Below are 70,336 nucleotides of genomic sequence, written 5' to 3'. Positions count from 1 at the left end.
CTCTGTTGCTTGGTGTAAGTGTGTGTCTCTGTTACGTGGTGTACGTGTGTGTCTGTGTTACTTGCTATCAGTGTATGTCTTTGTTACTTGGTGTAACTGTGTGTCTGTGTTACTGGGTAACAGTGTATGTCTTTGTTACTTGGCGTCAGTGTATGTCTGTGATGCTTGGTGTAAGTGTGTGTCTTTGTTGCTTGGTGTAAGTGTATGTCTTTGTGACTTGATGTCAGAGTATGTCTGTGTTATTTTGTGCAAGTGTATGTCTTTGTTACTTGGTGTCAGTGTTTGTCTTTGTTACTTTGTCGAAGTGTGTGTCTGTGTTACTGGGTATCAGTGTATGTCTTTGTGACTTGGTGTCAGTGTATGTCTTTGTTACTGGGTGTCAGTGTATGTCTTTGTGACTTGGTGTCAGTATGTGTCTCTGTTAGTCTTTGTTACTTGGTGTCAGTGTCTGTCTGTGTATGTCTTTGTTACTGTGTGTCAGTGTTTCTCTATGTTACTGGGTGTCAGTGTGTGTTTGTTTGTGTTACTGGGTGTCGGTATGTGTCTGTGCTACTTGGTGTAATTGTATGTCTTTGTTTCTTGGTGTCTGTGGATGTCTTTGTTACTTGGTGTCAGTGATTGTCTTTGTTACTTGGTGTAAGTGAGTGTCTGTGTTACTGGGTATCAGTGTATGTCTTTGTGACTTGGTGTCAGTGTACGTCTTTGCTACTGGGTGTCCGTGTATGTCTTTGTTACTTGGTGTAAGTGTGTGTCTGTGTTATTGGGTATCAGTGTATGTCTTTGTTTCTTGGTGTCAGTGTAATTCTTTGTTACTTGGTGTCAGTGTATGTCTGTGTTACTGGGTATCACTGCATGGCTTTGTTACGTGGTATCAGAGTATGTCTGTTTTACTTGGTGTAAGTGTGTGTCTTTGTTACTTGGTGTAATTGTGTGTCTTTTTTACTTGGTGTCAGTGTATGTCTGTGTTACGTGGTGAAAGTGTATGTCTTTGTTAATTAGTGTCAGTGTATGTCTTTGTTACTTGGTGTAAGTGTGTGTCTGTGTTACTTGGTGTAAGTGTGTGTCTTTGTTACTTGGTGTAATTGTATGTCTTTGTTACTTGGTATCAGTGCAAATCTTAGTGACTTGGTGTCAGTGTATGTCTTTGTTACTGGGTGTCAGTGTGTGTCTTTGTGACTTGGTGTCAGTGTATGTCTTTGTTAATTGGTGTAATTGAGTATCTGTGTTACTAGGTATCAGTGAATGTCTTTGTTACATGATGAAAGTGTGTGTCTGTGTTACTGGGTATCAGTGCATGTCTTTGCTACATGGTGTCAGTGCATGTCTGTGCTACTTGGTGTAAGTGTGTGTCTTTGTTACTTGGTGTAATTGTATGTCTTTGTTACTTGTTGTCAGTGTATGTCTTTGTTACTTGGTGTAAGTGTGTGTCTGTGTTACTGGGTAACAGTGTATGTCTTTGTTACTTGGTGTCAGTGTATGTCTGTGTTACTTGGTGTAAGTGTGTGTCTTTGTTACTTGGTGTAATTGTATGTCTTTGTTACTTGGTATCAGTGTATGTCTTTGTGACTTGGTGTCAGTGTATGTCTTTGTTACTTGGTGTAAGTGTGTGTCTGTGTTACTGGGTGTCAGTGCATGTCTTTGTTACATGGTGTCAGTGTATGTCTGTGTTACTTGGTGTATGTGTGTGTCTTTGTTACTTGGTGTAATTTTATGTCTTCGTTACTTGGTATCAGTGTATGTCTTTGTAACTTGGTGTAAGTGTGTGTCTGTGTTACTGGTTATCAGTGTATATCTTTGTTACTTGGTGTAAGTGTCTGTCTGAGTTACTGGTTAACAGTGTATGTCTTTGTTACTTGGTGACAGTGTATGGCTGTGTTACTTGGTGTAAGTGTGTGTCTTTGTTACTTGGTGTAATTGTATGTCTTTGTTACTTGGTATCAGTGTATGTCTTTGTAACTTGGTGTAAGTGTGTGTTTGTGTTACTTGGTGTAAGTGTATGTCTTTGTTACTTGGTGTAATGTGTGTCTGTGTTACTGGGTATCAGTGTATATCTTTGTTACTTGGTGTAAGTGTCTGTCTGTGTTACTGGTTAACAGTGTATGTCTTTGTTACTTGGTGACAGTGTATGGCTGTGTTACTTGGTGTAAGTGTGTGTCTTTGTTACTTGGTGTAATTGTATGTCTTTGTTACTTGGTGTCAGTGTATGTCTTTGTAACTTGGTGTAAGTGTGTGTTTGTGTTACTTGGTGTAAGTGTATGTCTTTGTTACTTGGTGTAAGTGTGTGTCTGTGTTACTGGGTATCAGTGTATATCTTTGTTACTTGGTGTAAGTGTCTGTCTGTGTTACTGGGTATCAGTGCATGTCTTTGTTACTTGGTGTCAGTGTATGTCTGTGTAACTTGGTGTAAGTGTGCATCAGTGTTACTGGGTATCAGTGTATGTCTTTGTGACTTGGTGTCAGTGTATGTCTTTGTTATTGGGTGTCAGTGTGTGTCTTTGTGACTTGGTGTCAGTGTATGTCTTTGTTACTTGGTGTAATTGTGTGTCTGTGTTACTGGGTATCAGTGTATGTCTTTGTTACTTGGAGTCAGTGTATGTCAAAATACTTGGTGTAAGTGTATGTCTTTGTTACTTGGTGTAATTGTCTGTCTTTGATACTTGGTGACAGTGTATGTCTGTGTTACTTGGTGTAAGTGTGTGTCTTTGTTACTTGGTGTAAGTGTATGCCTTTGTTACTTGGTGTCTGTGTATGTCTTTGTTACTTGGTGTCAGTGTATGTCTGTGTTACTTGGTGTAAGTGTGTGTCTGTGTTACTGGATATCAGTGTATGTCTTTGTTACTTGGTGTCAGTGTATGTCTTTGTGACTTGGTGTCTGTGTATGTCTGTGTTACTGGGTGTCACTGTATGTCTTTCTGACTTTGTGTCAGTGTATGTCTTGGTTACTGGGTGTCAGTTTATGTCTTTGTTTCTTGGTGTCAGTGTATGTCTTTGTTACTTGGTGTCATTGTATGTCTGTGTTACTTGGTGTAAGTGTATGTCTTTGTTACTTGGTGTAAATGTGTCTCTGTGTTACTGGGTATCAGCGTATGTCTTTGTTACTTGGTGTCAGTGTATATCGTTGTTGCTTGGTGTCAGGATATGTCTTTGTTACTTGGTGTCAGTGTTTGTCTTTGTTACTTTGTGGAAGTGTGTGTCTGTGTTACTGGGTATCAGTGTATGTCTTTGTGACTGGGTGTCAGTGTATGTTTTTGTTACTGGGTGTCAGTGTATGTCTTTGTGACTTGGTGTCAGTGTGTGTCTTTGTTAGTCTTTGTTACTTGGTGTCAGTGTCTGTCTGTGTATGTGTTTGTTACTGTGTGTCAGTGTTTCTCTATGTTACTGGGTGTCAGTGTGTGCTTGTTTGTGTTACTGGGTGTCAGTGTGTGTCTGTGTTACTTGGTGTAAGTGTATGTCTTTGATTCTTGGTGTCAGTGGTTGTCTTTGTTACTTGGTGTCAGTGTTTGTCTTTGGTACTTGGTGTAAGTGTGTGTCTGTGTTACTGGGTATCAGTGTATGTCTTTGTGACTTGGTGTCAGTGTATGTCTTTGTTACTGGGTGTCAGTGTATGTCTTTGTTACTTGGTGTAAGTGTGTGTCTGTGTTACTGGGTATCAGTGTATGTCTTTGTTTCTTGGTATCAGTGTATGTCTTTGTTACATGGTGTCAGTGTATGTCTGTGTTACGTGGTGTAAGTGTGTGTCTTTGTTACTTGGTGTAATTGTATGTCTTTGTTACTTGGTGTCAGTGTATGTCTGTGTTACGTGATGTAAGTGTGTGTCTTTGTTACTTGGTGTCAGTGTATGTCTCTGTTGCTTGGTGTAAGTGTGTGTCTCTGTTACGTGGTGTACGTGTGTGTCTGTGTTACTTGCTATCAGTGTATGTCTTTGTTACTTGGTGTAACTGTGTGTCTGTGTTACTGGGTAACAGTGTATGTCTTTGTTACTTGGCGTCAGTGTATGTCTGTGATGCTTGGTGTAAGTGTGTGTCTTTGTTGCTTGGTGTAAGTGTATGTCTTTGTGACTTGATGTCAGAGTATGTCTGTGTTATTTTGTGCAAGTGTATGTCTTTGTTACTTGGTGTCAGTGTTTGTCTTTGTTACTTTGTCGAAGTGTGTGTCTGTGTTACTGGGTATCAGTGTATGTCTTTGTGACTTGGTGTCAGTGTATGTCTTTGTTACTGGGTGTCAGTGTATGTCTTTGTGACTTGGTGTCAGTATGTGTCTCTGTTAGTCTTTGTTACTTGGTGTCAGTGTCTGTCTGTGTATGTCTTTGTTACTGTGTGTCAGTGTTTCTCTATGTTACTGGGTGTCAGTGTGTGTTTGTTTGTGTTACTGGGTGTCGGTATGTGTCTGTGCTACTTGGTGTAATTGTATGTCTTTGTTTCTTGGTGTCTGTGGATGTCTTTGTTACTTGGTGTCAGTGATTGTCTTTGTTACTTGGTGTAAGTGAGTGTCTGTGTTACTGGGTATCAGTGTATGTCTTTGTGACTTGGTGTCAGTGTACGTCTTTGCTACTGGGTGTCCGTGTATGTCTTTGTTACTTGGTGTAAGTGTGTGTCTGTGTTATTGGGTATCAGTGTATGTCTTTGTTTCTTGGTGTCAGTGTAATTCTTTGTTACTTGGTGTCAGTGTATGTCTGTGTTACTGGGTATCACTGCATGGCTTTGTTACGTGGTATCAGAGTATGTCTGTTTTACTTGGTGTAAGTGTGTGTCTTTGTTACTTGGTGTAATTGTGTGTCTTTTTTACTTGGTGTCAGTGTATGTCTGTGTTACGTGGTGAAAGTGTATGTCTTTGTTAATTAGTGTCAGTGTATGTCTTTGTTACTTGGTGTAAGTGTGTGTCTGTGTTACTTGGTGTAAGTGTGTGTCTTTGTTACTTGGTGTAATTGTATGTCTTTGTTACTTGGTATCAGTGCAAATCTTAGTGACTTGGTGTCAGTGTATGTCTTTGTTACTGGGTGTCAGTGTGTGTCTTTGTGACTTGGTGTCAGTGTATGTCTTTGTTAATTGGTGTAATTGAGTATCTGTGTTACTAGGTATCAGTGAATGTCTTTGTTACATGATGAAAGTGTGTGTCTGTGTTACTGGGTATCAGTGCATGTCTTTGCTACATGGTGTCAGTGCATGTCTGTGCTACTTGGTGTAAGTGTGTGTCTTTGTTACTTGGTGTAATTGTATGTCTTTGTTACTTGTTGTCAGTGTATGTCTGTGTTATCTGGTGTAAGTGTGTGTCTTTGTTACGTGGTGTCATTGTATGTCTATGTTACTTGGTGTAAGTGTGTGTCTGTGTTACTTGGTGTAAGTGTGTGTCTGTGTTACTTGGTATCAGTGTATGTCTTTGTTACTTGGTGTAATTGTATGTCTTTGTTACTTGGTGTCAGTGTATGTCTTTGTAACTTGGTGTAAGTGTGTGTTTGTGTTACTTGGTGTAAGTGTATGTCTTTGTTACTTGGTGTAAGTGTGTGTCTGTGTTACTGGGTATCAGTGTCTGTCTTTGTTACTTGGTGTCAGTGTCTGTCTTTGTTACTTGGTGTAAGTGTGTGTCTGTGTTACTTGGTGTAAGTGTGTGTCTGTGTTACTTGGTATCAGTGTATGTCTTTGTTACTTGGTGTAAGTGTGTGTCTGTGTTACTGGGTAACAGTGTATGTCTTTGTTACTTGGTGTCAGTGTTTGTCTGTGTTACTTGGTGTAAGTGTGTGTCTTTGTTACTTGGTGTAATTGTATGTCTTTGTTACTTGGTATCAGTGTATGTCTTTGTGACTTGGTGTCAGTGTATGTCTTTGTTACTTGGTGTAAGTGTGTGTCTGTGTTACTGGGTATCAGTGTATATCTTTGTTACTTGGTCTAAGTGTGTGTCTGTGTTACTGGGTGTCAGTGCATGTCTTTGTTACATGGTGTCAGTGTATGTCTGTGTTACTTGTTGTATGTGTGTGTCTTTGTTACTTGGTGTAATTGTATGTCTTTGTTACTTGGTATCAGTGCATGTCTTTGTGACTTGGTGTCAGTGTATGTCTTTGTTACTGGGTGTCAGTGTGTGTCTTTGTTACTTGGTGTCAGTGTATGTCTGTGTTACTTGGTGTAAGTGTATGTCTTTGTTACTTGGTGTCAGTGTATGTCTTTGTTACTTGGTGTAAGTGTGTGTCTGTGTTACTTGGTGTAAGTGTGTGTCTGTGTTACTTGGTATCAGTGTCTGTCTTTGTTACTTGGTGTAAGTGTCTGTCTGTGTTACTGGTTAACAGTGCATGTCTTTGTTACTTGGTGTCAGTGTATGGCTGTGTTACTTGGTGTAAGTGTGTGTCTTTGTTACTTGGTGTAATTGTATGTCTTTGTTACTTGGTGTCAGTGTATGTCTTTGTAACTTGGTGTAAGTGTGTGTTTGTGTTACTTGGTGTAAGTGCATGTCTTTGTTACTTGGTGTAAGTGTGTGTCTGTCTTACTGGGTATCAGTGTCTGTCTTTGTTACTTGGTGGAAGTGTGTGTCTGTGTTACTGGGTATCAGTGTATGTCTTTGTTACTTGGTGTCAGTGTATGTCTGTGTAACTTGGTGTAAGTGTGCATCTGTGTTACTGGGTGTCAGTGTATGTCTTTGTGAATTGGTGTCAGTGTATGTCTTTGTTATTGGGTGTCAGTGTGTGTCTTTGTGACTTGGTGTCAGTGTATGTCTTTGTTACTTGGTGTAATTGTGTGTCTGTGTTACTGGGAATCAGTGTATGTCTTTGTTACTTGGATTCAGTGTATGCCAAAATACTTGGTGTAAGGTTATGTCTTTGAAACTTGGTGTCAGTGTATGTCTGTGTTACATGGTGTATGTGTGTGTCTTTGTTACTTGGTGTAATTGTATGTCTTTGTTACTTGGTGTCAGTGCATGTCTTTGTTACTTGGTGTAAGTGTGTGTTTGTGTTACTTGGTGTAAGCGTGTGTCTGTGTTACTTGGTATCAGTGTATGCCTTTGTTACTTGGTTTAAGTGTGTGTCTGTGTTACTGGGTATCAGTGTATGTCTTTGTTACTTGGTGTTAGTGTCTGTCTGCGTTACTGGGTAACAGTGTATGTCTTTGTTACTTGGTGTCAGTGTATGGCTGTGTTACTTGGTGACTTGGTGTAAGTGTGTGTCTTTGTTACTTGGTGTAATTGTACGTCTTTGTTACTTGGTGTCAGTGTATGTCTTTGTAACTTGGTGTAAGTGTATGTCTTTGTTACTGGGTGTCAGTGTATGTCTTTGTTACTTGGTGTAAGTGTGTGTCTGTCTTACTGGTTATCAGTGTCTGTCTTTGTTACTTGGTGTAAGTGTGTGTCTGTGTTACTGGGAATCAGCGTATGTCTTTGTTACTTGGTGCCAGGGTATGTCTGTGTAATTTGGTGTAAGTGTGCGTCTGTATTACTGGGTATCAGTGTATGTCTTTGTGACTTGGTGTCAGTGTATGTCTTTGTTATTGGGTGTCAGTGTGTGTCTTTGTGACTTGGTGTCAGTGTATGTCTTGGTTACTTGGTTTAATTGTGTGTCTGTGTTACTGGGTATCAGTGTATGTCTTTGTTACTTGGTGTCAGTGTATGTCAAAATATTTGGTGTAAGTGTATGTCTTTGTTACTTGGTGTAATTGTCTGTCTTTGTTACTTGGTGTCAGTGTATGTCTTTGTTACCTGGTGTAAGTGTGTGTCTTTGTTACTTAGTGTAAGTGTATGCCTTTGTTACATGGTGTCTGTGTCTGTCTTTGTTACTTGGTGTCAGTGTATGTCTATGTTACTTGGTGTAAGTGTGTGTCTGTGTTACTGGATATCAGTGTATGTCTTTGTTACTTGGTGTAAGTGTATGTCTGTGTTACTGCGTATCAGTGTATGTCTTTGTTACTTGGTGTCTGTGTATGGCTTTGTTACTTGGCGTGAGTCTATGTCTCTGTTACTTGATGTCTGTGTACGTCTTTGTTACTTGGAGTAAGTGTGTGTCTATGTTACTGGTTATCAGTGTATGTCTTTGTTACTTGGCGTAAGTGTATGTCTTTGTTACTGTGCATCAGTGTTTCTCTATGTTACTGGGTGTCAGCGTGTGTTTGTTTGTGTTACTGTGTGTCAGTATTTAGTTTAGTGATACAGCACTGAAACAGGCCCTTCGGCCAACCGAGTCTGTGCCGACCATCAACCACCCATTTATACTAATCCTACACTAATCCCGTATTCCTATCACATCGCCACCTGTCCCTATATATTTCCCTACCACCTACCTATACTAGGGGCAATTTATAATTTCCAATTAACCTATCAACCTGCATGTCTTTGGCATGTGGAAGGAAACCGGAGCACCCGGAGGAAACCCACGCAGACACAGGGAGAACTCGCAAACTCCGCACAGGCAGTACCCAGAATCGAGCCCGTGTCCCTGGACCTGTGAGGCTGCTAACCACTGTGCCAATGTGCCGCCCAGTGTGTGTCTGTGTTACTGGGTATCAGTGTATGTCTTTGTTACTTGGTGTCAGTGTATTTCTGTGTTACCTGTTGTAAGTGTGGGTCTGTGTTGATCGGTATCAGTGTCTGTCTTTGTTACTTGGTGTAAGTGTGTGTCTGTGTTACTGGGTAACAGTGTATGTCTTTGTTACTTGGTGTCAGTGTATGACTGTGTTACTTGGTGTTAGTGTGTGTCTTTGTTACTTGGTGTAATTGTATGTCTTTGTTACTTGGTGTCAGTGTATGTCTGTGTTACTTGGTGTCAGTGTATGTCTGTGTTACTTGGTGTAAGTGTATGTCTTTGTTACCTGGTGTCATTGTATGTCTTTGTTACTTGGTGTAAGTGTGTGTCTGTGTTACTTGGTGTAAGTGTGTGTCTGTGTTACTTGGTATCAGTGTATGTCTTTGTTACTTGGTGTAAGTGTGTGTCTGTGTTACTGGGTAACAGTGTATGTCTTTGAAACTTGGTGTCAGTGTATGTCTGTGTTACATGGTGTATGTGTGTGTCTTTGTTACTTGGTGTAATTGTATGTCTTTGTTACTTGGTGTCAGTGCATGTCTTTGTTACTTGGTGTAAGTGTGTGTTTGTGTTACTTGGTGTAAGCGTGTGTCTGTGTTACTTGGTATCAGTGTATGCCTTTGTTACTTGGTTTAAGTGTGTGTCTGTGTTACTGGGTAACAGTGTATGTCTGTGTTACTTGGTGTAAGTGTGTGTCTTTGTTACTTGGTGTAATTGTATGTCTTTGTTACTTGGTGTCAGTGTATGTCTGTGTTACTAGGTGTAAGTGTATGTCTTTGTTACTTGGTGTCAGTTTATGTCTTGGTTACTTGGTGTAAGTGTGTGACTGTGCTACTGTGTATCAGTGCATGTCTTTGTTACTTGGTGTCTGTGTATGTCTTTGTGACTTGGTGTCATTGTGTGTCTTTGTTACTGGGTGTCAGTGTATGTCTTTGTGACTTGGTGTCAGTTTATGTCTTGGTTACTGTGTGTCAGTTTATGTCTTTGTTACTTGGTATCAGTGTATGTCTTTGTTACTTGGTGTCAGTTTATGTCTGTGTTACTTGGTGTAAGTGTGTGTCTTTGTTACTTGGTGTAAGTGTGCGTCTGTGCTGCTGGGTATCAGTGTATTTCTTTTTTACTTGGTGTCAGTGTATGTCTTTGTTACTAGGTGTAAGTGTTTGCCTGTGTTACTGGGTGTCAGTGTATGTCTTTGTTACTTTGTGTCAGTGTATGTCTGTGTTACATGGTGTCAGTGTATGTCTTTGTTACTGGGTGTCAGTGTATGTCTTTGTTACTTGGTGTAAGTGTGTGTCTGTGTTACTGGGTGTCAGTTTATGTCTTTGTTACTTGGTGTCAGTGTATGTCTGTTTTACTTCGTGTAAGTGTGTATCTTTGTTACTTGGTTTAAGTGTATGTCTTTGTTACTTGGTGTCAGTGTATGTCTGTGTTACTTGGTGTAAGTGTATGTCTTTGTTACTTGGTGTCAGTGTTTCTCTTTGTTACTTGGTGGAAGTGTGTGTCTGTGTTACTGGGTATCAGTGTATGTCTTTGTGACTTGGTGTCAGTCTATGTCTTTGTTACTGGGTGTCAGTGTATGTCTTTGTTACTTGGTGACAGTGTGTGTCTGTGTTAGTCAAAGATTTTTTTTTTTTTTTGTCTTTGCTACTTGGTGTCAAAGATAATTACAGCACAGGAACAGGCCCTTCGGCCCTCCAAGCCTGCGCCGATCCAGATCCTCTCTCTAAACATGTCGCCTATTTTCTAAGCTTCTGTATCTCTTTTCTTCCTGCCCATTCATGTATCTGTCTAGATACATCTTAAAAGACTCCATCGTGCCCGCATCTACCACCTCCGCTGGCAATGCGTTCCAGGTGCCCACCACCCTCTGCGTAAAGAACTTTCCACGCATATCCCCCCTAAACGTTTCCCCTTTCACTTTGAACTCGTGTCCTCTAGTAATTGAAACCCCCACTCTGGGAAAAAGCTTCTTGCTATCCACCCTGTCTATACCTCTCATGATTTTGTACACCTCAATCAGGTCCCCCCTCAACCTCCGTCTTTCTAATGAAAATAATCCTAATCTACTCAACCTCTCTTCATAGCTACGCCCTCCATACCAGGCAACATCCTGGTGAACCTCCTCTGCACCCTTTCCAAAGCATCCACATCCTTTTGATAATGTGGCGACCAGAACTGTACACAGTATTCCAAATGTGGCCGAACCAAAGTCCTGTACAACTGTAACATGACCTGCCAACTCTTGTACTCAATGCCCCGTCCGATGAAGGAAAGCATGCCGTATGCCTTCTTGTCCACTCTATTTACCTGCGTTGCCACCTTCAGGGAACAGTGGATCTGAACACCCAAATCTCTCTGGACATCAATTTTCCCCAGGACTTTTCCATTTACTGTATAGTTCACTATTGAATTGGATCTTCCAAAATGCATCACCTCGCATTTGCCCTATTGAACTCCATCTGCCATTTCTCTGCCCAACTCGCCAATCTATCTATATTCTGCTGTATTCTCTGACAGTCCCCTTCACTATCTGCTACTCCACCAATCTTAGTGTCGTCTGCAAATTTGCTAATCAGTCCACCTATACTTTCCTCCAAATCATTAATGTATATCACAAACGACAGTGGTCCCAGCACGGATCCCTGTGGAACACCACTGGTCACACGTCTCCATTTTGAGAAACTCCCTTCTACTGCTACTCTCTGTCTCCTGTTGCCCAGCCAGTTCTTTATCCATCTAGCTAGTACACCGAGTCTTTGTTACTTGGTGTAAGAGTGAGTCTGTGTATGTCTTTGTTACTGTGTGTCTGTGCTTCTCTATGTTGCTGGGTGTCAGTGTGTGTTTGTTTGCGTTTGTTTGCGTTACTGGGTTTCAGTGTGTGTCTTTGTTACTTGGTGTAAGTGTGTGTCTTTGTTTCTTGGTGTCAGTGTATGTCTTTGTTACTTGGTGTCAGTGTTTGTCTTTGTTACTTGGTGTAACTGTGTGTCTGTGTTACTGGGTATCAGTGTATGTCTTTGTGACTTGGTGTCAGTGTATGTCTTTGTTACTGGGTGTAAGTCTGTGTCTGTGTTACTGGGTATCAGTGTATTTCTTTGTTTGTTGGTGTCAGTGTATGTCTTTGTTACTGGGTATCAGTGCATGTCTTTGTTACATGGTGTCAGTGTATGTCTGTGTTACTTGGTGTAAGTGTGTGTCTTTGTTACTTGGTGTCAGTGTATGTCTGTGTTACTGGGTATCACTGCATGTCTTTGTTACATGGTGTCAGTTTATGTCTGTGTTACTTGGTGTAAGTGTGTGTCTGTGTTACTGGGTAACAGTGTATGTCTTTGTTACTTGGTGTCAGTGTATGTCTGTGTTACTTGGTGTAAGTGTGTGTCTTTGCTACTTGGTGTAATTGTATGTCTTTGTTACTTGGTGTCAGTGTATGTCTGTGTTACTTGGTGTAAGTGTATGTCTTTGTTACTTGGTGTCAGTGTATGTCTTGGTTACTTGGTGTAAGTGTGTGTCTGTGCTACTGGGTATCAGTGTAAGTCTTTGTTACTGGGTGTCAGTGTATGTCTTTGTGACTTGGTGTCAGTGTATGTCTTTGTTACTGGGTGTCAGTGTATGTCTTTTGACTTGGTGTCAGTGTATGTCTTTGTTACTGTGTGTCAGTTTATGTCTTTGTTACTTGGTGTCAGTGGATGTCTTTGTTACTTGGTGTAAGTGTGTGTCTGTGTTACTGGGTTTCCGTGTATGTCTTTGTTACTTGGTGTCAGTGCATGTCTGTGTTACATGGTGTCAGTGTGTGTCTTTGTTACTGGGTGTCAGTGCATGTCTTTGTTACTTGGTGTAAGTGAGTGTCTCTGTTACTGGGTATCAGTGTATGTCTTTGTTACTTGGTGTCAGTGTATGTCTGTGTTACGTCGTGTAAGTGTGTGTCTTTGTTACTTGGTGTAAGTGTGTGTCTGTGTTACTGGGTATCAGTTTATGTCTTTGTTACTTGGTGTCAGTGTATGTCTGTGTTACTTCGTGTAAGTGTGTATCTTTGTTACTTGGTTTAAGTGTATGTCTTTGTTACTTGGTGTCAGTGTATGTCTGTGTTACGTCGTGTAAGTGTATGTCTGTGTTACTTGGTGTAAGTTTATGTATTTGTTACTTGGTGGAAGTGTGTGTCTGTGTTACTGGGTATCAGTGTATGTCTTTGTGACTTGGTGTCAGTCTATGTCTTTGCTACTGGGTGTCAGTGTATGTCTTTGTTACTTGGTGACAGTGTGTGGCTGTGTTAGTCTTTGTTACTTGGTGTCAGTGTGAGTCTGTGTATGTCTTTGTAACTTTATGTCTGTGTTTCTCTATGTTACTGGGTGTTAGTGTGTGTTTGTTTGTGTTACTGGGTGTCAGTGTGTGTCTGTGTTAATTGGTGTAAGTGTATGTCTTTGTTTCTTGGTATCAGTGTATGTCTTTGTGACTTGGTGTCAGTGTATGTCTTTGTTATTGGGTGTCAGTGTGTGTCTTTGTGACTTGGTGTCAGTGTATGTCTTGGTTACTTGGTTTAATTGTGTGTCTGTGTTACTGGGTATCAGTGTATGTCTTTGTTACTTGGTGTCAGTGTATGTCAAAATATTTGGTGTAAGTGTATGTCTTTGTTACTTGGTGTAATTGTCTGTCTTTGTTACTTGGTGTCAGTGTATGTCTTTGTTACCTGGTGTAAGTGTGTGTCTTTGTTACTTAGTGTAAGTGTATGCCTTTGTTACATGGTGTCTGTGTCTGTCTTTGTTACTTGGTGTCAGTGTATGTCTATGTTACTTGGTGTAAGTGTGTGTCTGTGTTACTGGATATCAGTGTATGTCTTTGTTACTTGGTGTAAGTGTATGTCTGTGTTACTGCGTATCAGTGTATGTCTTTGTTACTTGGTGTCTGTGTATGGCTTTGTTACTTGGCGTGAGTCTATGTCTCTGTTACTTGATGTCTGTGTACGTCTTTGTTACTTGGAGTAAGTGTGTGTCTATGTTACTGGTTATCAGTGTATGTCTTTGTTACTTGGCGTAAGTGTATGTCTTTGTTACTGTGCATCAGTGTTTCTCTATGTTACTGGGTGTCAGCGTGTGTTTGTTTGTGTTACTGTGTGTCAGTATTTAGTTTAGTGATACAGCACTGAAACAGGCCCTTCGGCCAACCGAGTCTGTGCCGACCATCAACCACCCATTTATACTAATCCTACACTAATCCCGTATTCCTATCACATCGCCACCTGTCCCTATATATTTCCCTACCACCTACCTATACTAGGGGCAATTTATAATTTCCAATTAACCTATCAACCTGCATGTCTTTGGCATGTGGAAGGAAACCGGAGCACCCGGAGGAAACCCACGCAGACACAGGGAGAACTCGCAAACTCCGCACAGGCAGTACCCAGAATCGAGCCCGTGTCCCTGGACCTGTGAGGCTGCTAACCACTGTGCCAATGTGCCGCCCAGTGTGTGTCTGTGTTACTGGGTATCAGTGTATGTCTTTGTTACTTGGTGTCAGTGTATTTCTGTGTTACCTGTTGTAAGTGTGGGTCTGTGTTGATCGGTATCAGTGTCTGTCTTTGTTACTTGGTGTAAGTGTGTGTCTGTGTTACTGGGTAACAGTGTATGTCTTTGTTACTTGGTGTCAGTGTATGACTGTGTTACTTGGTGTTAGTGTGTGTCTTTGTTACTTGGTGTAATTGTATGTCTTTGTTACTTGGTGTCAGTGTATGTCTGTGTTACTTGGTGTCAGTGTATGTCTGTGTTACTTGGTGTAAGTGTATGTCTTTGTTACCTGGTGTCATTGTATGTCTTTGTTACTTGGTGTAAGTGTGTGTCTGTGTTACTTGGTGTAAGTGTGTGTCTGTGTTACTTGGTATCAGTGTATGTCTTTGTTACTTGGTGTAAGTGTGTGTCTGTGTTACTGGGTAACAGTGTATGTCTTTGAAACTTGGTGTCAGTGTATGTCTGTGTTACATGGTGTATGTGTGTGTCTTTGTTACTTGGTGTAATTGTATGTCTTTGTTACTTGGTGTCAGTGCATGTCTTTGTTACTTGGTGTAAGTGTGTGTTTGTGTTACTTGGTGTAAGCGTGTGTCTGTGTTACTTGGTATCAGTGTATGCCTTTGTTACTTGGTTTAAGTGTGTGTCTGTGTTACTGGGTAACAGTGTATGTCTGTGTTACTTGGTGTAAGTGTGTGTCTTTGTTACTTGGTGTAATTGTATGTCTTTGTTACTTGGTGTCAGTGTATGTCTGTGTTACTAGGTGTAAGTGTATGTCTTTGTTACTTGGTGTCAGTTTATGTCTTGGTTACTTGGTGTAAGTGTGTGACTGTGCTACTGTGTATCAGTGCATGTCTTTGTTACTTGGTGTCTGTGTATGTCTTTGTGACTTGGTGTCATTGTGTGTCTTTGTTACTGGGTGTCAGTGTATGTCTTTGTGACTTGGTGTCAGTTTATGTCTTGGTTACTGTGTGTCAGTTTATGTCTTTGTTACTTGGTATCAGTGTATGTCTTTGTTACTTGGTGTCAGTTTATGTCTGTGTTACTTGGTGTAAGTGTGTGTCTTTGTTACTTGGTGTAAGTGTGCGTCTGTGCTGCTGGGTATCAGTGTATTTCTTTTTTACTTGGTGTCAGTGTATGTCTTTGTTACTAGGTGTAAGTGTTTGCCTGTGTTACTGGGTGTCAGTGTATGTCTTTGTTACTTTGTGTCAGTGTATGTCTGTGTTACATGGTGTCAGTGTATGTCTTTGTTACTGGGTGTCAGTGTATGTCTTTGTTACTTGGTGTAAGTGTGTGTCTGTGTTACTGGGTGTCAGTTTATGTCTTTGTTACTTGGTGTCAGTGTATGTCTGTTTTACTTCGTGTAAGTGTGTATCTTTGTTACTTGGTTTAAGTGTATGTCTTTGTTACTTGGTGTCAGTGTATGTCTGTGTTACTTGGTGTAAGTGTATGTCTTTGTTACTTGGTGTCAGTGTTTCTCTTTGTTACTTGGTGGAAGTGTGTGTCTGTGTTACTGGGTATCAGTGTATGTCTTTGTGACTTGGTGTCAGTCTATGTCTTTGTTACTGGGTGTCAGTGTATGTCTTTGTTACTTGGTGACAGTGTGTGTCTGTGTTAGTCAAAGATTTTTTTTTTTTTTTGTCTTTGCTACTTGGTGTCAAAGATAATTACAGCACAGGAACAGGCCCTTCGGCCCTCCAAGCCTGCGCCGATCCAGATCCTCTCTCTAAACATGTCGCCTATTTTCTAAGCTTCTGTATCTCTTTTCTTCCTGCCCATTCATGTATCTGTCTAGATACATCTTAAAAGACTCCATCGTGCCCGCATCTACCACCTCCGCTGGCAATGCGTTCCAGGTGCCCACCACCCTCTGCGTAAAGAACTTTCCACGCATATCCCCCCTAAACGTTTCCCCTTTCACTTTGAACTCGTGTCCTCTAGTAATTGAAACCCCCACTCTGGGAAAAAGCTTCTTGCTATCCACCCTGTCTATACCTCTCATGATTTTGTACACCTCAATCAGGTCCCCCCTCAACCTCCGTCTTTCTAATGAAAATAATCCTAATCTACTCAACCTCTCTTCATAGCTACGCCCTCCATACCAGGCAACATCCTGGTGAACCTCCTCTGCACCCTTTCCAAAGCATCCACATCCTTTTGATAATGTGGCGACCAGAACTGTACACAGTATTCCAAATGTGGCCGAACCAAAGTCCTGTACAACTGTAACATGACCTGCCAACTCTTGTACTCAATGCCCCGTCCGATGAAGGAAAGCATGCCGTATGCCTTCTTGTCCACTCTATTTACCTGCGTTGCCACCTTCAGGGAACAGTGGATCTGAACACCCAAATCTCTCTGGACATCAATTTTCCCCAGGACTTTTCCATTTACTGTATAGTTCACTATTGAATTGGATCTTCCAAAATGCATCACCTCGCATTTGCCCTATTGAACTCCATCTGCCATTTCTCTGCCCAACTCGCCAATCTATCTATATTCTGCTGTATTCTCTGACAGTCCCCTTCACTATCTGCTACTCCACCAATCTTAGTGTCGTCTGCAAATTTGCTAATCAGTCCACCTATACTTTCCTCCAAATCATTAATGTATATCACAAACGACAGTGGTCCCAGCACGGATCCCTGTGGAACACCACTGGTCACACGTCTCCATTTTGAGAAACTCCCTTCTACTGCTACTCTCTGTCTCCTGTTGCCCAGCCAGTTCTTTATCCATCTAGCTAGTACACCGAGTCTTTGTTACTTGGTGTAAGAGTGAGTCTGTGTATGTCTTTGTTACTGTGTGTCTGTGCTTCTCTATGTTGCTGGGTGTCAGTGTGTGTTTGTTTGCGTTTGTTTGCGTTACTGGGTTTCAGTGTGTGTCTTTGTTACTTGGTGTAAGTGTATGTCTTTGTTTCTTGGTGTCAGTGTATGTCTTTGTTACTTGGTGTCAGTGTTTGTCTTTGTTACTTGGTGTAACTGTGTGTCTGTGTTACTGGGTATCAGTGTATGTCTTTGTGACTTGGTGTCAGTGTATGTCTTTGTTACTGGGTGTAAGTCTGTGTCTGTGTTACTGGGTATCAGTGTATTTCTTTGTTTGTTGGTGTCAGTGTATGTCTTTGTTACTGGGTATCAGTGCATGTCTTTGTTACATGGTGTCAGTGTATGTCTGTGTTACTTGGTGTAAGTGTGTGTCTTTGTTACTTGGTGTCAGTGTATGTCTGTGTTACTGGGTATCACTGCATGTCTTTGTTACATGGTGTCAGTTTATGTCTGTGTTACTTGGTGTAAGTGTGTGTCTGTGTTACTGGGTAACAGTGTATGTCTTTGTTACTTGGTGTCAGTGTATGTCTGTGTTACTTGGTGTAAGTGTGTGTCTTTGCTACTTGGTGTAATTGTATGTCTTTGTTACTTGGTGTCAGTGTATGTCTGTGTTACTTGGTGTAAGTGTATGTCTTTGTTACTTGGTGTCAGTGTATGTCTTGGTTACTTGGTGTAAGTGTGTGTCTGTGCTACTGGGTATCAGTGTAAGTCTTTGTTACTGGGTGTCAGTGTATGTCTTTGTGACTTGGTGTCAGTGTATGTCTTTGTTACTGGGTGTCAGTGTATGTCTTTTGACTTGGTGTCAGTGTATGTCTTTGTTACTGTGTGTCAGTTTATGTCTTTGTTACTTGGTGTCAGTGGATGTCTTTGTTACTTGGTGTAAGTGTGTGTCTGTGTTACTGGGTTTCCGTGTATGTCTTTGTTACTTGGTGTCAGTGCATGTCTGTGTTACATGGTGTCAGTGTGTGTCTTTGTTACTGGGTGTCAGTGCATGTCTTTGTTACTTGGTGTAAGTGAGTGTCTCTGTTACTGGGTATCAGTGTATGTCTTTGTTACTTGGTGTCAGTGTATGTCTGTGTTACGTCGTGTAAGTGTGTGTCTTTGTTACTTGGTGTAAGTGTGTGTCTGTGTTACTGGGTATCAGTTTATGTCTTTGTTACTTGGTGTCAGTGTATGTCTGTGTTACTTCGTGTAAGTGTGTATCTTTGTTACTTGGTTTAAGTGTATGTCTTTGTTACTTGGTGTCAGTGTATGTCTGTGTTACGTCGTGTAAGTGTATGTCTGTGTTACTTGGTGTAAGTTTATGTATTTGTTACTTGGTGGAAGTGTGTGTCTGTGTTACTGGGTATCAGTGTATGTCTTTGTGACTTGGTGTCAGTCTATGTCTTTGCTACTGGGTGTCAGTGTATGTCTTTGTTACTTGGTGACAGTGTGTGGCTGTGTTAGTCTTTGTTACTTGGTGTCAGTGTGAGTCTGTGTATGTCTTTGTAACTTTATGTCTGTGTTTCTCTATGTTACTGGGTGTTAGTGTGTGTTTGTTTGTGTTACTGGGTGTCAGTGTGTGTCTGTGTTAATTGGTGTAAGTGTATGTCTTTGTTTCTTGGTGTCAGTGTATGTCTTTGTTACTTGGTGTCAGTGTTTGTCTTTGTTACTTGGTGTAAGTGTGTTTCTGTGTTACTGGGTATCAGTGGATGTCTTTGTGACTGGTTGTCAGTGTCTGTCTTTGTTACTTGGTGTAAGTCTGTTTCTGTGTTACTGGGTATCAGTGTATGTCTTTGTTCGTTGGTGAAAGTTTATCTCTTTGTTACTTGGTGTCAGTGTATGTCTGTGTTACTGGGTATCAGTGCATGTCTTTGTTACATGGTGTCAGTGTATGTCTGTGTTACTTGGTGTAAGTGTGTGTCTTTGTTACTTGATGTCAGTGTATGTCTGTGTTACTGGGTTTCACTGCATGTCTTTGTTACATGGTGTCAGTGTCTGTCTGTGTTACTTGGTGCAAGTGTACGTCTTTGTTACTGGGTGTCAGTGTCTGTCTTCGTTACTTGGTGTCAGTGTATGTCTTTGTAACTTGGTGTCAGTGTATGTCTTTGTTACTTGGTGTAAGTTTGTGTCTGTTTTACTGGGTATCAGTGTATATCTTTGTTACTTGGTGTAAGTGTGTGTCTGTGTTACTGGGTATCAGTGCATGTCTTTGTTACATGGTGTCAGTGTATGTCTGTTTTAAAAGGTGTAAGTGTGTGTCTTTGTTACTTGGTGTAATTGTATGTCTTTGTTACTTGGTGTCAGTGTATGTCTGTGTTACTTGGTGTAAGTGTATGACTTTGTTACTTGGTGTCAGTGTATGTATTTGTTACTTGGTGTAAGTTTGTGTCTGTGTTACTTGGTATCAGTGTATGTCTTTGTGACTTGGCGTAAGTGTGTGTCTGTGTTACTGGGTAACAGTGTATGTCTTTGTTACTTGGTGTCAGTGTATGTCTGTGTTACATGGTGTAAGTGTATTTCTTTGTTACTTGGTGTAATTGTATGTCTTTGTTACTTGGTGTCAGTGTATGTCTTTGTTACTTGGTGTAAGTGTGTGTTTTTGTTACTTGTTGTAATTGTGTGTCTGTGTTACTGGGTAACAGTGTATGTCTTTGTTACTTGGTGTAATTGTATGTCTTTGTTACTTGATGTCAGTGTATGTCTGTGTTACTTGGTGTAATTGTATGTCTTTGTTACTTGGTGTCAGTGTATGTCTTTGTTACTTGGTGTAAGTGTGTGTCTGTGCTACTGGTTATCAGTGTATGTCTTTGTTACTTGGTGTCAGTGTATGTCTTTGTGACTTGGTGTCAGTGTATGTCTTTTTTACTGGGTGTCAGTGTGTGTCTTTGTGACTTGGTGTCAGTGTATGTCTTTGCTACTGTGTGTCAGTTTATGTCTTTGTTACTTGGTGTCTGTGTATGTCTTTGTTACTTGGTGTCAGTGTATGTCTGTGTTACTTGGTGTAAGTGTGTGTCTTGTTTACTTGGTGGAAGTGTGTGTCTGTGTTACTGGGTATCAGTGTATGTCTTTGTGACTTGGTGTCAGTCTATGTCTTTGTTACTTGGTGTCAGTGTATGTCTTTGTTACTTGGTGACAGTGTGTGTCTGTGTTAGTCAAAGATTTTTTTTTTTTTTGTCTTTGCTACTTGGTGTCAAAGATAATTACAGCACAGGAACAGGCCCTTCGGCCCTCCAAGCCTGCGCCGATCCAGATCCTCTCTCTAAACATGTCGCCTATTTTCTAAGCTTCTGTATCTCTTTTCTTCCTGCCCATTCATGTATCTGTCTAGATACATCTTAAAAGACTCCATCGTGCCCGCATCTACCACCTCCGCTGGCAATGCGTTCCAGGTGCCCACCACCCTCTGCGTAAAGAACTTTCCACGCATATCCCCCCTAAACGTTTCCCCTTTCACTTTGAACTCGTGTCCTCTAGTAATTGAAACCCCCACTCTGGGAAAAAGCTTCTTGCTATCCACCCTGTCTATACCTCTCATGATTTTGTACACCTCAATCAGGTCCCCCCTCAACCTCCGTCTTTCTAATGAAAATAATCCTAATCTACTCATCCTCTCTTCATAGCTACGCCCTCCATACCAGGCAACATCCTGGTGAACCTCCTCTGCACCCTTTCCAAAGCATCCACATCCTTTTGATAATGTGGCGACCAGAACTGTACGCAGTATTCCAAATGTGGCCGAACCAAAGTCCTGTACAACTGTAACATGACCTGCCAACTCTTGTACTCAATGCCCCGTCCGATGAAGGAAAGCATGCCGTATGCCTTCTTGTCCACTCTATTTACCTGCGTTGCCACCTTCAGGGAACAGTGGATCTGAACACCCAAATCTCTCTGGACATCAATTTTCCCCAGGACTTTTCCATTTACTGTATAGTTCACTATTGAATTGGATCTTCCAAAATGCATCACCTCGCATTTGCCCTATTGAACTCCATCTGCCATTTCTCTGCCCAACTCGCCAATCTATCTATATTCTGCTGTATTCTCTGACAGTCCCCTTCACTATCTGCTACTCCACCAATCTTAGTGTCGTCTGCAAATTTGCTAATCAGTCCACCTATACTTTCCTCCAAATCATTAATGTATATCACAAACGACAGTGGTCCCAGCACGGATCCCTGTGGAACACCACTGGTCACACGTCTCCATTTTGAGAAACTCCCTTCTACTGCTACTCTCTGTCTCCTGTTGCCCAGCCAGTTCTTTATCCATCTAGCTAGTACACCTAGTCTTTGTTACTTGGTGTAAGAGTGAGTCTGTGTATGTCTTTGTTACTGTGTGTCTGTGTTTCTCTATGTTGCTGGGTGTCAGTGTGTGTTTGCTTGCGTTACTGGGTTTCAGTGTGTGTCTTTGTTACTTGGTGTAAGTGTATGTCTTTGTTTCTTGGTGTCAGTGTATGTCTTTGTTACTTGGTGTCAGTGTTTGTCTTTGTTACTTGGTGTAACTGTGTGTCTGTGTTACTGGGTATCAGTGTATGTCTTTGTGACTTGGTGTCAGTGTATGTCTTTGTTACTGGGTGTAAGTCTGTGTCTGTGTTACTGGGTATCAGTGTATTTCTTTGTTTGTTGGTGTCAGTGTATGTCTTTGTTACTGGGTATCAGTGCATGTCTTTGTTACATGGTGTCAGTGTATGTCTGCGTTACTTGGTGTAAGTGTGTGTCTTTGTTACTTGGTGTCAGTGTATGTCTGTGTTACTGGGTATCACTGCATGTCTTTGTTACATGGTGTCAGTGTATGTCTGTGTTACTTGGTGTAAGTGTGTGTCTGTGTTACTGGGTAACAGTGTATGTCTTTGTTACTTGGTGTCAGTGTATGTCTGTGTTACTTGGTGTAAGTGTGTGTCTTTGCTACTTGGTGTAATTGTATGTCTTTGTTACTTGGTGTCAGTGTATGTCTGTGTTACTTGGTGTAAGTGTATGTCTTTGTTACTTGGTGTCAGTGTATGTCTTGGTTACTTGGTGTAAGTGTGTGTCTGTGCTACTGGGTATCAGTGTAAGTCTTTGTTACTGGGTGTCAGTGTATGTCTTTGTGACTTGGTGTCAGTGTATGTCTTTGTTACTGGGTGTCAGTGTATGTCTTTTGACTTGGTGTCAGTGTATGTCTTTGTTACTGTGTGTCAGTTTATGTCTTTGTTACTTGGTGTCAGTGGATGTCTTTGTTACTTGGTGTAAGTGTGTGTCTGTGTTACTGGGTTTCCGTGTATGTCTTTGTTACTTGGTGTCAGTGTATGTCTGTGTTACATGGTGTCAGTGTGTGTCTTTGTTACTGGGTGTCAGTGTATGTCTTTGTTACTTGGTGTAAGTGAGTGTCTCTGTTACTGGGTATCAGTGTATGTCTTTGTTACTTGGTGTCAGTGTATATCTGTGTTACGTCGTGTAAGTGTGTGTCTTTGTTACTTGGTGTAAGTGTGTGTCTGTGTTACTGGGTATCAGTTTATGTCTTTGTTACTTGGTGTCAGTGTATGTCTGTGTTACTTCGTGTAAGTGTGTATCTTTGTTACTTGGTTTAAGTGTATGTCTTTGTTACTTGGTGTCAGTGTATGTCTGTGTTACGTCGTGTAAGTGTATGTCTGTGTTACTTGGTGTAAGTTTATGTATTTGTTACTTGGTGGAAGTGTGTGTCTGTGTTACTGGGTATCAGTGTATGTCTTTGTGACTTGGTGTCAGTCTATGTCTTTGCTACTGGGTGTCAGTGTATGTCTTTGTTACTTGGTGACAGTGTGTGGCTGTGTTAGTCTTTGTTACTTGGTGTCAGTGTGAGTCTGTGTATGTCTTTGTAACTTTATGTCTGTGTTTCTCTATGTTACTGGGTGTTAGTGTGTGTTTGTTTGTGTTACTGGGTGTCAGTGTGTGTCTGTGTTAATTGGTGTAAGTGTATGTCTTTGTTTCTTGGTGTCAGTGTATGTCTTTGTTACTTGGTGTCAGTGTTTGTCTTTGTTACTTGGTGTAAGTGTGTTTCTGTGTTACTGGGTATCAGTGGATGTCTTTGTGACTGGTTGTCAGTGTCTGTCTTTGTTACTTGGTGTAAGTCTGTTTCTGTGTTACTGGGTATCAGTGTATGTATTTGTTCGTTGGTGAAAGTTTATCTCTTTGTTACTTGGTGTCAGTGTATGTCTGTGTTACTGGGTATCAGTGCATGTCTTTGTTACATGGTGTCAGTGTATGTCTGTGTTACTTGGTGTAAGTGTGTGTCTTTGTTACTTGATGTCAGTGTATGTCTGTGTTACTGGGTTTCACTGCATGTCTTTGTTACATGGTGTCAGTGTCTGTCTGTGTTACTTGGTGCAAGTGTACGTCTTTGTTACTGGGTGTCAGTGTCTGTCTTCGTTACTTGGTGTCAGTGTATGTCTTTGTAACTTGGTGTCAGTGTATGTCTTTGTTACTTGGTGTAAGTTTGTGTCTGTTTTACTGGGTATCAGTGTATATCTTTGTTACTTGGTGTAAGTGTGTGTCTGTGTTACTGGGTATCAGTGCATGTCTTTGTTACATGGTGTCAGTGTATGTCTGTTTTAAAAGGTGTAAGTGTGTGTCTTTGTTACTTGGTATAATTGTATGTCTTTGTTACTTGGTGTCAGTGTATGTCTGTGTTACTTGGTGTAAGTGTATGACTTTGTTACTTGGTGTCAGTGTATGTATTTGTTACTTGGTGTAAGTTTGTGTCTGTGTTACTTGGTATCAGTGTATGTCTTTGTGACTTGGCGTAAGTGTGTGTCTGTGTTACTGGGTAACAGTGTATGTCTTTGTTACTTGGTGTCAGTGTATGTCTGTGTTACATGGTGTAAGTGTATTTCTTTGTTACTTGGTGTAATTGTATGTCTTTGTTACTTGGTGTCAGTGTATGTCTTTGTTACTTGGTGTAAGTGTGTGTTTTTGTTACTTGTTGTAATTGTGTGTCTGTGTTACTGGGTAACAGTGTATGTCTTTGTTACTTGGTGTAATTGTATGTCTTTGTTACTTGATGTCAGTGTATGTCTGTGTTACTTGGTGTAATTGTATGTCTTTGTTACTTGGTGTCAGTGTATGTCTTTGTTACTTGGTGTAAGTGTGTGTCTGTGCTACTGGTTATCAGTGTATGTCTTTGTTACTTGGTGTCAGTGTATGTCTTTGTGACTTGGTGTCAGTGTATGTCTTTTTTACTGGGTGTCAGTGTGTGTCTTTGTGACTTGGTGTCAGTGTATGTCTTTGCTACTGTGTGTCAGTTTATGTCTTTGTTACTTGGTGTCTGTGTATGTCTTTGTTACTTGGTGTCAGTGTATGTCTGTGTTACTGGGTTTCCGTGTATGTCTTTGTTACTTGGTGTCAGTGTATGTCTGTGTTACATGGTGTCAGTGTGTGTCTTTGTTACTGGGTGTCAGTGTATGTCTTTGTTACTTGGTGTAAGTGAGTGTCTCTGTTACTGGGTATCAGTGTATGTCTCTGTTACTTGGTGTCAGTGTATATCTGTGTTACGTCGTGTAAGTGTGTGTCTTTGTTACTTGGTGTAAGTGTGTGTCTGTGTTACTGGGTATCAGTTTATGTCTTTGTTACTTGGTGTCAGTGTATGTCTGTGTTACTTCGTGTAAGTGTGTATCTTTGTTACTTGGTTTAAGTGTATGTCTTTGTTACTTGGTGTCAGTGTATGTCTGTGTTACGTCGTGTAAGTGTATGTCTGTGTTACTTGGTGTAAGTTTATGTATTTGTTACTTGGTGGAAGTGTGTGTCTGTGTTACTGGGTATCAGTGTATGTCTTTGTGACTTGGTGTCAGTCTATGTCTTTGCTACTGGGTGTCAGTGTATGTCTTTGTTACTTGGTGACAGTGTGTGGCTGTGTTAGTCTTTGTTACTTGGTGTCAGTGTGAGTCTGTGTATGTCTTTGTAACTTTATGTCTGTGTTTCTCTATGTTACTGGGTGTTAGTGTGTGTTTGTTTGTGTTACTGGGTGTCAGTGTGTGTCTGTGTTAATTGGTGTAAGTGTATGTCTTTGTTTCTTGGTGTCAGTGTATGTCTTTGTTACTTGGTGTCAGTGTTTGTCTTTGTTACTTGGTGTAAGTGTGTTTCTGTGTTACTGGGTATCAGTGGATGTCTTTGTGACTGGTTGTCAGTGTCTGTCTTTGTTACTTGGTGTAAGTCTGTTTCTGTGTTACTGGGTATCAGTGTATGTCTTTGTTCGTTGGTGAAAGTTTATCTCTTTGTTACTTGGTGTCAGTGTATGTCTGTGTTACTGGGTATCAGTGCATGTCTTTGTTACATGGTGTCAGTGTATGTCTGTGTTACTTGGTGTAAGTGTGTGTCTTTGTTACTTGATGTCAGTGTATGTCTGTGTTACTGGGTTTCACTGCATGTCTTTGTTACATGGTGTCAGTGTCTGTCTGTGTTACTTGGTGCAAGTGTACGTCTTTGTTACTGGGTGTCAGTGTCTGTCTTCGTTACTTGGTGTCAGTGTATGTCTTTGTAACTTGGTGTCAGTGTATGTCTTTGTTACTTGGTGTAAGTTTGTGTCTGTTTTACTGGGTATCAGTGTATATCTTTGTTACTTGGTGTAAGTGTGTGTCTGTGTTACTGGGTATCAGTGCATGTCTTTGTTACATGGTGTCAGTGTATGTCTGTTTTAAAAGGTGTAAGTGTGTGTCTTTGTTACTTGGTGTAATTGTATGTCTTTGTTACTTGGTGTCAGTGTATGTCTGTGTTACTTGGTGTAAGTGTATGACTTGTTACTTGGTGTCAGTGTATGTATTTGTTACTTGGTGTAAGTTTGTGTCTGTGTTACTTGGTATCAGTGTATGTCTTTGTGACTTGGCGTAAGTGTGTGTCTGTGTTACTGGGTAACAGTGTATGTCTTTGTTACTTGGTGTCAGTGTATGTCTGTGTTACATGGTGTAAGTGTATTTCTTTGTTACTTGGTGTAATTGTATGTCTTTGTTACTTGGTGTCAGTGTATGTCTTTGTTACTTGGTGTAAGTGTGTGTTTTTGTTACTTGTTGTAATTGTGTGTCTGTGTTACTGGGTAACAGTGTATGTCTTTGTTACTTGGTGTAATTGTATGTCTTTGTTACTTGATGTCAGTGTATGTCTGTGTTACTTTTTGTAATTGTATGTCTTTGTTACTTGGTGTCAGTGTATGTCTTTGTTACTTGGTGTAAGTGTGTGTCTGTGCTACTGGTTATCAGTGTATGTCTTTGTTACTTGGTGTCAGTGTATGTCTTTGTGACTTGGTGTCAGTGTATGTCTTTTTTACTGGGTGTCAGTGTGTGTCTTTGTGACTTGGTGTCAGTGTATGTCTTTGCTACTGTGTGTCAGTTTATGTCTTTGTTACTTGGTGTCTGTGTATGTCTTTGTTACTTGGTGTCAGTGTATGTCTGTGTTACTTGGTGTAAGTGTGTGTCTTGTTTACTTGGTGGAAGTGTGTGTCTGTGTTACTGGGTATCAGTGTATGTCTTTGTGACTTGGTGTCAGTCTATGTCTTTGTTACTGGGTGTCAGTGTATGTCTTTGTTACTTGGTGACAGTGTGTGTCTGTGTTAGTCAAAGATTTTTTTTTTTTTTTGTCTTTGCTATTGGTGTCAAAGATAATTACAGCACAGGAACAGGCCCTTCGGCCCTCCAAGCCTGCGCCGATCCAGATCCTCTCTCTAAACATGTCGCCTATTTTCTAAGCTTCTGTATCTCTTTTCTTCCTGCCCATTCATGTATCTGTCTAGATACATCTTAAAAGACTCCATCGTGCCCGCATCTACCACCTCCGCTGGCAATGCGTTCCAGGTGCCCACCACCCTCTGCGTAAAGAACTTTCCACGCATATCCCCCCTAAACGTTTCCCCTTTCACTTTGAACTCGTGTCCTCTAGTAATTGAAACCCCCACTCTGGGAAAAAGCTTCTTGCTATCCACCCTGTCTATACCTCTCATGATTTTGTACACCTCAATCAGGTCCCCCCTCAACCTCCGTCTTTCTAATGAAAATAATCCTAATCTACACAACCTCTCTTCATAGCTACGCCCTCCATACCAGGCAACATCCTGGTGAACCTCCTCTGCACCCTTTCCAAAGCATCCACATCCTTTTGATAATGTGGCGACCAGAACTGTACGCAGTATTCCAAATGTGGCCGAACCAAAGTCCTGTACAACTGTAACATGACCTGCCAACTCTTGTACTCAATGCCCCGTCCGATGAAGGAAAGCATGCCGTATGCCTTCTTGTCCACTCTATTTACCTGCGTTGCCACCTTCAGGGAACAGTGGATCTGAACACCCAAATCTCTCTGGACATCAATTTTCCCCAGGACTTTTCCATTTACTGTATAGTTCACTATTGAATTGGATCTTCCAAAATGCATCACCTCGCATTTGCCCTATTGAACTCCATCTGCCATTTCTCTGCCCAACTCGCCAATCTATCTATATTCTGCTGTATTCTCTGACAGTCCCCTTCACTATCTGCTACTCCACCAATCTTAGTGTCGTCTGCAAATTTGCTAATCAGTCCACCTATACTTTCCTCCAAATCATTAATGTATATCACAAACGACAGTGGTCCCAGCACGGATCCCTGTGGAACACCACTGGTCACACGTCTCCATTTTGAGAAACTCCCTTCTACTGCTACTCTCTGTCTCCTGTTGCCCAGCCAGTTCTTTATCCATCTAGCTAGTACACCTAGTCTTTGTTACTTGGTGTAAGAGTGAGTCTGTGTATGTCTTTGTTACTGTGTGTCTGTGTTTCTCTATGTTGCTGGGTGTCAGTGTGTGTTTGTTTGCGTTACTGGGTTTCAGTGTGTGTCTTTGTTACTTGGTGTAAGTGTATGTCTTTGTTTCTTGGTGTCAGTGTATGTCTTTGTTACTTGGTGTCAGTGTTTGTCTTTGTTACTTGGTGTAACTGTGTGTCTGTGTTACTGGGTATCAGTGTATGTCTTTGTGACTTGGTGTCAGTGTATGTCTTTGTTACTGGGTGTAAGTCTGTGTCTGTGTTACTGGGTATCAGTGTATTTCTTTGTTTGTTGGTGTCAGTGTATGTCTTTGTTACTGGTTATCAGTGCATGTCTTTGTTACATGGTGTCAGTGTATGTCTGTGTTACTTGGTGTAAGTGTGTGTCTTTGTTACTTGGTGTCAGTGTATGTCTGTGTTACTGGGTATCACTGCATGTCTTTGTTACATGGTGTCAGTGTATGTCTGTGTTACTTGGTGTAAGTGTGTGTCTGTGTTACTGGGTAACAGTGTATGACTTTGTTACTTGGTGTCAGTGTATGTCTGTGTTACTTGGTGTAAGTGTGTGTCTTTGCTACTTGGTGTAATTGTATGTCTTTGTTACTTGGTGTCAGTGTATGTCTGTGTTACTTGGTGTAAGTGTATGTCTTTGTTACTTGGTGTCAGTGTATGTCTTGGTTACTTGGTGTAAGTGTGTGTCTGTGCTACTGGGTATCAGTGTAAGTCTTTGTTACTGGGTGTCAGTGTATGTCTTTGTGACTTGGTGTCAGTGTATGTCTTTGTTACTGGGTGTCAGTGTATGTCTTTTGACTTGGTGTCAGTGTATGTCTTTGTTACTGTGTGTCAGTTTATGTCTTTGTTACTTGGTGTCAGTGGATGTCTTTGTTACTTGGTGTAAGTGTGTGTCTGTGTTACTGGGTTTCCGTGTATGTCTTTGTTACTTGGTGTCAGTGTATGTCTGTGTTACATGGTGTCAGTGTGTGTCTTTGTTACTGGGTGTCAGTGTATGTCTTTGTTACTTGGTGTAAGTGAGTGTCTCTGTTACTGGGTATCAGTGTATGTCTTTGTTACTTGGTGTCAGTGTATGTCTGTGTTACGTCGTGTAAGTGTGTGTCTTTGTTACTTGGTGTAAGTGTGTGTCTGTGTTACTGGGTATCAGTTTATGTCTTTGTTACTTGGTGTCAGTGTATGTCTGTGTTACTTCGTGTAAGTGTGTATCTTTGTTACTTGGTTTAAGTGTATGTCTTTGTTACTTGGTGTCAGTGTATGTCTGTGTTACGTCGTGTAAGTGTATGCCTGTGTTACTTGGTGTAAGTTTATGTATTTGTTACTTGGTGGAAGTGTGTGTCTGTGTTACTGGGTATCAGTGTATGTCTTTGTGACTTGGTGTCAGTCTATGTCTTTGCTACTGGGTGTCAGTGTATGTCTTTGTTACTTGGTGACAGTGTGTGGCTGTGTTAGTCTTTGTTACTTGGTGTCAGTGTGAGTCTGTGTATGTCTTTGTAACTTTATGTCTGTGTTTCTCTATGTTACTGGGTGTTAGTGTGTGTTTGTTTGTGTTACTGGGTGTCAGTGTGTGTCTGTGTTAATTGGTGTAAGTGTATGTCTTTGTTTCTTGGTGTCAGTGTATGTCTTTGTTACTTGGTGTCAGTGTTTGTCTTTGTTACTTGGTGTAAGTGTGTTTCTGTGTTACTGGGTATCAGTGGATGTCTTTGTGACTGGTTGTCAGTGTCTGTCTTTGTTACTTGGTGTAAGTCTGTTTCTGTGTTACTGGGTATCAGTGTATGTCTTTGTTCGTTGGTGAAAGTTTATCTCTTTGTTACTTGGTGTCAGTGTATGTCTGTGTTACTGGGTATCAGTGCATGTCTTTGTTACATGGTGTCAGTGTATGTCTGTGTTACTTGGTGTAAGTGTGTGTCTTTGTTACTTGATGTCAGTGTATGTCTGTGTTACTGGGTTTCACTGCATGTCTTTGTTACATGGTGTCAGTGTCTGTCTGTGTTACTTGGTGCAAGTGTACGTCTTTGTTACTGGGTGTCAGTGTATGTCTGTGTTACATGGTGTAAGTGTATTTCTTTGTTACTTGGTGTCAGTGTATGTCTTTGTTACTTGGTGTCAGTGTATGTCTTTGTTACTTGGTGTAAGTGTGTGTTTTTGTTACTTGTTGTAATTGTGTGTCTGTGTTACTGGGTAACAGTGTATGTCTTTGTTACTTGGTGTAATTGTATGTCTTTGTTACTTGATGTCAGTGTATGTCTGTGTTACTTGGTGTAATTGTATGTCTTTGTTACTTGGTGTCAGTGTGTGTCTTTGTTACTTGGTGTAAGTGTGTGTCTGTGCTACTGGTTATCAGTGTATGTCTTTGTTACTTGGTGTCAGTGTATGTCTTTGTGACTTGGTGTCAGTGTATGTCTTTTTTACTGGGTGTCAGTGTGTGTCTTTGTGACTTGGTGTCAGTGTATGTCTTTGCTACTGTGTGTCAGTTTATGTCTTTGTTACTTGGTGTCTGTGTATGTCTTTGTTACTTGGTGTCAGTGTATGTCTGTGTTACTTGGTGTAAGTGTGTGTCTTGTTTACTTGGTGTAAGTGTGTGTCTGTGTTACTGGTTATCAGTGTATGTCTTTGTTACTTGGTGTCAGTGTATGTCTTTGTTACTTGGTGTAAGTGTGTGTCTGTGTTACTGGGTGTCAGTGTATGTCTTTGTTACTTGGTGTCCGTGTATGTCTTTGTTACTTCGTGTAAGTGTGTGTCTTTGTTACTTGGTGTAATTGTATGTCTTTGTTACTTGGTGTCAGTGTATGTCCGTGTTACGTGTTGTAAGTGTATGACTATGTTACTTGGTGTCAGTGTATGTCTTTGTTACTTGGTGTAATTTTGCGTCTGTGTTACTTGGTGTAAGAGTGTGTCTGTGTTACTTTGTATCAGTATATGGCTGTGTTACTTGGTGTAAGTGCATGACTTTGTTACTGGGTATCAGTGTATGTCTTTGTGACTTGGTGTCAGTGTATGTCTTTGTTACTGGGTGTCAGTGTGTGTCTTTGTGACTTGGTGTCAGTGTATGTCTTTGTTACTTGGTGTAAGTTTGTTTCTGTGTTACTGGGTATCAGTGTATGTCTTTGTTACTGGGTGTCCGTGTATGTCTGTGTTACTTGGTGGATGTGTGTCTTTGTTACTTGGTGTCAGTGTATGTCTTTGTTACTTGGTGTAAGTGTGTGTCTGTGTTACTGGGTATCAGTGTATGTCTTTGTCACTTGGTATCAGTGTATGTCTTTGTTACTGGGTGTCAGTGTGTGTCTGTGTTAATTCGTGTCAGTGTATGTCTTTGTGACTGTGTATCAGTGTTTCTCTGTGTTACTGGGTGTCAGTGTGTGTTTGTTTGTGTTACTGGGTGTCAGTGACGCTAGGTGTCAGTATTTAGTTTAGTTTAGAGATACAGCACTGAAACAGGCCCCTCGGCCCACCGAGACTGGGCCGACCATCAACCACCCATTTATACTAATCCTACACTAATCCCGTATTCCTATCACATCCCCACCTGTCCCTATATATTTCCCTACCACCTACATGTACTCGGGGCAATTTATGATGGCCAATTAACCTATCAACCTGCAAGTCTTTGGCATGTGGGAGGAAACCGGAGCACCCGGAGGAAACACACGCAAACACAGGGAGAACTTGCAAACTCCGCACAGGCAGTTCCCAGAATTGAACCCGGGTCCCTGGAGCTGTGAGGCTGCGGTGCTAACCACAGCGGTGATGTGCCCACCCCCACCCCCCACCCCCCAGTGTGTGCCTGTGTTACCGGGTATCAGTGTATGTCTTTGTTACTTGGTGTCAGTGTATGTCTGTGTTACTTGGTGTAAGTGTGTGTCTGTGTTACTGGGTATCAGTGTATGTCTTTGTGACTTGGTGTCAGTGTATGTCTTTTTTACTGGGTGTCAGTGTGTGTCTTTGTGACTTGGTGTCAGTGTACGTCTTTGTTACTGGGTGTCAGTTTATTTCTTTGTTACTTGGTGTATGTGTGTGTCTGTGTTACTGGGTATCAGTGTCTGTCTTTGTTACTTGGTGTAAGTGTGTGTCTGTGTGACTGGGTATCAGTGTATGTCTTTGTTACTTGGTGAAGGTGTGTGTCTGTGTTACGGGGTATCAGTGTATGTCTTTGTTACTTGGTGTCAGTGTATGTCTGTGTTACTTGGTGTAAGTGTGTGTCTGTGTTACTGGGTGTCAGTGTATTGTTTTGTGACTTGGTGTAAGTGTGTGTCTGTGTTACTGGGTATCAGTGTCTGTCTTTGTTACTTGTTGTAAGTGTGTGTCTGTGTTACTGGGAATCAGTGTATGTCTTTGTGACTTGGTGTCAGTGTATGTCTTTTTTACTGGGTGTCAGTGTGTGTCTTTGTGACTTGGTGTCAGTGTTTGTCTTTGTTACTGGGTATCAGTGTATGTCTTTGTTACTTGGTGTAAGTGTGTGTCTGTGTGACTGGGTATCAGTGTATGTCTTTGTTACTTGGTGTAGGTGTGTGTCTGTGTTACTGGGTATCAATGTATGTCTTTGTTACTTGGTGTCAGTGTATGTCTGTGTTACTTGGTGTAAGTGTGTGTCTTTTTTACTGGGTGTCAGTGTGTGTCTTTGTGACTTGGTGTCAGTGTATGTCTTTGTTACTGGGTGTCAGTGTCTGTCTTTGTTACTTGGTGTCAGTGTGTGTCTGTGTGACTGGGTATCAGTGTATGTCTTTGTTACTTGGTGTAGGTGTGTGTCTGTGTTACTGGGTATCAGTGTATGTCTTTGTTACTTGGTGTCAGTGTATGTCTGTGTTACTTGGTGTAAGTTTGTGTCTGTGTTACTGGGTATCAGTGTATTGTTTTGTGACTTGGTGTAAGTGTGTGTCTGTGTTACTGGGTATCAGTGTCTGTCTTTGTTACTTGGTGTAAGTGTGTGTCTGTGTTACTGGGAATCAGTGTACGTCTTTGTTACTGGGTGTCAGTGTCTGTCTTCGTTACTTGGTGTCAGTGTATGTCTTTGTAACTTGGTGTCAGTGTATGTCTTTGTTACTTGGTGTAAGTTTGTGTCTGTTTTACTGGGTATCAGTGTATATCTTTGTTACTTGGTGTAAGTGTGTGTCTGTGTTACTGGGTATCAGTGCATGTCTTTGTTACATGGTGTCAGTGTATGTCTGTTTTAAAAGGTGTAAGTGTGTGTCTTTGTTACTTCGTGTAATTGTATGTCTTTGTTACTGGGTGTCAGTGTATGTCTGTGTTACTTGGTGTAAGTGTGTGTCTTTGTTACTTGGTGTCAATGTATGTCTTTGTTACTTGGTGTAAGTGTGTGTCTGTGTTACTGGGTATCAGTGTATGTCTTTGTGACTTGGTATCAGTGTATGTCTTTGTTACTGGCTGTCAGTCTGTGTCTGTGTTACTTCGTGTCAGTGTATGTCTTTGTTCCTGTGTATCAGTGTTTCTCTGTGTTACTTGGTGTAAGTGTGTGTCTGTGTTACTCGGTGTCAGTGAGTGTCTTTGTGACTTGGTGTCAGTGTGTGTCTGTGTTACTGGGTATCAGTGTATGTCTTTGTTACTTGGTGTCAGTTTATGTCTGTGTTACTTGGTGTAAGTGTGTGTCTTTGTTCCTTGATGTCAGTGTGTGTCTTTGTGACTTGGTGTCAGTGTATGCCTTTGTTACTTGGTGTAAGTGTGTGTCTTTGTTACTGGGTATCAGTGAATGTCTTTGTTACTTGGTGTCTGTGTATGTCAAAATACTTGGTGTAAGTGTATGTCTTTGTTACTTGGTGTAATTGTCTGTCTTTGTTACTTGGTGTCAGTGTGTGTCTGTGTTGCTGGGTATCAGTGTATTTCTTTGTTACTGGGTGTCAGTGTGTGTCTGTGTTACTTGGTGTCAGTGTACGTCTTTGTGACTTGGTGTCAGTGTATGTCTTTGTTACTGGGCGTCAGTGTGTGTCTGTGTTACTTGGTGTCAGTGTATGTCTGTGTTACTTGGTGTAATTGTATGTCTTTGTTACTTGGTGTCAGTGAATGTCTTTGTTACTTGGTGCAAGTGTGTGTCTGTGCTACTGGTTATCAGTGTATGTCTTTGTTACTTGGTGTCAGTGTATGTCTTTGTGACTTGGTGTCAGTGTATGTCTTTTTTACTGGGTGTCAGTGTGTGTCTTTGTGACTTGGTGTCAGTGTATGTCTTTGCTACTGTGTGTCAGTTTATGTCTTTGTTACTTGGTGTCTGTGTATGTCTTTGTTACTTGGTGTCAGTGTATGTTTGTGTTACTTGGTGTAAGTGTGTGTCTTTTTTACTTGGTGTAAGTGTGTGTCTGTGTTACTGGGTATCAGTGTATGTCTTTGTCACTTGGTATCAGTGTATGTCTTTGTTACTGGGTGTCAGTGTTTGTCTGTGTTAATTCGTGTCAGTGTATGTCTTTGTGACTGTGTATCAGTGTTTCTCTGTGTTACTGGGTGTCAGTGTGTGTTTGTTTGTGTTACTGGGTGTCAGTGACACTAGGTGTCAGTATTTAGTTTAGTTTAGAGATAAGGCACTGAAACAGGCCCCTCGGCCCACCGAGTCTGGGCCGACCATCAACCACCCATTTATACTAATCCTACACTAATCCCGTATTCCTATCACATCCCCACCTGTCCCTATATATTTCCCTACCACCTACATGTACTCGGGGCAATTTATGATGGCCAATTAACCTATCAACCTGCAAGTCTTTGGCATGTGGGAGGAAACCGGAGCACCCGGAGGAAACCCAGGCAGACACAGGGAGAACTTGCAAACTCCGCACAGGCAGTACCCAGAATCGAAACCGGGTCCCTGGAGCTGTGAGGCTGCGGTGCTAACCACAGTGGTGATGTGCCCCCCCACCCCCCAGTGTGTGCCTGTGTTACTGGGTATCAGTGTATGTCTTTGTTACTTGGTGTCAGTGTATGTCTGTGTTACTTTTTGTAAGTGTGTGTCTTTGTTACTGGGTGTCAGTATGTGTCTTCGTTACTGGCTGTCAGTGTATGTCTTTGTTACTTGGTGTAAGTGTGTGTCTGTGTTACTGGGTATCAGTGTCTGTCTTTGTTACTTGGTGCAAGTGTGTGTCTGTGTTACTGGGAATCAGTGTATGTCTTTGTTACTTGGTGTCAGTGTATGTTTGTGTTACTTGGTGAAAGTGTGTGTCTGTGTTACTGGGTATCAGTGTATGTCTTTGTGACGTGGTGTCAGAGTATGTCTTTTTTACTGGGTGTAAGTGTGTGTCTTTGTGACTTGCTGTCAGTGTATGTCTTTGTTACTTGTTGTATGTGTGTGTCTGTGTTACTGGGTATCAGTGTATATCTTTGTTACTTGGTATCAGTGTATGTCTTTGTTGCTGGGTGTCAGTGTGTGTCTGTTTTACTTCGTGTCAGTGTATGTCTTTGTGACTGTGTATCAGTGTTTCTCTGTGTTACTGGGTGTCAGTGTGTGTTTGTTTGTGTTACTGGGTGTCAGTGACACTAGGAGTCAGTATTTAGTTTAGCTTAGAGATACAGCAATTAAACAGGCCGTTCGGCCCACCGAGTCAGTGCCGACCATCAACCACCCATTTATACTAATCCTACACTAATCCCGTATACCTATCACATCCCCACCTGTCCCTATATATTTCCCTACCTCCTACCTCTACTAGGGGCAATTTATGATGGCCAATTAACCAATCAACCTGCAAGTCTTTGGCATGCGGGAGGAAACCGGAACACGCGGAGGAAACCCACGCAGACACAGGGAGAACTTGCAAACTCCGCACAGGCAGTACCCAGAATCGAACCCGGGTCCCTGGAGCTGTGAGGCTGCGGTGCTAACCACTGCGCCAATGTGCCCCGCCCCCAGTGTGTGCCTGTGTTACTGTGTATCAGTGTATGTCTTTGTTACTTGGTGTCAGTGGATGTCTGTGTTACTTGGTGTCAGTGTGCTTGTTAGTGTAACTGGGTGTCAGTGTGTGTCTGTGTTACTTGGTGTAAGTGTGTGTCTTTGTTACTTGGTGTACGTGTGTGTCTGTGTTACTGGGTAGCAGTGTCTGTCTTTGTTACTTGGTGTAAGTGTGTGTCTGTGTGACTGGGTATCAGTGTATGTCTTTGGTACTTGGTGTCAGTGTATGTCTGTGTTACTTGGTGTAAGTGTGTATCTGTGTTACTGGGTGTCTGTGTTACTTGGTGTAAGTGTGTGTCTTTGTTACTTGGTGTCCGTGTGTGTCAGTGTTACTGGGTTTCAGTGTATGTCTTTGTTACTGGGTGTCAGTGTATGTCTTTGTTACTTGGTGCATGTGTGTGTCTGTGTTACTGGGTATCAGTGTCTGTCTTTGTTACTTGGTGTCAGTGTATGTCTTTGTTACTAGGTATCAGTGTATGTCTTTGTTACTTGGTGTCAGTGTATGACTGTGTTACTTGGTGTAAGTGTGTGTCTGTGTTACTGGGTGTCAGTGTGTGTCTGTGTTACTTGGTGTAAGTGTGTGTCTTTGTTACTTGGTGTCCGTGTGTGTCTGTGTTACTGGGTGTCAGTGTATGTCATTGTTACTGGGTGTCAGTGTATGTCTTTGTTACTTGGTGTATGTGTGTGTCTGTGTTACTGGTTATCAGTGTCTGTCTTTGTTACTTGGTGTAAGTGTGTGTCTGTGTTACTGGGTATCAGTGCATGTCTTTGTTACTTGGTGTAAGTGTGTGTCTGTGTTACTGGGTATCAGTGTATGTCTTTGTTACTTGGTGTCAGTGCATGTCTGTGTTACTTGGTGAAAGTGTGTGTTTGTGTTACTGGGTATCAGTGTATTGTTTTGTGACTTGGTGTAAGTGTGTGTCTGTGTTACTGGGTATCAGTGTATGTCTTTGTTACTTGGTGTCAGTGTATGTCTGTGTTAATTGGTGTAGGTGTGTGTATGTGTTACTGGGTTTCAGTGTATGTCTTTGTGACTTGGTGTCAGTGTATGTCTTTGTTACTGGGTGTCAGTGTGTCTCTTTGTGACTTGGTGTCAGTGTATGTCTTTGTTACTTGCTGTAAGTGTGTGTCTGTGTTACTGGGTATCAGTGTATGTCTTTGTTGCTGGGTGTCAGTGTATGTCTGTGTTACTTGGTGTAAGTGTATGACTTTGTTACTTGGTGTCAGTGTATGTCTTTGTTACTTGGTGTAAGTGTGTGTCTGTGTTACTGGGTATCAGTGTATGTCTTTGTGACTTGGTATCAGTGTATGTCTTTGTTACTGGGTGTCAGTGAGTGTCTGTGTTACTTCGTGTCAGTGTATGTCTTTGTTACTGTGTATCAATGTTTCTCTGTGTTACTGGGTGTCAGTGTGTATTTGTTTGTGTTACTGGGTGTCAGTGACACTATGTGTCAGTATTTAGTTTAGTTTAGAGATACAGCACTTAAACAGGCCCTTCGGCCCACCGAGTCTGTGCCGACCATCAGCCACCCATTTATACTAATCCTGCACTAATCCCGTATTCCTATCACATCCCCACCTGTCGATATATATTTCCCTCCCACCTACCTATACGAGGGGCAATTTATGATGGCCAATTAACCTATCAACCTGCAAGTCTTTGGCATGTGGGAGGGAACCGGAGCACCCGGAGGAAACCCAGGCAGACACAGGGAGAACTTGCAAACTCCGCACAGGCAGTACCCAGAATCGAACCCGGGTCCCTGGAGCTGTGAGGCTGCGGTGCTAACCACAGCGCCGATGTGCCCCCCCCCTCCCCTCCCCCCCAGTGTGTGCCTGTGTTACTGGGTATCAGTGTATGTCTTTGTTACTTGGTGTCAGTGTATGTCTGTGTTACTTGGTGTGAGTGTGTGTCTTTGTTACTGGGTGTCAGTGTGTGTCTTTGTTACTGGGTGTCATTGTACGTCTTTGTAACTTGGTGTCCGTGTGTGTCTGTGTTCTTGGGTATCAGTGTCTGTCTTTGTTACTTGGTGTAAGTGTGTGTCTGTGTTACTGGGTATCAGTGTATGTCTTTGTGACTTGGTGTCAGTGTATGTCTGTGTTACTTGGTGTAAATGTGTGTCTGTGTTACTGGGTATCAGTGTATGTCTTTGTGACTTGGTGTCAGTGTATGTCTTTGTTAATGGGTGTCAGTGTGTGTCTTTGTGATTTGGTGTCAGTGTATGTCTGTGTTACTTGGTGTAAGTGTGTGTCTGTGTTACTGGGTATCAGTGTATGTCTTTGTGACTTGGTGTCAGTGTATGTCTTTGTTACTGGGTGTCAGTGTGTGTCTTTGTGACTTGGTGTCAGTGTATGTCTTTGTTACTTGGTGTAAGTGTGTGTCTGTGTTACTGGGTATCAGTGTATGTCTTTGTTACTTGGTGTCAGTGTATGTCTGTGTTACTTGGTGTAAGTGTGTGTCTTTGTTACTTGATGTCAGTGTATGTCTTTGTTACTTGGTGTAAGGGTGTGGCTGTGATACTGGGGATCAGTGTATGTCTTTGTGACTTGGTATCAGTGTATGCCTTTGTTACTGGGTGTCAGTGGGTGTCTGTGTTACTTGGTGTCTGTGTATGTCTTTGTTACTGTGTGTCAGTGCGTGTTTGTTTGTGTTACTGGGTGTCAGTGACACTGGGTGTCAGTATTTAGTTTAGTTTCGAGATACAGCACTTAAACAGGCCCTTCGGCCCACCGAGTCTGTGCCGACCATCAACCACCCATTTATACTAATCCTACACTAATCCCGTATTCCTATCACATCCCCACCTGTCCCTATATATTTCCCTACCACCTACCTATACTAGGGGCAATTTATGATAGCCAATGAACCAATCAACCGGCAAGTCTTTGGCATGTGGGAGGAAACCGGAGCACCCGGAGGAAACCCACGCAGACACAGGGAGAACTTGCAAACTCCGCTCAGGCAGTACCCAGAATTGAACCCGGGTCCCTGGAGCTATGAGGCTGCGGTGCTATCCACTGCGCCAATGTGCCCCCCCCCCCGCCACAGTGTGTGCCTGTGTTACTGGGTATCAGTGCATGTCTTTGTTACTTGGTGTAAGTGTGTGTCTTTGTTACTTGGTGTCAGTGTATGTCTGTGTTACTTCGTGTAAGTGTGTGTCTTTGTTACTTGGTGTCAGTGTATGTCTTTGTTACTTGGTGTCCGTGTGTGTCTGTGTTACTGGGTGTCAGTGTATGTCTTTGTTACTGGGTGTCAGTGTATGTCTTTGTTACTTGGTGTATGTGTGTGTCTGTGATACTGGGTATCAGTGTCTGTCTTTGTTACTTAGTGTAAGTGTGTGTCTGTGTTACTGGGTATCAGTGTATGTCTTTGTGACTTGGTGTGAGTGTATGTCTTTGTTACTGGGTGTCAGTGTGTGTCTTTGTGACTTGGCGTCAGTGCATGTCTTTGTTACTTGGTGTAAGTGTGTGTCTTTCTTACTGGGTATCAGTGTATGTCTTTGTTACTGGGTGTCAGTGTATGTCTGTGTTACTTGGTGTAAGTGTGTGTCTTTGTTACTTGGTGTCAATGTATGTCTTTGTTACTTGGTGTCAGTGTGTGTCTGTGTTGCTGGGTATCAGTGTATGTCTTTGTTACTGGGTGTCAGTGTGTGTCTGTGTTACTTGGTGTCAGTGTAAGTCTTTGTGACTTGGTGTCAGTGTATGTCTTTGTTACTGGGCGTCAGTGTGTGTCTGTGTTACTTGGTGTCAGTGTATGTCTTTGTTACTGTTCATCAATGTTTCTCTGTGTTACTGGGTGTCAGTGTGTGTTTGTTTGTGTTACTGGGTGTCATTGTGTGTCTGTGTTACTTGGTGTAAGTGTGTGTCTTTGTTACTTGGTGTCCGTGTGTGTCAGTGTTACTGGGTGTCACTGTATGTCTTTGTTTCTGGGTGTCAGTGTGTGTCTGTGTTACTGGGTATCAGTGCATGTCTTTGTTACTTGGTGTCAGTGTATGTCTGTGTTACTTGGTGTAAGTGTGTGTCTGTGTTACTGGGTATCAGTGTATGTCTTTGTGACTTGGTGTCAGTGTATGACTTTGTTACTGGGTGTCAGTGTGTGTCTTTATGACTTGGTGTCAGTGTATGCCTTTGTTACTTGGTATAAGTGTGTGTCTGTGTTACTGGGTATCAGTGTATGTCTTCGTTACTTGGTGTCAGTGTATGTCAAAATACTTGGTGTAAGTGTATGTCTTTGTGACTTGGTGTCATTGTATGTCTTTTTTACTGGGTGTCAGTGTGTGTCTGTGTTACTTGGTGTCAGTGTATGTCATTGTTACTGTGTATCAGTGTTTCTCTGTGTTACTGGGTGTCAGTGTGTGTTTGTTTGTGTTACTGGGTATCAGTGTATGTCTTTGTGACTTGGTATCAGTGTAAGTCTTTGTTACTTTGTGTCAGTGTGTGTCTGTGTTACTTGGTGTCAGTGTGTATCTTTGTTACTGTGTATCAGTGTTTCTCTGTGTTACTGGGTGTCACTGTATGTATTTGTTACTTGGTGTAAATGTGTGTCTGTGTTACTGGGTGTCAGTGTCTGTCTTTGTTACTTGTTGTAAGTGTGTGTCTGTGTTACTGGGTATCAGTGTATGTCTTTGTTACTTGGTGTCAGTGTATGCATGTGTTACTTGGTGTAAGTGTGTGTCTGTGTTACTGGGTATCAGTGTATGTCTTTGTGACTTGGTGTCAGTGTATGACTTTGTTACTGGGTGTCAGTGTGTGTCTTTGTGACTTGGTGTCAGTGTATGTCTTTGTTACTTGGTGTAAGTGTGTGTCTGTGTTCCTGGGTATCAGTGTATGTCTTTGTGACTTGGTGTCAGCGTATGTCTTTTTTACTGGGTTTCAGTGTGTGTCTGTGTTAATTGGTGTCAGTGTATGTCATTGTTACTGTGTATCAGTGTTTCTCTGTGTTAATGTGTGTCAGTGTGTGTTTGTCTGTGTTACTGGGTATCAGTGTATGTCTTTGTGACTTGGTATCAGTGTATGTCTTTGTTACTGGGTGTCAGTGTGTGTCCGTGTTACTTGGTGTCAGTGTGTATCTTTGTTACTTGGTGTAAGTGTGTGTCTGTGTTACTGGGTATCAGTGTATGTCTTTGTGACTTGGTATCAGTGTATGTCTTTGTTACTGGGTGGCAGTGTGTGTCTGTGTTTCTTCGTGTCAGTGTACGTCTTTGTTACTGTGTATCATTGTTTCTCTGTGTTACTGGGTGTCAGTGTATGTCTTTGTTACTTGGTATAAGTGTGTGTCTGTGTTACTGGGTATCAGTGTCTTTCTTTGTTACTTGGTGTAAGTGTGTGTCTGTGTTACTGGGTATCAGTGTATGTCTGTGTTACTTGGTGTCAGTGTTTGTCTGTGTTACTTGGTGTCAGTGTGTGTCTGTGTTACTGGGTATCAGTGTATGTCTTTGTGACTTGGTGTCAGTGTATGTCTTTGTTACTGGGTGTCAGTGTGTGTCTTTGTGACTTGGTCTCAGTGTATGTCTTTGTTACTTTGTGTAAGTGTGTGTCTGTGTTACTGGGTATCAGTGTATGTCATTGTTACTTGGTGTCAGTGTATGTCTGTGTTACTTGGTGTAAGTGTGTGTCTTTGTTACTTGGTGTCAGTGTAGGTCTTTGTTACTTGTTGTAAGTGTGTGGCTGTGTTACTGGGTATCGGTGTATGACTTTGTGACTTGGTATCAGTGTATGTCTTTGTTACTGGGTGTCAGTGTGTGTCTGCGTTACTTGGTGTCAGTGTATGTCTTTGTTACTGTGTATCAGTGTTTTTCTGTGTTACTGGGTGTCAGTGTGTGTTTGTTTGTGTTACTGGGTGTCATTGTGCGTCTGTGTTACTTGGTGTAAGTGTGTGTCTTTGTTACTTGGTGTCCGTGTGTGTCTGTGTTATTGGGTGTCAGTGTATGTCTTTGTTACTGGGTGTCAGTGTATGTCTGTGTTACTTGGTGTAAGTGTGTGTCTGTGTTACTCGGTATCAGTGCATGTCTTTGTTACTTGGTGTCAGTGTATGTCTGTGTTACTTGGTGTAAGTGTGTGTCTGTGTTACTGGGTATCAGTGTATGTCTTTGTGACTTGGTGTCAGTGTATGACTTTGTTACTGGGTGTCAGTGTGTGTCTTTGTGACTTGGTGTCAGTGTATGTCTTTGTTACTTGGTGTAAGTGTGTGTCTGTGTTACTGGGTATCAGTGTATGTCTTTGTTACTTGGTGTCAGTGTATGTCAAAATACTTGGTGTAAGTGTATGTCTTTGTGACTTGGTATCAGTGTATGTCTTTGTGACTTGGTGTCAGTGTATGTCTTTTTTACTGAGTGTCAGTGTGTGTCTGTGTTAATTGGTGTCAGTGTATGTCATTGTTACTGTGTATCAGTGTTTCTCTGTGTTACTGTCTGTCAGTGTGTGTTTGTTTGTGTTACTGGGTATCAGTGTATGTCTTTGTGACTTGGTATCAGTGTATGTCTTTGTTACTGGGTGTCAGTGTGTGTCCGTGTTACTTGGTCTCAGTGTGTATCTTTGTTACTTGGTGTAAGTGTGTGTCTGTGTTACTGGGTATCAGTGTATGTCTTTGTGACTTGGTATCAGTGTATGTCTTTGTTACTGGGTGTCAGTGTGTGTCTGTGTTTCTTCGTGTCAGTGTACGTCTTTGTTACTGTGTATCATTGTTTCTCTGTGTTACTGGGTGTCAGTGTATGTCTTTGTTACTTGGTATAAGTGTGTGTCTGTGTTACTGGGTATCAGTGTCTTTCTTTGCTACTTGGTGTAAGTGTGTGTCTGTGTTACTGGGTATCAGTGTATGTCTTTGTTACTTGGTGCCAGTGTATGTCTGTGTTACTTGGTGTAAGTGTGTGTCTGTGTTACTGGGTATCAGTGTATGTCTTTGTGACTTGGTGTCAGTGTATGTCTTTGTTACTGGGTGTCAGTGTGTGTCTTTGTGACTTGGTCTCAGTGTATGTCTTTGTTACTTTGTGTAAGTGTGTGTCTGTGTTACTGGGTTACAGTGTATGTCTTTGTTACTTGGTGTCAGTGTATGTCTGTGTTACTTGGTGTAAGTGTATGTCTTTGTGACTTGGTGTCAGTGTATGTCTTTGTTACTGGGTGTCAGTGTGTGTCTTTGTGACTTGGTCTCAGTGTATGTCTTTGTTACTTTGTGTAAGTGTGTGGCTGTGTTACTGGGTATCAGTGTATGACTTTGTGACTTGGTATCAGTGTATGTCTTTGTTACTGGGTGTCAGTGTGTGTCTGCGTTACTTGGTGTCAGTGTATGTCTTTGTTACTGTGTATCAGTGTTTTTCTGTGTTACTGGGTGTCAGTGTGTGTTTGTTTGTGTTACTGGGTGTCATTGTGCGTCTGTGTTACTTGGTGCAAGTGTGTGTCTTTGTTACTTGGTGTCCGTGTGTGTCTGTGTTACTGGGTGTCAGTGTATGTCTTTGTTACTTGGTGTAAGTGTGTGTCTGTGTTACTGGGTAGCAGTGTCTGTCTTTGTTACTTGGTGTAAGTGTGTGTCTGTGTTACTGGGTATCAGTGCATGTCTTTGTTACTTGGAGTCAGTGTATGTCTTTGTTACTTGGTGTCAGTGTATGTCAAAATACTTGGTGTCAGTGTATGTCTTTGTGACTTGGTATCAGTGTATGTCTTTGTGACTTGGTGTCATTGTATGTCTTTGTTACTGGGTGTCAGTGTGTGTCTATGTTACTTGGTGTCAGTGTGTATCTTTGTTACTTGGTGTAAGTGTGTGTCTGTGTTACTGGGTATCAGTGTATGTCTTTGTGACTTGGTATCAGTGTATGTCTTTGTTACTGGGTGTCAGTGTGTGTCTGTGTTACTTCGTGTCAGTGTATGTCTTTGTTACTGTGTATCAGTGTTTCTCTGTGTTACTGGGTGTCAGTGTCTGTCTTTGTTACTTGGTGTAAGTGTGTGTCTGTGTTACTGGGTATCAGTGTATGTCTTTGTTACTTGGTGTCAGTGTATGCATGTGTTACTTGGTGTAAGTGTGTGTCTGTGTTACTGGGTATCAGAGTATGTCTTTTTGACTTGGTGTCTGTGTGACTTTGTTACTGGGTGCAAGTGTGTGTCTGTGTTACTGGGTATCAGTGTGTGTCTTTGTGACTTGGTGTCAGTGTATGTCTTTGTTACTTGGTGTAAGTTTGTGTCTGTGTTACTGGGTATCAGTGTATGTCTTTGTTACTTGGTGTCAGTGTATGTCAAAATACTTGGTGTAAGTGTATGTCTTTGTGACTTGGTATCAGTGTATGTCTTTGTTACTGTGTGTCAGTGTGTGTCTGTGTTACTTCGTGTCAGTGTATGTCTTTGTAACTGTGTATCAGTGTTTCTCTGTTACTGGGTGTCAGTGTATGTCTTTGTTACTTGGTGTAAGTGTGTGTCTATGTTACTGGGTATCAGTGTCTGTCTTTGTTACTTGGTGTAAGTGTGTGCCTGTGTTACTGGGTATCAGTGTATGTCTTTGTTACTTGGTGTCAGTGCATGTCTGTGTTACTTGGTGTAAGTGTGTGGCTGTGTTACGGGTAGCAGTGTATGTCTTTGTGACTTGGTGTCTGTGTATGTCTTTGTTACTGGGTGTCAGTGTGTGTCTTTGTGACTTGGTGTCAGTGCACGTCTTTGTTACTTTGTGTAAGTGTGTGTCTGTGTTACTGGGTATCAGTGTTTGTCTTTGTTACTTGGTGTCAGTGTATGTCTGTGTTACTTGGTGTAAGTGTGTGTCTTTGTTACTTGGTGTCAGTGTACGTCTTTTTGTTACTTGGTGTAAGTGTGTGGCTGTGTTACTGGGTATCAGTGTATGACTTTGTGACTTGGTATCAGTGTCTGTCTTTGTTACTGGGTGTCAGTGTGTGTCTGTTTTACTTGGTGTCAGTGTATGTCTTTGTTACTGTGTGTCAGTGTTTCTCTGTGTTACTGGGTGTCAGTATGTGTTTATTTGTGTTACTGGGTGTCAGTGACACTAGGAGTCAGTATTTAGTTTAGTTTAGTGATGCAGCACTTAAACAGGCCCTTCGGCCCAACGAGTCTGTGCCGACCATCAACCACCCATTTATACTAATCTTACACTAATCCCGTATTCCTATCACATCCCCACCTGTCCCTATATATTTCCCTACCACCTACCTATACTAGGGGCAATTTATGATGGCCAATTAACCTATCAACCCGCAAGTCTTTGGCATGTGGGAGGAAACCGGAGCACCCGGAGGAAACCCACGCAGACACAGGGAGAACTTGCAAACTCAGCACAGGCAGTACCCAGAATCGAACCCGGGTCCCTGGAGCTGTGAGGCTGCGGTGCTAACCACAGCGCCGATGTGCCCCCCATCCCCCCCCCCTCCCCCCCCCCCCAGTGTGTGCCTGCGTTACTGGGTATCAGTGTATGTCTTTGTTACTTGGTGTCAGTGTGTGTCTGTGTGACTGGGTATCAGTGTATGTCTTTGTGACTTGGTATCAGTGTCTGTCTTTGTTACTTGGTGTCAGTGTGTGTCTGTGTTACTTGTTGTCAGTGTATGTCATTGTTACTGTATATCAGTGTTTCTCTGTGTTACTGGGTGTCAGTGTGTGTTTGTTTGTGTTACTGGGTATCGGAGTATGTCTTTGTGACTTGGTATCAGTGTATGTCTTTGTTACTGGGTGTCAGTGTGTGTCTGTGTTACTTGGTGTCAGTGTATGTCTTTGTTACTTGGTTTAAGTGTGTGTCTGTGTTACTGGGAATCAGTGTATGTCTTTCTGACTTGGTATCAGTGTATGTCTTTGTTACTGGATGTCAGTGTCTGTCTGTGTTACTTCGTGTCAGTGTATGTCATTGTTACTTGGTGTCAGTGTATGTCTGTGTTACTTGGTGTAAGTGTGTGTCTTTGTTACTGGGTGTCAGTGTGTGTCTTTGTTACTGGGTGTCAGTGTATGTCTTTGTTACTTGGTGTAAGTGTGTGTCTGTGTTAATGGGTATCAGTGTATGTCTTTGTTACTTGGTGTAAGTGTGTGACTGTGTTACTGGGTATCAGTGTATGTCTTTGTTAGTTGGTGTCAGTGTATGTCTGTGTTACTTGGTGTAAGTGTGTGTCTGTGTTACTGGGTATCAGTGTATGTCTTTGTGACTTGGTGTCAGTGTATGTCTTTGTTACTGGGTGTCAGTGTGTGTCTTTGTGACTTGGTGTCAGTGTATGTCTTTGTTACTTGGTGTAAGTGTTTGTTTGTGTTACTGGGTATCAGTGTATGTCTTTGTTACTTGGTGTCAGTGTATGTCTGTGTTACTTGGTGTAAGTGTGTGTCTTTGTTACTTGGTGTCAGTTTATGTCTTTGTTACTTGGTGTATGTGTGTGGCTGTGTTACTGGGTATCAGTGTATGTCTTTGTGACATGGTATCAGTGTACGTCTTTGTTACTGAGTGTCAGTGTGTGTCTGTGTTACTTGGTGTCAGTGTATGTCTGTGTTACTGTGTATCAGTGTTTCTCTGTGTTACTGGGTGTCACTGTGTGTTTGTTTGTGTAACTGGGTGTCTGTGACACTAGGTGTCAGTATTTAGTTTAGTTTAGAGATACAGCACTTAAACAGACCCTTCGGCCCACCGAGTCTGTGCCGACCATTAACCACCCATTTATACTAATCCTACACTAATCCCGTATTCCTATCACATCCCCACCTATCCCTATATATTCCCCTACCACCTAACTATACTTGGGGCAATTTATGATGGCCAATTAACCTATCAACCTGCAAGTCTTTGGCATGTGGGAGGAAACCGAAGCACCCGGAGGAAACCCACGCAGAGACAGGGAGAACTTGCAAACTCCGCACAGGCAGTACCCAGAATAGAACCTGGGTCCCTGGAGCTGTGAGGCTGCTGTGCTAACCACTGCGCCAATGTGCCCCTCCCCCACCCAGTGTGTGCCTGTGTTACTGGGTATCAGTGTATGTCTGTGTTACTTGGTGTCAGTGTGTTTGTTTGTGTTACTGGGTGTTAGTGTGTGTCTGTGTTACTTGGTGGAAGTGTGTGTCTTTGTTACTTAGTGTCCGTGTGTGTCTGTGTTACTGGGTAGCAGTGTCTGTCTTTGTTGCTTGGTGTAAGTGTGTGTCTGTGTTACTGGGTATCAGTGCATGTCTTTGTTACTTGGTGTCAGTGTATGTCTGTGTTCCTTGGTGTATGTGTGTGTCTGTGTTACTGGGTATCAGTGTATGTCTTTGTGACTTGGTGTCAGTGTATGTCTTTGTTACTGGGTGTCAGTGTGTGTCTTTGTGACTTGGTGTCAGTGTGTGTCTTTGTTACTTGGTGTAACTGTGTCTCTATGTTACTGGGTGTCAGTGTATGTCTTTGTTACTTGGTGTCAGTGTATGTCAAAATACTTGGAGTAAGTGTATGTCTTTGTTACTTGGTGTAATTGTCTGTCTTTGTTACTTGGTGTCAGTGTATGTCTGTGCTACTTGGTGTAAGTGTGTGTCTTTGTTACGTGGTGTAAGTGTATGTCTTTGTTACTTGGTGTCAGTGTATGTCTTTGTTACTTGGTGTCAGAATGTGTCTGTCTTACTGGGCATCAGTGTTTGTCTTTTTGACTTGGTGTCAGTGTATGTCTTTGTGACTTGGTGTCAGTGTATGTCTTTTTTACTGGGTGTCAGTTTGTGTCTGTGTTACTTGGTGTCAGTGTATGTCTTTGTTACTGTGCATCAATGTTTCTCTGTGATATACATATATCAGGAATAAAAGAATGACTAGAGTTAGATTAGGGCCAATCAAGGATAGTCGTGGGAAGTTGTGTGTGGAATCAGAGGAGATAGGGGAAGTGTTAAATGAATATTTTGCGTCAGTATTTACAGTAGAGAAAGAAAATGTTGTTGAGAATACTTCGATTCAGGCTACGAGGCTAGATGGGATTGAGGTTCACAAGGAGGATCTGTTAGCAATTTTGGAAAGTGTGAAAAGAGATAAGCCCCCTGGGCCAGATGGGATTTATCCTAAGATTCTCTGGGAAGCTAGGGAGGAGATTGCAGAGCCTTTGTCCTTGATCTTTATGTCGTCATTGTCGAAAGGAATTGTGCCGGAAGACTGGAGGATTGCAGATGTTGTCCCCTTGTTCAAGAAGGGGAGTAGAGACAGCCCTGGTAATTATAGACCTGTGAGCCATACTTCGGTTGTGGGTAAAATGTTGGAAAAGTTTATAAGAGACAGGATTTATAATCATCTTGAAAAGAATAAGTAGATTAGAGATAGTCAGGGCGGTTTTGTGACGGGTAGATCGTGCCTCACAAACCTTATTGAGTTTTTCGAGAAGGTGACCAAGCAGGTGGATGAGGGTAAAGCAGTGGATGTGGTGAATATGAATTTCAGTAAGGCGTTTGATAAGGTTCCCCACGGTAGGCTATTGCAGAAAATACGGAAGTATGGGGTTGAAGGCGATTTAGAGCTTTGGATCAGAAATTGGCTAGCTGAAAGAAGACAGAGGGTGGTGGTTGATGGCAAATGTTCATCCTGGAGTTTAGTTACTAGTGGTGTACCGCAAGGATCTGTTTTGGGGCCACTGCTGTTTGTCATTTTATAAATGTCCTGGAAGAGGGTGTAGAAGGGTGGGTTAGTAAATTTGCAGATGACACTAAGGTCGGTGGAGTTGTGGACAGTGCCGAAGGATGTTGTAGGGTACAGAGAGACATAGATAGGCTGCAGAACTGGGCTGAGAGTTGGCAAATGGAGTTTAATGCGGAAAAGTGTGAGGTGATTCACTTTGGAAGGAGTAACAGGAATGCAGAGTACTGGGCTAATGGGAAGATTCTTGGTAGTGTAGATGAACAGAGAGATCTTGGTGTCCAGGTGCATAAATCCCTGAAGGTTGCTAACCAGGTTAATAGGGCTGTTAAGAAGGCATATGGTGTGTTAGCATTTATTAGTAGGGGGATCGAGTTTCGGAGCCAAGAGGTCATGCTGCAGCTGTACAAAACTCTGGTGAGACCGCACCTGGAGTATTGCGTGCAGTTCTGGTCACCACATTATAGGAAGGATGTGGAAGCTATGGAAAGGGTGCAGAGGAGATTTACTAGGATGTTGCCTGGTATGGAGGGAAGGTCTTGCGAGGAAAGGCTGAGGGACTTGAGGTTGTTTTCGTTGGAGAGAAGGAGGAGGAGAGGTGACTTAATAGAGACATATAAGATAATCAGTGGGTTAGATAGGGTGGATAGTGAGCGTCTTTTTCCTCGGATGGTGATGGCAAACACGAGGGGACATAGGTTCAAGTTGAGGGGTGATAGATATAGAACAGATGTGAGAGGTAGTTTCTTTACTCAGAGAGTAGTAAGGGCGTGGAACGCCCTGCCTGCAGCAGTAGTAGATTCGCCAACTTTAAGGGCATTTAAGTGGACATTGGATAGACACATGGAAGAAAATGGAATAGTGTAGGTCAGATGGTTTCACAGGTCGGAGCAACTTCGAGGGCAAAAGGGCCTGTACTGCGCTGTAATGTTCTAATTCTAATTCTACTGGATGTCAGTGTGTGTTTGTTTGTGTTACTGGGTGTCAGTGTGTGTCTGTGTTACTTGGTGTAAGTGTGTGTCTTTGTTACTTGGTGTCCGTGTGTGTCTGTGTTACTGGGTAGCAGTGTCTGTCTTTGTTACTTGATGTAAGTGTGTGTCTGTGTTAATGGGTATCAGTGCATGTCTTTGTGACTTGGTGTCAGTGTATGTCAAAATACTTGGTGTAATTGTATGTCTTTGTTACTTGGTGTAATTGTCTGTCTTTGTTAGTTGGTGTCAGTGTATGTCTTTGTTACTTGGTGTCAGTGTATGTCTTTGTTACTTGGTGTCAGTCTGTGTCTGTGTTACTGGGTATCAGTGTATGTCTTTGTGACTTTGTATCAGTGTCTGTCTTTGTGACTTGGTGTCAGTGTATGTCTTTTTTACTGGGTGCCAGTGTCTGTCTGTGTTACTTGGTGTCAGTGTATGACATTGTTCCTGTGTATCAGAGTTTCTCTGTGTTACTGGGTGTCAGTGAGTGTTTGTTTGCGTTACTGGGTATCAGAGTATGACTTTGTGAATTGGTATCAGTGTATGTCTTTGTTCCTGGGTGTCAGTGTGTGTCTGTGTGTCAGTGTATCAGTGTTTCTCTGTGTGACTGGGTGTCAGTGTGTGTTTGTTTGTGTTAATGGGTGTCAGTGACACTAGGTGTCAGTATTTAGTTTAGTTTAGAGATACAGCAATTAAACAGGCCCTTCGGCTCACCGAGTCTGTGCCGACCATCAACCACCCATTTATACTAATCCTGCACTAATCCCGTATTCCTATCACATCCCCACCTGTCCCTAAAGATTTCCCTACCACCTACCTATACTAGGGGCAATTTATGATGGCCCATTAACCTATCAACCTGCAAGTCTTTGGCATTTGGGAGGAGACCGGAGCACCCGAAGGAAATCCACGCAGACACAGGAGAACTTGCAAACTCCGCACAGGCAGTACCCAGAATCGAACCCGGGTCCCTGGAGCTGTGAGACTGCGGTGCTAACCACTGCGGCAATGTGCCCCCACCCCCCACCAGTGTGTGCCTGCGTTACTGGGAATCAGTGTGTGTCTTTGTTACTTGGTGTCAGTGTATGTCTGTGTTACTTGGTGTAAGTCTGTGTCTTTGTTACTTGGTGTGCGTGTGTGTCTGCGTTACAGGGTGTCAGTGTATGTCTTTGTTACTTGGTGTCAGTATATGTCTGTGTTACTTGGTGTAAGTGTGTGTCTGTGTTACTGGGTGTCAGTGTGTGTCTGTGTTACTTAGTGTAAGTGTGTGTCTTTGTTACTTGGTGTCCGTGTGTGTCTGTGTTACTGGGTGTCAGTGTATGTCTTTGTTACTGGGTGTCAGTGTATGTCTTTGTTACTTGGTGTAAGTGTGTGTCTGTGTTACTGGGTGTCAGTGTATGTCTGTGTTACTTGGTGTAAGTGTGTGTCTGTGTTACTGGGTATCAGTGTATGTCTTTGTGACTTGGTGTCATTGTATGTCTTTGTTACTGGGTGTCAGTTTATGTCTTTGTTACTGGGTGTCAGTGTATGTCTTTGTTACTTGGTGTCAGTGTGTGTCTGTGTTACTGGGTGTCAGTGTATGTCTGTGTTGCTTGGTGTAAGTGTGTGTCTGTGTTACTGGGTATCAGTGTATGTCTTTGTGACTTGGTGTCATTGTATGTCTTTGTTACTGGGTGGCAGAGTGTGTCTTTGTGACTTGGTGTCAGTGTATGTCTTTGTTACTTGGTGTAAGTGTGTGTCTGTGTTACTGGGTATCAGTGTATGTCTTTGTTACTTGGTGTCAGTGTATGTCAAAATACTTGGAGTAAGTGTGTGTCGTTGTTACTTGGTGTCAGTGAATGTCTTTGTTACTTGGTGTAAGTGTGTGTCTTTGTTACTTGGTGTCAGTGAATGTCTTTGTTACTTGGTGTCAGTGTGTGTCTGTGTTACTGGGAATCAGTGTATGTCTTTGTGACTTGGTATCAGTGTACGTCTTTGTGACTTGGTGTCTGTGTATGTCTTTGTTACTGGGTGTCAGTGTTTGTCTGTGTTACTTGGTGTCAGTGTATGTCTGTGTTACTTGGTGTCAGTGTGTTTGTTTGTGTTACTGGGTGTCAGTGTGTGTCTGTGTTACTTGGTGTAAGTGTGTGTCTGTGTTACTGGGTGTCAGTGTATGTCTTTGTTACTGGGTGTCAGTGTATGTCTGTGTTACTGGGTGTCAGTGTATGTCTTTGTTATTTGCTGTCAGTGTGTGTCTGTGTTACTTGGTGTCAGTGTGTTTGTTTGTGTTACTGGGTGTCAGTGTGTGTCTGTGTTACTTGGTGTAAGTGTGTGTCTGTGTTACTTGGTGTCAGTGTATGTCTGTGTTACTTGGTGTCAGTGTGTTTGTTTGTGTTACTGGGTGTCAGTGTGTGTCTGTGTTACTTGGTGTAAGTGTGTGTCTGTGTTACTGGGTGTCAGTGTATGTCTTTGTTACTGGGTGTCAGTGTATGTCTGTGTTACTGGGTGTCAGTGTATCTCTGTGTTACTGGGTGTCAGTGTATGTCTTTGTTATTTGCTGTCAGTGTGTGTCTGTGTTACTGGGTATCAGTGTATGTCTTTGTGACTTGGTATCAGTGTCTGTCTTTGTGACTTGGTGTCAGTGTATGTCTTTTTTACTGGGTGCCAGTGTGTGTCTGTGTTACTTGGTGTCAGTGTATGTCACTGTTACTGTGTATCAGTGTTTCTCTGTGTTACTGGGTGTCAGTGTGTGTCTGTGTTACTTGGTGTCAGTGTATCAGTGTTTCTCTGTGTGACTGGGTGTCAGTGTGTGTTTGTTTGTGTTACTGGGTTTCAGTGACACTAGGTGTCAGTATTTAGTTTAGTTTAGAGATACAGCACTTAAACAGGCCCTTTGGCTCACCGAGTCTGTGCCGACCATCAACCACCCATTTATACTATTCCTACATTAATCCCATATTTCTATCACATCCCCACCTATCCCTATATATTTTCCTCCCACCTACCTATACTAGGGGCCATTTATGATGGCCAGTTCAACGATAAACCTGCAAGTCTTTGGCATATGGGAGGAAACCGGAGCACCAGGAGGAAACCCAAGCCGACACAGGAGAACTTGCAAACTCCGCACAGGCAGTACCCAGAATCGAACCCGGGTCCCTGGAGCTGTGGGACTGCGTTGCTAACCACTGCGCCAATGTGCCCCCCCCCCACAGTGTGTACCTGTGTTACTGGGTATCAGTGTGTGTCTTTGTGACTTGGTGTCAGTGTATGTCTTTGTTACTTGGTGTAAGTGTGTGTCTATGTTACTGGGTATCAGTTTATGTCTTTATTACTTGGTGTCAGTGTATGTCAAAATACTTGGTGTAAGTGTATGTCTTTGTTACTGGGTGTCAGTGTATGTCTTTGTTACTTAATGTAAGAGTGTGTCTGTGTTACTGGGTGTCAGTGTATGTCTGTGTTACTTGGTGTAATTGTGTGTCTGTGTTACTGGGTATCAGTGTATGTCTTTGTGACTTTGTGTCATTGTATGTCTTTGTTACTGGGTGTCAGTGTGTGTCTTTGTGACTTGGTGTCAGTGTATGTCTTTGTTACTTGGTGTAAGTGTGTGTCTGTTTTACTGGGTATCAGTGGATGTCTTTGTTACTTGGTGTCAGTGTATGTCAAAATACTTGGTGTAAGTGAATGTCTTTGTTACTTGGTGTAATTGTCTGTCTTTGTTACTTGGTGTAAGTGTGTGTCTTTGTTACTTGGTGTCAGTGTATGTCTTTGTTACTTGGTGTCAGTGTGTGCCTGTGTTACTGGGTGTCAGTGTATGTCTTTGTTACTGGGTGTCAGTGTATGACTTTGTTACTTGGTGTAAGTGTGTGTCTGTGTTACTGGGCGTCAGTGCATGTCAATGTTACTTGGTGAAAGTGTGTGTCTGTGTTACTGGGTATCAGTGTATGTCTTTGTGACTTGGTGTCATTGTATGTCTTTGTTACTGGGTGTCAGTGTGTGTCTTTGTGACTTGGTGTCATTGTATGTCTTTGTTACTGGGTGTTAGTGTATGTCTTTGTTACTTGGTGTAAATGTGTGTCTTTGTGACTGGGTGTCAGTGTATGTTTGTGTTACTTGGTGCAAGTGTGTGTCTGTGATACTGGGTATCAGTGTATGTCTTTGTGACTTGGTGTCATTGTATGTCTTTGTTACTGGGTGTCAGTGTGTGTCTTTGTGACTTGGTGTCAGTGTATGTCTTTGTTACTTGGTGTAAGTGTGTGTCTGTGTTACTGGGTATCAGTGTATGTCTTTGTTGCTTGGTGTCAGTGTATGTCAAAATACTTGGTGTAAGTGTATGTCTTTGTTACTTGGTGTAATTGTCTGTCTTTGTTACTTGGTGCAAGTGTGTGTCTTTGTTACTTGGTGTCAGTGTATGTCTTTGTTACTTGGTGTCAGTGTGTGTCTGTGTGACTGGGTATCAGTGTATGTCTTTGTTACTGGGTTTCAGTGTATGTCTTTGTTACTTGGTGTAAGTGTGTGTCTGTGTTACTGGGTGTCAGTGTATGTCTGTGTTGCTTGGTGTAAGTGTGTGTCTGTGTTACTGGGTATCAGTGTATGTCTTTGTGACTTGGTGTCATTGTATGTCTTTGTTACTGGGTGGCAGTGTGTGTCTTTGTGACTTGGTGTCAGTGTATGTCTTTGTTACTTGGTGTAAGTGTGTGTCTGTGTTACTGGGTATCAGTGTATGTCTTTGTTACTTGGTGTCAGTGTATGTCAAAGTACTTGGTGTCAGTGTATGTCTTTGTTACTTGGTGTAATTGTCTGTCTTTGTTACTTGGTGTAAGTGTGTGTCTTTGTTACTTGGTGTCAGTGAATGTCTTTGTTACTTGGTGTCAGTGTATGTCAAAATACTTGGTGTAATTGTATGTCTTTGTTACTTGGTGTAATTGTCTGTCTTTGTTAGTTGGTTTCAGTGTATGTCTTTGTTACTTGGTGTCAGTGTATGTCTTTGTTACTTGGTGTCAGTATGTGTCTGTGTTACTGGGTATCAGTGTATGTCTTTGTGACTTGGTATCAGTGTCTGTCTTTGTGACTTGGTGTCAGTGTATGTCTTTTTTACTGGGTGCCAGTGTGTGTCTGTGTTACTTGGTGTCAGTGTATGTCATTGTTACTGTGTATCAGTGTTTCTCTGTGTTACTGGGTGTCAGTGAGTGTTTGTTTGTGTTACTGGGTATCAGTGTATGTCTTTGTGACTTGGTATCAGTGTATGTCTTTGTTACTGGGTGTCAGTGTGTGTCTGTGTTACTTGGTGTCAGTGTATCTCTTTGTGACTGGGTGTCAGTGTGTGTTTGTTTGTGTTACTGGGTGTCAGTGACACGAGGTGTCAGTATTTAGTTTAGTTTAGACATACAGCACTTAAACAGTCCCTTCGGCTAACCGAGTCTGTGCCGACCATCAACCACCAATTTATACTAATCCTACACTAATCCCGCATTCCTATCACATCCCCACCGATCCGTATATATTCCCCTACCACCTACCTAAACTAGGGGCAATTTATGATGGCCAATTAACCTATCAACCTGCAAGTCTTTGGCATGTGGGAGGAAACCAGAGCACCCGGAGGAAACCCACGCAGACACAGGGAGAACTTGCAAACTCCGCACAGGCAGTACCCAGAATAGAACATGCGTCCCTGGAGCTGTGAGGCTGCAGTGCTAACCACTGCGCCAGGGTGCCGCCCAGTGTGTATCTGTGTTACTGGGTGTCAGTGTATGTCTTTGTTACTTGGTGTCAGTGTATGTCTGTGTTACTTGGTGTCAGTGTGTTTGTTTGTGTTACTGGGTGTCAGTGTGTGTCTGTGTTTCTTGGTGTAAGTGTGTGTCTTTGTTACTTGGTGTCCGTGTGTGTCTGTGTTACTGGGTGTCAGTGTATGTCTTTGTTACCGGGTGTCAGTGTATGTCTTTGTGACTTGGTGTAAGTGTGTGTCTGTGTTACTGGGTAGCAGTGTCTGTCTTTGTTACTTGGTGTAAGTGTGTGTCTGTGTTACTGGGTATCAGTGCATGTCTTTTTTACTTGGTTTCAGTGTACGTCTGTGTTACTTGGTGTAAGTGTGTGTCTGTGTTACTCGGTATCAGTGTATGTCTTTGTGACTTGGTGTCAGTGTACGACTTTGTTACTGGGTGTCAGTGTGTGTCTTTGTGACTTGGTGTCAGTGTATGTCTTTGTTACTTGGTGTACGTGTGTGTCTGTGTTACTGGGTATCAGTGTATGTCTTTGTTACTTGGTGTCAGTTTATGTCAAAATACTTGGTGTAAGTGTATGTCTTTGTTACTTGGTGTAATTGTCTGTCTTTGTTACTTGGTGTCCGTGTATGTCTTTGTTACTTGGTGTCAGTGTGTGGCTTTTTTACTGGGTGTCAGTGTGTGTCTGTGTTACTTGGTGTCAGTGTATGTCATTGTGACTTGGTATCAGTGTCTGTCTTTGTGACTTGGTGTCAGTGTATGGCTTTTTTACTGGGTGTCAGTGTGTGTCTGTGTTACTTGGTGTCAGTGTATGTCATTGTTACTGTGTATCAGTGTTTCTCTGTGTTACTGGGTGTCAGTGAGTGTTTGTTTGTGTTACTGGGTATCAGTGTATGTCTTTGTGACTTGGTATCAGTGTATGTCTTTGTTACTGGGTGTCAGTGTGTGTCTGTGTTACTTGTTGTCAGTGTATGTCATTGTTACTGCATATCAGTGTTTCTCTCTGTTACTGGGTGTCAGTGTGTGTTTGTTTGTGTTACTGGGTATCAGTGTATGTCTTTGTGACTTGGTATCAGTGTATGTCTTTGTTACTGGGTGTCAGAGTGTGTCTGTGTTACTTGGTGTCAGTGTATGTCTTTGTTGCTTGGTGTAAGTGTGTGTCTGTGTTACTGGGTATCAGTGTATGTCTTTGTGACTTGGTATCAGTGTCTGTCTTTGTTACTGGGTGTCACTGTGTGTCTGTGTTACTTCGTGGCAGTGTATGTCTTTGTTACTTGGTGTCAGTGTATGTCTGTGTTACTTGGTGTAAGTGTGTGTCTTTGTTACTGGGTGTCAGTGTGTGTCTTTGTGACTTGGTGTCAGTGTATGTCTTTGTTACTTGGTGTCAGTGTATGTATGTGTTACTTGGTGTCAGTGTGTTTGTTTGTGTTACTGGGTGTCAGTGTGTGTCTGTGTTACTTGGTGTAAGTGTGTGTCTTTGTTACTTGGTGTCCGTGTGTGTCTGTGTTACTTGGTGTCAGTGTATGTCATTGTTACTGTGTATCAGTGTTTCTCTGTGTTACTGGGTGTCAGTGAGTGTTTGTTTGTGTTACTGGGTATCAGTGTATGTCTTTGTGACTTGGTATCAGTGTATGTCTTTGTGACTGGGTGTCAGTGTGTGTCTGTGTTACTTGTTGTCAGTGTATGTCATTGTTACTGCATATCAGTGTTTCTCTCTGTTACTGGGTGTCAGTGTGTTTGTTTGTGTTACTGGGTATCAGTGTATGTCTTTGTGACTTGGTATCAGTGTATGTCTTTGTTACTGGGTGTCAGAGTGTGTCTGTGTTACTTGGTGTCAGTGTATGTCTTTGTTGCTTGGTGTAAGTGTGTGTCTGTGTTACTGGGTATCAGTGTATGTCTTTGTGACTTGGTATCAGTGTCTGTCTTTGTTACTGGGTGTCACTGTGTGTCTGTGTTACTTCGTGGCAGTGTATGTCTTTGTTACTTGGTGTCAGTGTATGTCTGTGTTACTTGGTGTAAGTGTGTGTCTTTGTTACTGGGTGTCAGTGTGTGTCTTTGTGACTTGGTGTCAGTGTATGTCTTTGTTATTTGGTGTCAGTGTATGTATGTGTTACTTGGTGTCAGTGTGTTTGTTTGTGTTACTGGGTGTCAGTGTGTGTCTGTGTTACTTGGTGTAAGTGTGTGTCTTTGTTACTTGGTGTCCGTGTGTGTCTGTGTTACTGGGTATCAGTGCATGTCTTTTTTACTTGGTGTCAGTGTATGTCAAAATACTTGGTGTAAGTGTATGTCTTTGTTACTTGGTGTAATTGTCTGTCTTTGTTACTTGGTGTCCGTGTATGTCTTTGTTACTTGGTGTCAGTGTGTGGCTTTTTTACTGGGTGTCAGTGTGTGTCTGTGTTACTTGGTGTCAGTGTATGTCATTGTGACTTGGTATCAGTGTCTGTCTTTGTGACTTGGTGTCAGTGTATGGCTTTTTTACTGGGTGTCAGTGTGTGTCTGTGTTACTTGGTGTCAGTGTATGTCATTGTTACTGTGTATCAGTGTTTCTCTGTGTTACTGGGTGTCAGTGAGTGTTTGTTTGTGTTACTGGGTATCAGTGTATGTCTTTGTGACTTGGTATCAGTGTATGTCTTTGTTACTGGGTGTCAGTGTGTGTCTGTGTTACTTGTTGTCAGTGTATGTCATTGTTACTGCATATCAGTGTTTCTCTCTGTTACTGGGTGTCAGTGTGTGTTTGTTTGTGTTACTGGGTATCAGTGTATGTCTTTGTGACTTGGTATCAGTGTATGTCTTTGTTACTGGGTGTCAGAGTGTGTCTGTGTTACTTGGTGTCAGTGTATGTCTTTGTTGCTTGGTGTAAGTGTGTGTCTGTGTTACTGGGTATCAGTGTATGTCTTTGTGACTTGGTATCAGTGTCTGTCTTTGTTACTGGGTGTCACTGTGTGTCTGTGTTACTTCGTGGCAGTGTATGTCTTTGTTACTTGGTGTCAGTGTATGTCTGTGTTACTTGGTGTAAGTGTGTGTCTTTGTTACTGGGTGTCAGTGTGTGTCTTTGTGACTTGGTGTCAGTGTATGTCTTTGTTACTTGGTGTCAGTGTATGTATGTGTTACTTGGTGTCAGTGTGTTTGTTTGTGTTACTGGGTGTCAGTGTGTGTCTGTGTTACTTGGTGTAAGTGTGTGTCTTTGTTACTTGGTGTCCGTGTGTGTCTGTGTTACTTGGTGTCAGTGTATGTCATTGTTACTGTGTATCAGTGTTTCTCTGTGTTACTGGGTGTCAGTGAGTGTTTGTTTGTGTTACTGGGTATCAGTGTATGTCTTTGTGACTTGGTATCAGTGTATGTCTTTGTGACTGGGTGTCAGTGTGTGTCTGTGTTACTTGTTGTCAGTGTATGTCATTGTTACTGCATATCAGTGTTTCTCTCTGTTACTGGGTGTCAGTGTGTTTGTTTGTGTTACTGGGTATCAGTGTATGTCTTTGTGACTTGGTATCAGTGTATGTCTTTGTTACTGGGTGTCAGAGTTTGTCTGTGTTACTTGGTGTCAGTGTATGTCTTTGTTGCTTGGTGTAAGTGTGTGTCTGTGTTACTGGGTATCAGTGTATGTCTTTGTGACTTGGTATCAGTGTCTGTCTTTGTTACTGGGTGTCACTGTGTGTCTGTGTTACTTCGTGGCAGTGTATGTCTTTGTTACTTGGTGTCAGTGTATGTCTGTGTTACTTGGTGTAAGTGTGTGTCTTTGTTACTGGGTGTCAGTGTGTGTCTTTGTGACTTGGTGTCAGTGTATGTCTTTGTTACTTGGTGTCAGTGTATGTATGTGTTACTTGGTGTCAGTGTGTTTGTTTGTGTTACTGGGTGTCAGTGTGTGTCTGTGTTACTTGGTGTAAGTGTGTGTCTTTGTTACTTGGTGTCCGTGTGTGTCTGTGTTACTGGGTATCAGTGCATGTCTTTTTTACTTGGTGTCAGTGTATGTCTTTGTTACCGGGTGTCAGTGTATGTCTTTGTTACTTGGTGTAAGTGTGTGTCTGTGTTACTGTGTAGCAGTGTTTGTCTTTGTTACTTGGTGTAAGTGTGTGTCTGTGTTACTGGGTATCAGTGCATGTCTTTTTTACTTGGTTTCAATGTATGTCTTTGTTACTTGGTGTAAGTGTGTGTCTGTGTTACTCGGTATCAGTGTATGTCTTTGTGACTTGGTGTCAGTATATGACTTTGTTACTGGGTGTCAGTGTGTGTCTTTGTGACTTGGTGTCAGTGTATGTCTTTGTTACTTGGTGTACGTGTGTGTCTGTGTTACTGGGTATCAGTGTATGTCTTTGTTACTTGGTGACAGTTTATGTCAAAATACTTGGTGTAAGTGTATGTCTTTGTTACTTGGTGTAATTGTCTGTCTTTGTTACTTGGTGTCAGTGTATGTCTTTGTTTTTTGTGTCAGTGTATGCCTTTGTTACTTGGTGTCAGTGTGTGTCTGTGTTACTGGGTATCAGTGTATGTCTTTGTGACTTGGTATCAGTGTCTGTCTTTGTGACTTGGTGTCAGTGTTTGGCTTTTTTACTGGGTGTCAGTTTGTGTCTGTGTTACTTGGTGTCAGTGTATGTCATTGTTACTGTGTATCAGTGTTTCTCTGTGTTACTGGGTGTCAGTGAGTGTTTGTTTGTGTTACTGGGTATCAGTGTATGTCTTTGTGACTTGGTATCAGTGTATGTCTTTGTTACTGGGTGTCAGTGTGTGTCTGTGTTACTTGTTGTCGGTGTATGTCATTGTTACTGCACATCAGTGTTTCTCTCTGTTACTGGGTGTCAGTGTGTGTTTGTTTGTGTTACTGGGTATCAGTGTATGTCTTTGTGACTTGGTTTCAGTGTATGTCTTTGTTACTGGGTGTCAGAGTGTGTCTGTGTTACTTGGTGTCAGTGTATGTCTTTGTTACTTGGTGTAAGTGTGTGTCTGTGTTACTGGGTATCAGTGTATGTCTTTGTGACTTGGTATCAGTGTCTGTCTTTGTTACTGGGTGTCAGTGTGTGTCTGTGTGACTTCGTGGCAGTGTATGTCTTTGTTACTTGGTGTCAGTGTATGTCTGTGTTACTTGGTGTAAGTGTGTGTCTTTGTTACTGGGTGTCAGTGTGTGTCTTTGTGACTTGGTGTCAGTGTATGTCTGTGTTACTTGGTGTAAGTGTGTGTCTTTGTTACTGGGTGTCAGTGTGTGTCTTTGTGACTTGGTGTCAGTGTATGTCTTTGTTACTTGGTGTCAGTGTATGTATGTGTTACTTGGTGTCAGTGTGTTTGTTTGTGTTACTGGGTGTCAGTGTGTGTCTGTGTTACTTGGTGTAAGTGTGTGTCTTTGTTACTTGGTGTCCGTGTGTGTCTGTGTTACTGGGTATCAGTGCATGTCTTTTTTACTTGGTGTCAGTGTATGTCTTTGTTACCGGGTGTCAGTGTATGTCTTTGTTACTTGGTGTAAGTGTGTGTCTGTGTTACTGTGTAGCAGTGTTTGTCTTTGTTACTTGGTGTAAGTGTGTGTCTGTGTTACTGGGTATCAGTGCATGTCTTTTTTACTTGGTTTCAATGTATGTCTTTGTTACTTGGTGTAAGTGTGTGTCTGTGTTACTCGGTATCAGTGTATGTCTTTGTGACTTGGTGTCAGTATATGACTTTGTTACTGGGTGTCAGTGTGTGTCTTTGTGACTTGGTGTCAGTGTATGTCTTTGTTACTTGGTGTACGTGTGTGTCTGTGTTACTGGGTATCAGTGTATGTCTTTGTTACTTGGTGTCAGTTTATGTCAAAATACTTGGTGTAAGTGTATGTCTTTGTTACTTGGTGTAATTGTCTGTCTTTGTTACTTGGTGTCAGTGTATGTCTTTGTTTTTTGTGTCAGTGTATGCCTTTGTTACTTGGTGTCAGTGTGTGTCTGTGTTACTGGGTATCAGTGTATGTCTTTGTGACTTGGTATCAGTGTCTGTCTTTGTGACTTGGTGTCAGTGTTTGGCTTTTTTACTGGGTGTCAGTGTGTGTCTGTGTTACTTGGTGTCAGTGTATGTCATTGTTACTGTGTATCAGTGTTTCTCTGTGTTACTGGGTGTCAGTGAGTGTTTGTTTGTGTTACTGGGTATCAGTGTATGTCTTTGTGACTTGGTATCAGTGTATGTCTTTGTTACTGGGTGTCAGTGTGTGTCTGTGTTACTTGTTGTCGGTGTATGTCATTGTTACTGCACATCAGTGTTTCTCTCTGTTACTGGGTGTCAGTGTGTGTTTGTTTGTGTTACTGGGTATCAGTGTATGTCTTTGTGACTTGGTTTCAGTGTATGTCTTTGTTACTGGGTGTCAGAGTGTGTCTGTGTTACTTGGTGTCAGTGTATGTCTTTGTTACTTGGTGTAAGTGTGTGTCTGTGTTACTGGGTATCAGTGTATGTCTTTGTGACTTGGTATCAGTGTCTGTCTTTGTTACTGGGTGTCAGTGTGTGTCTGTGTGACTTCGTGGCAGTGTATGTCTTTGTTACTTGGTGTCAGTGTATGTCTGTGTTACTTGGTGTAAGTGTGTGTCTTTGTTACTGGGTGTCAGTGTGTGTCTTTGTGACTTGGTGTCAGTGTATGTCTTTGTTACTTGGTGTCAGTGTATGTATGTGTTACTTGGTGTCAGTGTGTTTGTTTGTGTTACTGGGTGTCAGTGTGTGTCTGTGTTACTTGGTGTAAGTGTGTGTCTTTGTTACTTGGTGTCCGTGTGTGTCTGTGTTACTGGGTGTCGGTGTATGTCTTTGTTACTTGGTGTAAGTGTGTGTCTGTGTTACTGGGTATCAGTGCATGTCTTTTTTACTTGGTGTCAGTGTATGTCTTTGTTACCGGGTGTCAGTGTATGTCTTTGTTACTTGGTGCAAGTGTGTGTCTGTGTTACTGTGTAGCAGTGTTTGTCTTTGTTACTTGGTGTAAGTGTGTGTCTGTGTCACTGGGTATCAGTGCATGTCTTTTTTACTTGGTTTCAGTGTATGTCTGTGTTACTTGGTGTAAGTGTGTGTCTGTGTTACTCGGTATCAGTGTATGTCTTTGTGACTTGGTGTCAGTGTATGACTTTGTTACTGGGTGTCAGTGTGTGTCTTTGTTACTTGGTGTACGTGTGTGTCTGTGTTACTGGGTATCAGTGTATGTCTTTGTTACTTGGTGTCAGTTTATGTCAAAATACTTGGTGTAAGTGTATGACTTTGTTACTTGGTGTAATTGTCTGTCTTTGTTACTTGGTGTCAGTGTATGTCTTTGTTACTTGGTGTCAGTGTATGTCTTTGTTACTTGGTGTCAGTGTGTGTCTGTGTTACTGGGTGTCAGTGTATGTCTTTGTGACTTGGTATCAGTGTCTGTCTTTGTGACTTGGTGTCAGTGTATGGCTTTTTTACTGGGTGTCAGTGTGTGTCTGTGTTACTTGGTGTCCGTGTATGTCATTGTTACTGTGTATCAGTGTTGCTCTGTGTTACTGGGTGTCAGTGAGTGTTTGTTTGTGTTACTGGGTATCAGTGTATGTCTTTGTGACTTGGTATCAGTGTATGTCTTTGTTCCTGGGTGTCAGTGTGTGTCTGTGTTACTTGTTGTCAGTGTATGTCATTGTTACTGCATATCAGTGTTTCTCTCTGTTACTGGGTGTCAGTGTGTGTTTGTTTGTGTTACTGGGTATCAGTGTATGTCTTTGTGACTTGGTATCAGTGTATGTCTTTGTTACTGGGTGTCAGAGTGTGTCTGTGTTACTTGGTGTCAGTGTATGTCTTTGTTACTTGGTGTAAGTGTGTGTCTGTGTTACTGGGTATCAGTGTATGTCTTTGTGACTTGGTATCAGTGTCTGTCTTTGTTACTGGGTGTCAGTGTGTGTCTGTGTTACTTCGTGTCAGTGTATGTCTTTGTTACTTGGTGTCAGTGTATGTCTGTGTTACTTGCTGTAAGTGTGTGTCTTTGTTACTGGGTGTCAGTGTGTGTCTTTGTGACTTGGTGTAAGTGTATGTCTTTGTTACTTGGTGTAAGTGTGTGCCTGTGTTACTGGGTATCAGTGTATGTCTTTGTTACTTGGTGTCAGTGTATGTCTGTGTTACTTGGTGTAAGTGTGTGTCTTTGTTACTTGGTGTCAGTTTATGTCTTTGTTACTTGGTGTAAGTGTGTGGCTGTGTTACTGGGTATCAGTGTATGTCTTTGTGACTTGGTATCAGTGTATGTCTTTGTTACTGGGTGTCAGTGTGTGTCTGTGTTACTTGGTGTCAGTGTATGTCTTTGTTGCTGTGTATCAGTGTTTCTCTGTGTTACTGGGTGTCACTGTGTGTTTGTTTGTGTTACTGGGTGTCAGTGACACTAGGTGTCAGTATTTAGTTTAATTTAGAGATGCAGCACTTAAACAGGCCCTTCGGCCCACCGAGTCTGTGCCGACCATTAACCACCCATTTATACTAATCCTACACTAATCCCGTATTCCTATCACATCCCCACCTATCCCTATATATTCCCCTACCACCTACCTAAAATAGGGGCAATTTATGATGACCAATTAACCTATCAACCTGCAAGTCTTTGGCATGTGGGAGGAAACCGGAGCACCCGGAGGAAACCCACGCAGACACAGGGAGAAATTGCAAATCCACACAGGCAGTTCCCAGAATCGAACCCGGGTCCCTGGAACTTTGAGGCTGCAGTGCTAACCACTGCGCCACTGTGTCGCCCAGTGTGTGTCCGTGTTACTGGTTGTCAGTGTATGTCTTTGTTACTTGGTGTCGGTGTGTGTTTGTGTTACTGGGTGTCAGTGTGTTTGTTTGTGTTACTGGGTGTCAGTGTGTGTCTGTGTTACTTGGTGTAAGTGTGTGACTTTGTTACTTGGTGTCCGTGTGTGTCTGTGTTACTGGATGTCAGTGTATGTCTTTGTTACTGGGTGTCAGTGTATGTCTTTGTTACGTGGAGTAAGTGTGTGTCTGTATTACTGGGTATCAGTGTGTGTCTTTGTTACTTGGCGTAAGTGTGTGTCTGTGTTACTGGGTATCAGTGTATGTCTTTGTGACTTGGTGTCAGTGTATGTATTTGTTACTTGGTGTACGTGTGTGTATGTGTTACTGGGTATCAGTGTATGTCTTTGTTACTTGGTGTCAGTGTATGTGAAAATACTTGGTGTAAGATATCTTTGTTACTTGGTGTAATTGTCTGTCTTTGTTACTTGGTGTAAGTGTATGTCTTTCTTACTTGGTGTCAGTTTGTGTCTGTGATACTGGGTATCAGTGTATGTCTTTGTGACTTGGTATCAGTGTATTTCTTTGTTACTGGGTGTCAGTGTGTGTCTATGTTACTTGGTGTCAGTGCATGTCTGTGTTACTTGGTGTAAGTGTGTGTCTCTGTTACTGGGTATCACAGTATGTCTTTGTTACTTGGTGTAAGTGTGTGTCTGTGTTACATGGTGTTAGTGTGTGTCTGTGTTACTGGGTATCAGTGTATGTCGTTGTTACTGGGTGTCAGTGTGTGCCTGTGTTACTTGGTGTAAGTGTGTGTCTGTGTTACTTCGTGTAAGTGTGCGTCTGTGTTACTGGGTATCATTGTATGTCTTTGTTACTTGGTGTAAGTGTGTGTCTGTGTTACTTGGTGTAAGTGTATGTCTTTGTTACTTGGTGTCAGTGTATGTCTGTGTTACTTGGTGTAAGTGTATGTCTTTGTTACTTGGTGTCAGTCTATGTCTGTGTTACTTGGTGTAAGTGTGTGTCTTTGTTACTTGGTGTAAGTGTATGTTTTTGTTACTTGGTGTAAGTGTGTGTTTGTGTTACTTGGTGTAAGTGTGTGTCTGTGTTACTTGGTGTCAGTGTATGTCTTTGTTACTTGGTGTCAGTGTATGTCTGTGTGACTTGGTGTCAGTGTGTTTGTTTATGTTACTGGGTGTCAGTGTGTGTCTGTGTTACTTGGTGTAAGTGTGTGTCTTTGTTACTTGGTGTAAGTGTGTGTCTGTGTTACTGGGTATCAGTGTGTGTCTTTGTTACTTGGTGTAAGTGTGTGTCTGTGTTACTGGGTATCAGTGTAAGTCTTTGTTACTTGGTGTCAGTGTATGTCTGTGTTACTTGGTGTAAGTGTATGTCTTTGGTACCTGGTGTAAGTGTATGTCTTTGGTACTTGGTGTAAGTGTATGTATTTGTTACTTGGTGTACGTGTGTGTATGTGTTACTGGGTATCAGTGTATGTCTTTGTTACTTGGTGTCAGTGTATGTGAAAATACTTGGTGTAAGTGTATGTCTTTGTTACTTGGTGTAATTGTCTGTCTTTGTTACTTGGTGTAAGTGTATGTCTTTCTTACTTGGTGTCAGTGTGTGTCTGTGATACTGGGTATCAGTGTATGTCTTTGTGACTTGGTATCAGTGTATTTCTTTGTTACTGGGTGTCAGTGTGTGTCTATGTTACTTGGTGTCAGTGCATGTCTGTCTTACTTGGTGTAAGTGTGTGTCTGTGTTACTGGGTATCAGAGTATGTCTTTGTTACTTGGTGTAAGTGTGTGTCTGTGTTACATGGTGTTAGTGTGTGCCTGTGTTACTGGGTATCAGTGTATGTCGTTGTTACTGGGTGTCAGTGTGTGCCTGTGTTACTTGGTGTAAGTGTGTGTCTTTGTTACTTGGTGTCCGTGTGTGTCTTTGTTACTTGGTGTCAGTGTATGTCTGTGTTACTTGGTGTAAGTGTGTGTCTGTGTTACTGGGTATCATTGTATGTCTTTGTTACTTGGTGTAAGTGTGTGTCTGTGCTACTTGGTGTAAGTGTATGTCTTTGTTACTTGGTGTCAGTGTATGTCTGTGTTACTTGGTGTAAGTGTATGTCTTTGTTACTTGGTGTCAGTCTATGTCTGCGTTACTTGGTGTAAGTGTGTGTCTTTGTTACTTGGTGTCAGTGTATGTTTTTGTTACTTGGTGTAAGTGTGTGTTTGTGTTACTTGGTGTAAGTGTGTGTCTGTGTTACTTGGTGTCAGTGTATGTCTTTGTTACTTGGTGTCAGTGTATGTCTGTGTGACTTGGTGTCAGTGTGTTTGTTTATGTTACTGGGTGTCAGTGTGTGTCTGTGTTACTTGGTGTAAGTGTGTGTCTTTGTTACTTGGTGTAAGTGTGTGTCTGTGTTACTGGGTATCAGTGTGTGTCTTTGTTACTTGGTGTAAGTGTGTGTCTGTGTTACTGGGTATCAGTGTAAGTCTTTGTTACTTGTTGTCAGTGTATGTCTGTGTTACTTGGTGTAAGTGTATGTCTTTGTTACTTGGTGTCAGTCTATGTCCGTGTTACTTGGTGTAAGTGTGTGTCTTTGTTACTTGGTGTCAGTGTATGTCTCTGTTACTTGGTGTAAGTGTGTGTTTGTGTTACTTGGTGTAAGTGTGTGTCTGTGTTACTTGGTGTCAGTGTATGTATTTGTTACTTGGTGTCAGTGTATGTCTGTGTCACTTGGTGTCAGTGTGTTTGTTTATGCTACTGGGTGTCAGTGTGTGTCTGTGTTACTTGGTGTAAGTGTGTGTCTATGTTACTTGGTGTAAGTGTGTGTCTGTGTCACTGGGTATCAGTGTATGTCTTTGTTACTTGCTGTAAGTGTGTGTCTGTGTTACTGGGTATCAGTGTATGTCTTTGTTACATGGTGTCAGTGTATGTCTTTGTTACTTGGTGTCAGTGTATGTCTTTGTTACTGGGTGTCAGTGTATGTCTGTGTTACTTGGTGTAAGCGTGTGTTTTTGTTAATTGGTGTCAGTGTATGTCTTTGTTACTTGATGTAAGTGTGTGTCTGTGTTACTGGGTATCAGTGAATGTCTTTGTTATTTGGTGTAAGTGTGTGTTTGTGTTACTGGGTATCAGTGTATGTCTTTGTTACTTGGTGTCAGTGTATGTCTTTGTTACTTGGTGTAAGTGTATGTCTTTGTTACTTGGTGTCAGTGTATGTCTGTGTGATACTTGGTGTAAGTGTGTGTTTGTGTTACTTGGTGTAAGTGTGTGTCTGTGTTACTGGGTGTCAGTTTATGTCTTTGTTACTTGGTGTAAGTGTGTGTTTGTGTTACTTGGTGTAAGTGTGTGTCTGTGTTACTTGGTGTCAGTGTATGTCTTTGTTACTGGGTATCAGTGTATGTCTTTGTTACTTGGTGTCAGTGTATGTCTGTCATACTTGGTGTAAGTGTATGTCTTTGTTACTGGGTGTCAGCCTATGTCTGTGTTACTTGGTGTAAGTGTGTGTCTTTGTTACTTGGTGTCAGTGTATGTCTTTGTTACTTGGTGTAAGTGTGTGTTTGTGTTACTTGGTGTAAGTGTGTGTCTGTGTTACTTGGTGTTAGTGTGTGTCTTTGTGACTTGGTGTCCGTGTGTGTCTGTGTTACTGGGTGTCATTGTATGTCTATGTCACTTGGTGTAAGTGTGTGACTGTGTTACTGGGTATCAGTGTATGTCTTTGTTACTTGGTGTCAGTGTATGTCTGTGTTACTTGGTGTAAGTGTGTGTCTTTGTTACTGGGTATCATTGTAAGTCTTTGTTACTTGGTGTATGTGTGTGTCTGTGTTACTGGGTTTCAGTGTATGTCTTTGTTACTTGGTGTCAGTGTATGTCAAAATACTTGGTGTAAGTGTGTGTCTGTGTTACTGGGTATCAGTGTATGTCTTTGTTACTTGGTGTAAGTGTGTGTCTGTGTTACTGGGTATCAGTGTATGTCTTTGTTACTTGGTGTCAGTGTATGTCTTTGTTACTGGGTGTCAGTGTATGTCTGTGTTACTTGGTGTAAGCGTGTGTTTTTGTTAATTGGTGTCAGTGTATGTCTTTGTTACTTGATGTAAGTGTGTGTCTGTGTTACTGGGTATCAATGTATGTCTTTGTTACTTGATGTAAGTGTGTGTCTGTGTTACTGGGTATCAGTGTATGTCTTTGTTACTTGGTGTCAGTGTATGTCTTTGTTACTTGGTGTAAGTGCATGTCTTTGTTACTTGGTGTCAGTGTATGTCTGTGTTACTTGGTGTAAGTGTGTGTCTTTGTTACTTGGTGTCAGTCTATGTCTGTGTTACCTGGTGTAAGTGTGTGTCTTTGTTACTTGGTGTCAGTGTATGTCTCTGTTACTTGGTGTAAGTGTGTGTTTGTGTTACTTGGTGTAAGTGTGTGTCTGTGTTACTTGGTGTCAGTGTATGTCTTTGTTACTTGGTGTCAGTGTATGTCTGTGTCACTTGGTGTCAGTGTGTTTGTTTATGTTACTGGGTGTCAGTGTCTGTCTGTGTAACTTGGTGTAAGTGTGTGTCTATGTTACTTGGTGTAAGTGTGTGTCTGTGTCACTGGGTATCATTGTATGTCTTTGTTACTTGGTGTAAGTGTATGTCTTTGTTACTGGGTGTCAGTGTATGTCTGTGGTACTTGGTGTAAGCGTGTGTCTGTGTTACTGGGTATCAGTGTATGACTTGTTATTTGGTGTAAGTGTGTGTCTGTGTTACTGGGTATCAGTGTATGTCTTTGTTACTTGGTGTCAGTGTATGTCTTTGTTACTTGGTGTAAGTGTGTGTTTGTGTTACTTGGTGTAAGTGTGTGTCTGTGTTACTTGGTGTCAGTGTATGTCTTTGTTACTTGGTGTCAGTGTATGTCTGTGTCACTTGGTGTCAGTGTGTTTGTTTATGTTACTGGGTGTCAGTGTCTGTCTGTGTTACCTGGTGTAAGTGTGTGTCTATGTTACTTGGTGTAAGTGTGTGTCTGTGTCACTGGGTATCATTGTATGTCTTTGTTACTTGGTGTAAGTGTATGTCTTTGTTACTGGGTGTCAGTGTATGTCTGTGGTACTTGGTGTAAGCGTGTGTTTTTGTTAATTGGTGTCAGTGTATGTCTTTGTTACTTGGTGTAAGTGTGTGTCTGTGTTACTGGGTATCAGTGTATGACTTGTTATTTGGTGTAAGTGTGTGTCTGTGTTACTGGGTATCACTGTATGTCTTTGTTACTTGGTGTCTGTGTATGTCTTTGTTACTTGGTGTAAGTGTATGTCTTTGTTACGTGGTGTCAGTGTATGTCTGTGTTACTTGGTGTAAGTGTGTGTTTGTGTTACTTGGTGTAAGTGTGTGTCTGTGTTACTGGGTGTCAGTTTATGTCTTTGTTACTTGGTGTAAGTGTGTGTTTGTGTTACTTGGTGTAAGTGTGTGTCTGTGTTACTTGGTGTCAGTGTATGTCTTTGTTACTGGGTATCAGTGTATGTCTTTGTTACTTGGTGTCAGTGTATGTCTGTGTTACTTGGTGTAAGTGTATGTCTTTGTTACTTGGTGTCAGTCTATGTCTGTGTTACTTGGTGTAAGTGTGTGTCTTTGTTACTTGGTGTCAGTGTATGTCTTTGTTACTTGGAGTAAGTGTGTGTCTGTGTTACTGGGTAACAGTGTATGTCTTTGTTACTTGGTGTCAGTGTATGTCTGTGTTACTTGGTGTAAGTGTGTGTCTTTGTTACTTGGTGTAATTGTATTTCTTTGTTACTTGGTGTCAGTGTATGTCTTTGTTACTTGGTGTCAGTGTATGTCTGAGTCACTTGGTGTCAAAGTTTGTTTGTGTTACTGGGTGTCAGTGTGTGTCTGTGTTACTTGGTTTAAGTCTGTGTCTTTGTTACTTGGTGTAAGTGTGTGTCTGTGTTACTGGGTAACAGTGTATGTCTTTGTTACTTGGTGTCAGTGTATGTCTCTGTTACTTGGTGTAAGTGTATGTCTTTGTTACTTGATGTCAGTGTATGTCTTTGTGACTTGGTGTCAGTGTTTGTCTTTGTTACTGTGTGTCAGTGTCTGTCTTTGTGACTTGGTGTCAGTGTGTGTCTGTGTTACTGGGTATCAGTGTATATCTTTGTTACTTGGTGTAAGTGTGTGTCTGTGTTACTGGGTATCAGTGAATGTCTTTGCTACATGGTGACAGTGTATGTCTGTGTTACTTGGTGTAATTGTGTGTCTTTGTTACTTGGTGTAATTGTATGTCTTTGTTACTTGGTGTCAATGTGTGTCTGTATTACTTGGTGTAAGTGTATGTCTTTGTTACTTGGTGTCAGTGTATTTCTTTGTTACTTGGTGTAAATGTGTGTCTGTGTTACTGGGTGTCAGTGTGTGTCTGTGTTACTTGGTGTAAGTGTGTGTCTTTTTTACTTGGTGTCCGTGTGTGTCTGTGTTACTGGGTGTCAGTTTATGTCTTTGTTACTTGATGTCAGTGTATGTCTTTGTTACCTGGTGTAAGTGTGTGTGTGTTACTGGGTATCAGTGTCTGTCTTTGTTACTTGGTATAAGTGTGTGTCTGTGTTACTGGGTATCAGTGTATGTCTTTGATACTTGGTGTCAGTGTATGTCTGTGTTACTTGGTGTAATTGTGTGTCTGTGTTACTGGGTATCAGTGTATGTCTTTGTGACTTGGTGTCAGTGTATGTCTTTGTTACTGGGTGTCAGTGTGTGCCTGTGTGACTTGGTGCCAGTGTATGTCTTTGTAACTTGGTGTAAGTGTGTGTCTTTGTTACTGGGTATCAGTGCATGTCATTGTTACTTGGTGTCAGTGTGTTTCAAAATACTTGGTGTCAGTGTAAGTCTTTGTTAATGGGTGTCAGTGTGTGTCTTTGTGACTTGGTGTCAGTGTATGTCTTTGTTACTTGGTGTAAGTGTGTGTCTGTGTTTCTGGGTATCAGTGCATGTCTTTGTCACTTGGTGTCAGTTTATGTATTTGTTACTTGGTATAAGTGTGTGTCTGTGTTACTGGATATCAGTGTATGTCTTTGTTACTTGGTG

This window comes from Heterodontus francisci, unplaced genomic scaffold (assembly GCF_036365525.1).
Source record: "Heterodontus francisci isolate sHetFra1 unplaced genomic scaffold, sHetFra1.hap1 HAP1_SCAFFOLD_198, whole genome shotgun sequence".
Classification (NCBI taxonomy): Eukaryota; Metazoa; Chordata; class Chondrichthyes; order Heterodontiformes; family Heterodontidae; genus Heterodontus; species Heterodontus francisci.
This window is presented reverse-complemented; position numbering follows the sequence as displayed.